General features: G+C 35.6%; 1 pseudogene; it reads left to right on the forward strand.

Moving 5' to 3' along the window:
- The first annotated feature begins 21,055 nt into the window (after positions 1-21,055).
- On the forward strand, positions 21,056-29,064 carry LOC113927928 (annotated as a pseudogene).
- The last annotated feature ends 43,025 nt before the right edge of the window (positions 29,065-72,089 follow it).

The raw sequence follows: 72,089 nt of genomic DNA on the forward strand, positions 1-72,089 counted from the left end.
AGGCATTCACAAGTTATTTTTCTTCAATAAGCACTTTTTTTTTTTCATAAAGTAAAAAGTACCAAAGCCTGAAGCAATTAGTTCTAGTAAAGTTTTGGAGAGATTTATTATTCCTTGCAGGAGGAAAATAAAGGTGTCAGAATGTTAAAAAAAAATATCGTCCCCTATTAAGGGGAAAAACAAGGGCATCAATAATTCATAATCACTTTCTTCTCACAAATGGACATGTTCACATAAAACATGTGAAATGGTAATTGTTACATCTTATTTTGAAAGCAGTTGGGTCAATTTTAGCCAGTAGATTGGTTGTGGGAGGAAGGGTACCTTCAGCTATTCAGAGTCCATTGGTGTGGAATGAAGTCAATTGAATTCATCACAAATGGCCCGTCTCCTCCCTATATCCTATATATCATCGCATTGGCTAACACGTATGACATGCCCAGTTGACTGAAATGTATTTGCCATGCCTATTTAGTTGCAATTGCATGATACAAATAGACATTGACAAATGTCCCTTGTCCACTTTTGAAGATTATTTCATGTCAATAAACTGGAAAAAGTGAAATCTGATACCTAATGGGGCAATTTACAAGATCACTGAAACATACTCTATTCTCAATAAAGCTTGTTCTACATCATATAACTCTCTGAACTCTACTCTGCAGTGATTCTTTACAACCAAATTGTTTCCTAAGAGCACTTGACTTATATATTGATTCACTAATCCTCATGAACATTCCAGTGATGCAAATAGAACAAACATATCATGGTTCCTCTTTTATAGATGGATAAGCAGAGCAATATAAAGTTTAGCCAATATCAGAGCTTACACTCTAATATAGAATGGAATTAAATTTCATGACACATGCTTTTTCTAACTTCTATCACCTTTTTGATGAAGGTGATAAAATGCTAAATAAAATATTAAATCTTCTAAGGTTTTATGATTTTTTTGTATTGTTTTAATACCAGCACAGTAATTTTAAAATTATTGTTCTTATAGGGCGCCTGGGTGGCTCAGTTGGTTAAGCGACTGCCTTCGGCTCAGGTCATGATCCTGGAGTCCTGGGATCGAGTCCCACATCGGGCTCCCTGCTCAGCAGGAAGTCTGCTTCTCCCTCTGACCCTCTTCCCTCTCGTGCTCTCTATCTCTCATTCTCTCTCTCTCAAATAAATAAATAAAATCTTAAAAATAAAATAAAATAAAATAAAATTATCGTTCTTATATAAAGATATTATAGAGGAAGAAGAAATTTCATTCTTTTCTCAAGGTTCTTACCCTGATTTAGGAATTAAATTGACATGAGGCAGATTAACAAGAGGAAAAAAACAAAATTTTATTATATAAGCATGAGGCCCAATAATGAAATTGAGGCTGAAAGAAATGACCAAGGTATGCAGTTTGTATACATTTTAGACAAAGAGACAATAAATTTGTGAGGCATTAACAGGATAAAGAAAATAGGTATTGGGGAACTTAATTAGTAAGGAATTCTAAGTGGAATTTGGGCAGAGGTAGTAGATTAGTAAAAAAGTAACAAGGTTTGTTTCTACACCTTTCTCTGTTTTAAAGTCCTTGGTTCTGGTAATATGAATGCCTTTTTACTTATTATTAAAAGGAGGGTACTTTTCATATGGGAGATTTATTTCCCGCTTTTGGTGGGACAGAGGTGGGGCTGAGTGTTTCCCAAGTATCTTAAATTTAAAATAATTAATATGCCATAGTGGTACATTATAAGCCAGTCTGCCTGGGCCCCTAAAAGACCATAAATAATCTTGTCAAAATGGTTCTGAACACAAAATTTAATAAACTGGGATTATAAGCAATTTGTATGTAATGACACTACATATTAGTTCCCAACTTTATCTTTACTAAATTTTAAAATATGCATATGATGACAGTAAACTTCTTAAAAATAAATACTCTTGCATGTAGGCACATGTTAATTTAAGTAAACTTGATGTTTGTGTAACAGTTATAGCTTCTTTATTGATAGATTGATGAATTAGATAGATGATAGTTTAGATAGATGATAGATAAATGCAGATAGATGATAGAGAGATGATAGACAGATAGATAGATGATCGATAGATAATTTGAGTTCCCTTAAGAAAACACTTAGCAAACCATGCTACAGAGAACCCCACACCATTAGCCAATTAAGCAGAGTTGGGGAACTGAGGACTTGTGTTGGTGAGTGGGAGTGATGTGTTTAGGCAGAAAACTGGAAAGTAGAAAGATTGTCACCTGCCTTCACAAGTTTCCCTTGATTACATGTTTGATGGAAAAATCCATCCAGAATTTCCCATGTTGTTCAAGAGTCACACTCAGATATAGCTCTGAGTAGAAAAATGGTATACCATATCTTCTGAGAAACTGCAGATTAAATTAAGCAAAGAAATATGTGACAGAGCCTCGGAAGCCCAGGGAAGCCAAGGGAAGCCAAGTTGGGGCCAGTTGAGTTGAGGCAGAGGGAACCACCAAGTTTTAGTTAGGCCAGTTTGGTTCTTTGATGTATATAGATATTTCTAAGAGTTATCACAATATTTTAAGGTTATTTTTCAAAATCTGGTGTGTGTTTTATTTTATTATATTTCTTCATGGTCCTAAGTTGCTTTATTTAGTCATCATTACAAAATAGAGAGTGTGTTTGTTTTTAGACCAGAACATTGTCCAATTCTGTATTGATAAAAATCCCATTATGAAATCTAGTAAGTGTTCAACAAATGTTAGGAGTGTTCAATGAATAAATCTTATTATTTTCAATTTTTATAAAGTTTTTTTTTGCTTGTTTGGGTTTTTGTCTCATAGTATTTTATATTCTTGAGTCTTACTGAAGGTATCTGGATAAATATAAGTGACTAAAATATGCTTGCCAGGGATGCCTGGGTGGCTCAGTCAGTTAAGCGTCTGCCTTCAGCTCAGGTCATGATCCCAGTGGCCTGGGATCGAGTCCCGCATCAGGCTCCTTGCTCAGCAGGGAGCCTGCTTCTTCCTCTGTCTGCAGCTCCCCCTGCTTGTACCCTTGCTCACTCTCTCTCTTGCCCATGCTCTCTCTCTCTAACAAATAAATAAAATCTTTAAAAAAAATAAAATATGCTTGCCACTTTATTTTAGATGCATTTTCCTGAAGCTTTATTTATATTTACATAATTGCAAATAAAAATTAGATGTTCAAACGTACTCTTCTAATCAGGTAATGATAGAAGTGCTCTCAATCTGTTTCTTTGTATATATTTATATTCATATATATGCTATATTTTATATATGTACACCATAAGTTTCTTTAAACATCAAGTAATTATTTTTGGAAGCTAAATTGTGTCAACTAACTCTATAATTTTTATTAAAAACTTTAGTCTGTAGATTTTCCCCTAGGTTCTACTCATGTGTAAATGTTAGTGATTTTTTTTTTTAGTCTTACAAGATTTCATCTGTTCTTTGAGTCTATATAGATATTTTAGTGGTTACAAAAGATTCAGTGGAGATAGCTAGAAGATTTGCAAGGTGACTCTTTGAGCCCCTGTCTTGATATTTCACTACTTTAGTTCCTTTGGGATGTGTAAAGGTAAATTAAAAGGGAATGGAATGAAATTTGTCCCAGTGCTGAAAAGCTATAGGGTAGTGTCATTGAGCTGGAAAGTTCAAATGCTTGCTGGGATGTATAGAATAGGTGGGTTTCAGTTAAGGAAAGTTTATTTGAACAAATGCAAAACAATACCACTCTGGTAATTCTTGCATTTTCTTGAAAAATCAATGACAATTCTCTAAATTTACAGCAGCAAAATATGGACCTAGAGGAATCATCGGGAAACAAAAGAATTTTGAGTACACTAGAGGCACATTGTATATAGCTGTCAAGTTCTGCTTTAGTTTGCTCCCAACAAAGTGTTAATTAAATCACATGGGATGCCACAAATGATTCCTAATGCAAGTTGTTAGAGCATACTAAGAGGAGATGCACTGTCCCATCTAACTTCCTGCTGCCAAATAATAACAAAACATGTAATAATTTTACATTATCCCTGAAAAGCATCGATTGACGTGCTTAGTGTCTCTCCTATATTCCGTAGTTAAGACTATGATTCCTTTCTTGTTAGCACCCTACAACAGACTTTCTTGTTAGCGTCACGTAACAGTTGAGTGAGAGGAAAAGTCAAAGCCACATATGATGCAGGGAATTGAACTAACCATGGGCCCCAGTAAGTACCTATAAGGCAAAAACAATTAAAAGTTGGCAAAAAAGCAAGTTGCTCTTTCTTTCCCCAAAAGCCTTCTTGGCCAATTCTCAAATTCAAGTGTTTGTCCATTCTTGGTGGGAAAAATAAAAAAAAATTGCTTCTTTGCCCTTTTACTAGGACTATGGCATTATCAGGGGTCTATATACATGCTGAAGAAAAAAAAATTCAGTCAGGAACTGGAAATAGTTTTTAAAAATTAGAGTAAATATGAAAAAGTCAGCTGTCTTATTTAAAATGACTTTCCTCTGGTTGTCATGCACATTTGCATCTGGTATGGCTGTGGTTGTCATCTGTGCATCGTTGAGCATGTGTATACCTAATTTATTTTCATAGTTCTAGATAAAAGAAAGTATTCAAGTTTCTTTTCATAAATCAAAACTCCACCATTTTCCTCTATGTAAGTAATCCTGTCAAAAATGCTAAATATTACTTCACAGGGAGTTTCTAGAAGATTATAATAAGGATCATGTATATGAAATATTAATGGAAATTTTTTCCTTTATTTTTTCCCTGCTGAATTTTAGATGCTGATTTTTAGTTCTACCCCCCTTACTGTTTAGGCTTCTCTTAAAAATAACTTGGGGTTGATTAGGTTCAGCAGAAAATACAGTAAGTCTTAGTCCTGCCCTAGGATAAAGTGCAGCCTGGCCCCATGAGATTTATCTATTCAATCACTGCAAAGCATCTATCCAATCATTAGTGCAGCCATTAAGTTATAAATATCATGTCCTACCGTCCTACAATGGCAAGGCACACTTGAAGATGTTTATGTGGCTCCCTTGAATCCCCGTTCACTTTCCTTAAGATGAACAAAAAAAAAAAAAAAAAGGAAAGAAAAGAAAAGATAAACAAAACACAAAACTAAAAGCTGTCAGCACCCTGCACCATGTACAACATGCCAACTTAACAGTCCTCTCCAAAGCTTTTACCTCGACTCTTATACCCACAGGCAAGTAATGACTCATGTGGGCCTAAAGGATTTTATAGTATTGTAGATGTTCCCATTACTGGAAGATTAGCATTTAGTTTTGGGATATGGCAACAGTTGCTGTGTTTCAAGTCTGAAAATTCAGTCACCACTGAGAGAGAAAGATTCTCATTTTATTATCCCGTTACACTAATATCCTATTGAATAAACACGGTTAGTGGAAATTCATATGTTTGATATCTATGGCTAATTCATTTATTTTTTATTATAAAGCTAATTTTAACCCTAGAGTTCATAAGAATTCATACAACTACAAGAAAGAGTGGGACTTTATTTTTCTATGGCTTAACCAGTTGGGTAACATTTTGTAAAACCTTTGCCAACCAGGCAGTGCAAAGGGTCTCATTACAGGTTTAATGTTTCTGTAACAACCTTGTCAGGTATGATTGACATTCAATGAGTTGCATATAATTTTATAAGTTTTGACATCTATGTATATATACTTATAACTATTAATCTGTCCTCTTTTTACCATCTCTCTGTCTACCCAAACAGATTATCAATATAATCAAAATAATGAATATAACTATTAACCTCTAAAAGCCTTCTTGTGCTTTTTTACCTTCCCTTCTTTCTGCCCCTCTTTGCCCCCATCCGCATACTTTCTCCATAGGCAACTAGTAACATGTTTTCTATCATTATATATGAGTTTACAGTTTTAAGAATTTTATATTAATGGAAATATACAATATACACACTTCTGTGTGTATTATACTCATAATTATACTTAGCATAATTATGTTGATTATTCATCCATGTTTTTGTGTATAACAATAGTTCTTTATTATTGCTGAGTTATGTTCCATTATATGGATATACCACAATCTAATTTTTCACTCACCAGTTGATGGACACATGTGTGGTTTTCGGTTTCTGGTTATTTTTTTATTATTTTTTATTATGTTATGTTAATCACCAAACATTACATCATTAGTTTTTGATGTAGTGTTCCATGGTTCATTGTTTGCATATAACACCCAGTGCTCCACGCAGAATGTGCCCTCTTTGATACCCATCACCAGGCTAACCCATCCCCCCACCCCCCTCCCCTCTAGAACCCTCAGTTTGTTTCTCAGAGTCCATAGTCTCTCATGGTTCATCTCCCCCTCCGATTTCCCCCCCTTCATTTTTCCCTTCCTGCTATCTTCTTCTTCTTTTTTTTTTTTAACATATACTGTATTATTTGTTTCAGAGGTACAGGTCTGTGATTCAACAGTCTTACACAATTCACAGCGCTCACCATAGCACATACCCTCCCCAATGTCTATCACCCAGCCACCCCGTCCCTCCCACCCCCCACCACTCCAGCAACCCTCAGTTTGTTTCCTGAGATTAAGAATTCCTCATATCAGTGAGGTCATATGATACATGTCTTTCTCTGATTGACTTATTTCACTCAGCATAACACCCTCCAGTTCAATCCACGTCGTTGCAAATGGCAAGATCGCATTCCTTTTGATGGCTGCATAATATCCCATTGTATATATATATACCACAACTTCTTTATCCATTCATCTGTCGATGGACATCTTGGCTCTTTCCACAGTTTGGCTATTGTGGACATTGCTGCTCTAAACATCGGAGGGCACATACCCCTTCGGATCCATTTGCTATTACATATCTGATAAAACACTTGTATACAGAGTATATAAATAACTCAGAATTAAGTAATAAAAATGGAAAAATCTAATTTAAAAACACATAAGATTTGAACAGCTACTTCACCAGGGAATATACCAAGTGAGCAGTTGGAGAGATATTTGACAGCATTAGTCATTATGAAAATGCCTATTAAAACCATAATGAGACACCACAACACATCTATTAGAAATGATCCCATTAAATATTGGCAAGGATATGGAACAACTGGAATACTCTTACATTGCTGCTGGGAATATAAGATTAATATCTTTGGAAGTCAGTTTAGCAGTTTTCCAGAAAGTTAAACATATACCTAATATATGCCCAATCTCTTCCACTTCAATTTACCCAAAAGAAATAAAAGCAAATTCTAATACATTTTGTATACATTCAAATGTTCACAGCAGCTTAATTTTTGAGTGAACTTTATTATTATTATAATAATTTAATTAATGTTTTTTTTGACTCTCTTTACAGTGTATTTTAAGAGCAGAAGCACTTTAAAAAAATCTACTTTTTTTAATAAATCTGCTTTTGGTATTAAGTTGAATAAATCTTTGGTTAACAAAATAAAAAAATAAGATTTCTTCTAGAAGTTTATAGTTTTAGATGATATGTTTTTTGTCTATGATCCATTTTGAGTATGGTAATTTTATAAATTGAAATTCCTAGTTGTTAATTACTACTAATAATGTATAGGAACATAATGGAAATAAATATTAAATTCTGCTATGTCTTTTTTCTCACAACACCAATATTTGCACATATCCATCAGTTCCACTTTTTTAAAGTTTTATAATTAATTAAGGTCTCCTTTTATTTGTATTCTGTTCTTTAGTTTTCTTTTTATAATCTTTTGATTTATAAACTTTATTCAATAATTTCATTTTTGTTTACTAATATAAATAAATATAAATATTTAGGGCTATGAATTTTTCTCTGAGCACTGAATTTGCTAAATCCTAGAGGTAATTAAGTGTAGTCTATTTATTTTAATTTATTTGTCAAACATTTTGTAATATTCTCTTTAAATTTGACAAAAATGTTCTGTTTAACTTTAAAAAGATTATTTTTTAATGCAGTATTTGATTTCTGTTTTAGTATTTAATAGTATTTTATTTTAGAACTGTAGACTTACCTACTTTTAGACTACCTGGGATTTTATAATCAAGTATATATCAAATTTTTAATATTTTCATAGGCATTTGAAAATATTTTTACTGTTTCAGTGATATAGTGTTTGCTAGGTATACAAATTATATTTAACTTTTATTTATTTTTTTTAAAAGATTTTATTTATTTGACAGAGAGACACAGTGAGAGAGGAAACACAAGCAGGGGGGTGTGGTAGAGGGAGAAGCAGGCTTCCCGCCGAGCAGAGAACCTGATGTGGGGCTCCATCCCAGGACCCTGGGATCATGACCTGAGCCAAAGGCAGACGCTTACTGACTGAGCCACCCAGGCGCCCCTATATTTAACTTTTAAATTATATTACTGATTGCTTCTATATTCTTAATAATGTTGAACAATAAGTGAGGGGGTGAATGGGTTTGTTTCAACTTCTCCTTGAAGTATCTCTATTTCTTACTTTACAAATGCTGATACCCATGTTATTTTGTGCACAAATAATCACAATAATTACATGTTCATTGTTGATTCCAACTTTTATCATTTTAAGGCATTCTTATTTTTCTTATTTAAAGAGATTAGGCTCCTAATTCAAACCCATCTAATATGAAGATAGAAATAACACACTCTTTGTACCTGCTTTAAAATTCCTATTAATCAGATCAATCAGGACAGCTCAATTCCTTTAAAGAAAGTGAGACTTCATGAAGTAGCTGATTTCCAAAACCTTCAGCCTGTAAAGTATGAAAAATTAAAGATAGCAACTAGGTCGGTCTTAAGTGGTCAATTAGTTGTTGAAAATTAGTTAAAGTCAATAGAAAACTGTTACAGGTTTGCTCTGGGGACTCAATCATACTCTCTAGACTAAATCTAAGTGACTCAAAGGGCCAACACAGTTCCTAAAATTCAAAGTGTACTTGGCATTAAACCATCAGTCACCCTGTACAGAGCTGCACCGCGTCCATCGGACCCAGAACTGACAAGCTAAAGTTTGTTTAGACTGGTCAACCATTTCTCCTTGTGCAACAGTGAAGCCCTTGCCACTGCACTCGCCTTGTAGCCATTGTCTTCAGAGGACCCACTGGCCCTCACATGCGGCTACAGGAGTAGATCCTCTTTCCTTAACTACATTATTGTTTCTGACTTCAGCACTGAATCTTAAGTCATCCTCCCTCACTAAGAGTCTAACCCCGTGTGTGTGATCTACTTCTCACTGTCTTGCCAGACAGCAGACTATACATAAAGTTCACAGTATCTGTGCCTCAGAGTTTGACTAACTAGGGTAGGTCACATACACAGGGAAGCAGTCAAAGAGTAAACCTTACTGCCCCAAAATATATAAAAAGAAATGCCTGACACAAGCATTAAAACTAAATACCACCAAATGCATTGAGAGAGTCGGTTATATCTTCTTAAAAAAAAAAAAAAAAAAAAAGATTTCATTTATTTATTTATTTGTGTGTGAGAGAGAGAGAGAGAGAGAGAGAGAGAGAGAGAGAAAGAGAGAGAGAAGCAGCAGGGGGAGTGGCAGGCAGAGGGAGAGGGAGAAGCAGACTCCCCGCCGCTGATCAAGGAACCCCATGCAGGACTCAATCCCAGGCCCCTGGGATCACGACCTGAGCCAAAGGCAGATGCTTAACTGACTGACCTGCGCAGGTGTTCCTGGTTATATCTTCTCGAGTTGAATTTTTAAAACAAAAAATGGATCAGTTATTGGCCAGGCCAATTAAAAAAGGACATAAGTCAATAAAGATGAGTGGAGAGTGGAATTAAAAGCTTGTTTTCTTACTGGCCCCCTCTTGATTTCAAACTGCAAGGGAAAAACCAAGATTGCTGTTGCCTTTTTGGTATATATAGATGTAACTCACTTAATGTCATTTGTCTGGTTAAAATAGAAGACCAGGGGCGCCTGGGTGGCTCAGTCGTTAAGCGTCTGCCTTCGGCTCAGGTCATGATCCCAGGGTCCTGGGATCGGGCCCCACATCGGGCTCCTTGCTTGGTGGGAAGCCTGCTTCTCCCTCTCCCACTCTCCCTGCTTTTGTTCCTTCTCTCACTGTGTCTCTCTCTCTGTCAAATAAATAAATAAAATCTTTAAAAATAAATAAATAAATAAATAAAATAGAAGACCAATGTTACATACACATCAGCATTTGAAAAATATCAATATCTTATATGTATCCCAATAATCATTAAAAGCATGCCCTATCAGGAAGTACTTTTGAAAGTTTTATAATAGTAATAAATTCTTATTTGTTGTGCATCCTGATTTTTTTATGACTACTAATACAAATAATTTACTTCAAAAATGTATCTGCCTGCTTCAAAGCCCCAAACTGTATGATTATCCTGTAATCTCAAAGCTCCGCTGACAGAATTTTAGGGAGTCTCATTTTTTCCAACCTGCCACAAAGTACTGAGATTTTTCCAAATAACAATCTACTTATTTCTTGAGATGCCACTTTATATTTATAGCTGCTTCATATATAATTTTGATTTAAATTTAATCTAGTAGTAATTTTCTGATATAAAGTTTAAACCAGAAAAATACTCAATAATATCACTGTGAAAATTATACTTTACATTTATTGATGGCTTATGTGTATCTAGATTTCAAATAATAAATACATGTTTATAAACAGATCAGTTCTCCTCTAAACTCCCCTTATGAACATTATAAAATTGTAACAAACCCAGAGAATTTTGACTTATAGTAATAAGTTATTGAATAATTTGATTATAAGACTCTCTACTATTTGAAATACTTTATTAGTATACAAAAAATAATTCTGGTGGCACAAGCCTCGAGCTGGAGTTAAAATTATAATGAGGCCACTGGACTGAATGACACATGAAAGAAGTGTCAATTACTTTATTACATCAGAAGGAAATATATTACTGATCTATCAAAAAATTGCTGATTTTTTTTTTACTGTTTTTGACCTGTAAAATAGCAATTTTATGTGGTTCAAATTTATAATTTTATGAGGGAATTCACACAGGCTGAGTTGAGTGATGAGATTTGGCTCTTGATGTTGGCTAGGTTCAGATGTGTCAAGAGAGGATGTGAATTGCAGTGGCTCCCCATCCAGAGTTGGAGAGCCCCAGAGGATAGGATGCTAGTCAGGGCTGTATCTTCACTGACTTGTCCAGAGTGGAGAGATTCCCTGCTGATTGCCTGATTACTCCAAGTGGTCAATTGATTATTCTCATGTAAACAATGAAAAAAACTCAAAGAGTAATTACTGTTGATTCCCCTGGCCTGCACTGGCTTCTTACTGTTTCTCTTTAGATTTTCTTCTGAAATACTGTTTTGGATTTGTATTTAGAAGGAAGGAGAGGTAAAAGGGCATTCATTCAACTAAAGTGAAAGTCAAGCTTTAAGGGCAGCTCTTTGCAGGAACTAAACCTTTTCACTCAGAAGAGTCCTAACAGCATGTTCTTCCTCCTGTGTCTTGACATACATTAAGCACTAAACAATTTTGACTGGTATGTTAACTTTAAGTGCCTTAAGTGTTAGAAGCTTTATATTTTTATTAAGAATTCTATTTACTCCAGATTTTATTTTATGCATGTTGGACTTCAATTCTTTTTTCAGAAGTTATCTCACCCCTTAATGTACTTTGTAAACTGAGCACATTTACATTACAGCAGGTGTTACTGGAATATAGTATCAAATGCATTATTCCTAAAATCGTAAAACTGACACTAAGAAACTCTACCCTTTAGGCAGGCACCATTTAAACATACATGTCTATCTTAGTTTCAGCAAGAAGTTTAAAAAATTTTAAATACTGGAAATAACAGCCTTCCCTCTGAAAAAAGGTAATGTCACCACCAATTTTCACTGTTAACTTAGCCACAGCCAAGCAAAACAAAAATGCACTTTACCATCCAGGGAGATATTTTGGATCTATACCAAAAATAGGATTTTCTTGTCTTCAGGATAGAGACTTAATAATTTGGCCACCACTGGCCACTGAATGTCCGTACAGAAAAAAATAGAACGCAATGAGGTTTTATGTGGAGTTGGACAACATTTAGAGTGTAGGATGTAGGAAACAAAACAGACATAAATTCTGTTTTCTTCAAGAAACCATTTTAGGTAGTTTTACTGTGGACTCATAGAAGTCGATTTAATTGACTAATCATCAAAGTGATAAAAACAAACAAAACAACAACAACAAAAAGGAAGGAAACATAGTTAAACAGCATTCCTTATTAATCACATTTTAAAATTTTCAACTATATCCAATTATCACCTAAAGAAGAGGTGCCTATGGAGGGAAAATAACAGTGGGTCAGAGAAAAGACAAGAGTGGTGATGCATCATGCAATATGCATGAGAATGTCTTCAATGTTGGAAAATGTAAGTTTGTGTTACAAGCTTATTGATCCAGTTGGTGAAGTTATAAACAATTTCTGCAGAGAATCTTTGTCTTAAAATATTTTATTTGTGTTTGTTGAAATTATATGTCACCATACAAGATCCAAGGGGAATAGTCTCACAAAAATAAATTTACTTTTTCCTTAATTAACTCTATTGAATATAATTTTTAAGTCTTTCCTTGCATTTGCATAGAGATGGAAAAATTATAAAAATAGATCACTCCATGTTTAAAGCTTATGACATCTGGATGTTACCATTTGCAGTGACTTTCACAGAGGTAGCTTTTTCTTTTCTTTCTATTTTCATATGTTCTTGAAATTTCTGTGTATTTATGAGGCAAATTACATTCCTATGTTTGCATCATCTTGCTAATTATATTCAAATGATTATTATTTTAAAAAGTTCTTTCATCAGAAGAATGACATTCCAGCATTCACCGTGTTTTACAGTGTAATAAAGTTATCTTACATATTAGTATTAATGCAACAAGTTTTTGAACTACCAAATTAATATTTTAATCTAATGTAAGATTTAAAAATGGCTCAATTTCTCCACAAATCATTTGGATGTGGGATGCAATCGACTGAATTGATCTGTTGTTCTGCTGCTCTGTGGGGCAGAGCCTGGGCAAATGGAAGAGCTCATTTCTGAATCCTGGCTTGCTATCTGAATAGTGACCATATCAATTATTAGCAGTGCTTGTCAGCTGCCTTGTGTTCTTAGAGGCAGCATAAATCTTTTTGCCAAATGAAATCATCTCTATGAGAGCATAGGAAATGTCATACTGGGTTACACAAGTGATCCTTCTAATCCTAAATTCATTCTTGACAGAGATTTCTAGTACTATTTTATGAGAAGATATGGCTGTGCCACATGACATCAAGATTTTCAAATTTAAGATACCTTGAACACACCTTAATCTTGCATTATCAACTTATTTTAAAAATTTCATGTGAAATTTTTATGATTTTCTAAGCAGTTCAAGTTTATTTATATCATGTAGCATATCAGCATGATATAGCAAATATCAAGTGATGATAATCTGTCATTCGATATTTAAATAAAAGTGGATGAATCCCATGTATCAGGGTTCTCCAGACAAACAAAACCAATAGGATTCCATATATAGAAAGAGATTTAATATAAAGAATTGGCTCACATGATTATAGAGGCTGGCAAGTACAAAACTTGCAGTGTGGACAGGAGGCTCCAGACTCAGGAGAGCTCACGGTACAGTTCCAGCCCAAAGGCTAGAAGGCAGAGACTCAGGGGAGATGACTTTCCAGGTCTAGTGAGAAAGCAGTCAAATGGAGAATTTCCTCTTGCCCAGGAAGGCCAGTCTTTTGTTCTATTAAGGCCTTCAAGTAATTGAATGAGGCCTACTCACATAATGGAGAGCATTACTCAAAGTTCACCCATTTAAGTGTTAATCGCACCCAAAAACACCCTTCAAGATGATGCACAAAATTAACTATCACACCCTGTTCTGTTAACCGCACTCCTGCCTTGTACTTATTAGCAGTGTTTGAACACCCTCATGTTCAAATCACAATTTTTTAAATTTTTTTTAAAGATTTTATTTATTTATTCATGAGAGAGAGAGAGAGAGGCAGAGGGAGAAGCAGGCTCTCAAGGAGCAGGGAGCCCGACACGGGACTCGATCCCAGGAACCTGGGATCATGACCTGAGCCGAAGGCAGACGCTTAACCATCTGAGCCACCCAGGCGCCCTCAAATCACAATTTTTTTTAATCTGATGGTCATTTTGTAATCCTCCCAGCTTATTCACTTCTCTGGGTATGACACACAGCAGGTATGATTTTTAAAATGACAACAACAGGGCGTCTGGGTGGCTCAGTCAGTTAAGCACCTGCCTTCAGCTCAGGTCATGATCTCTGGGTCCTGGGATCGAGCCCTGCATCAGGCTCCCTGCTTGGTGAGGAGTCTGCTTCTCCCTCTCCCTCTGCCCCTCCATCCTGCTTGTGCTCTCAAATAAGTAAATAAAATCTTAAAAACAAACAAACAAATAAACAAAACAACAACAACAATTAGGTGGGAAAAGTTATTTTTGATAACTTAATCTAAACTTTTTCATTTTTGCAAAATGCAAAAAAAAACCTTACTGTAGTTAATTTGACATAAATGAACTTGCTCTATTATTTCTTGTCCTGTATAAGCTTCAATTCAGTTATTTCAAGATATTTGCCTAGTTATTTTGCCTTCCTAGGACAGTTGTTTATGTTTCTGGAAGTTTATATTCTGTTACAACATCAAGGAAAGCATCTGGTCATCAGTGGTGCCTGCCAATTTGGGATCTGGCTGAGGTCTAGATACGTTTGGTTCTGGGTGGCTCTCTTTATCCATAGTAACATCTGCTAAGATGGCTGTCCTCCCAACTGGTTATTAGGGGCAGGATCTATGCAGCTAAGTCTCCTTTAATATCTGCAAGCTTCCCCTTTTATTGAACTATCCATGTTTCTGAGTGTCACAGGAATATTAACTCTTTCCTCATCCAACTCTAGGGTAACAAGAACTTTGGTACATCTGTGTCAGGTCCTTTCTGCTCCTGTTCTGCACACATCCCTAGTGCTGTCACACCAAAGTGGTGCTGGGAAATTCTGCAAAGTTCTCACCTTCCAGAGTACTAGCAGGGAGTCAGGAAACAAAATTCTCTCCACTTTCAGATTTCACTAAATGTTCTTAGAGGTCATATCATATCCTTGCCATAGTGACAAGAAGGCTTAAGGGAGACAAGGCACAGACACTCTCTCAAGCACTCCATTACCCCCACCTCTTCTTTATGCTTCTGGTTTTCTTCCCTCTCCTTTACTGTCTTAAAAATTATCCTAATCCTTAGGGAAGAGAAATGATAATAACACCAATATTCCTTTTCACAAATCAAAGTTATAGAACGTATCTTGACCTACTGATATAGAAGAGCTAGGATTTAGATATGTAAAATGTTTTCCTACACATAGTTATTAAAACCATTAGGAAATACTGCAGGGGGTTTATAAAGACAGAATTGGCCTTTTTACCATTTTTCCTCCTGTTTCTGTGGCAGCAAACCTGAGCTGATGCTTGATATGAGACTTACAAAGAAAAAAGTAATAAGAAAAAAAATCACATCTATTCATAATTGCAGTTAGAGCTGGAGGATAAAACGTGTTTATCTACTCCATTCTCAAATCCTACTCTTACAATACAATAAAAACAATATAAAGAGACAAGGACAATGAGAACTTAGAGGTGACCAGAGGAGAAGAGAAATATCAAATTATTTGTTTATGATGTTTTGCAGATGGATGAGTGATAAATCACTTAAATTAAAGCTTCTTCTTCTGTTTTTAAAATAAAAACCCGCAGTACAGAAAGCCAGCAATATGTAAAATTAATGTGCCACAAAATCCAAGAATGTCATAAGAAATCTAGGTAGCAGTACTTTTGAAAATATGTTATTGAATGGTACTAAGAAGAGAATCGGTGAAAGATAATTTAAGTTATAGTTGGATTCCAAATGCATTACCTCCAACCCAAACAGCCTAGTGATTGACCACTTCACAGCAATAGAGGACAAGCATTATTGCCAATGGAAATTGAACAAGGGATTCTAAACTTTAGGAAAACATGTTTAGCTGAAAGAAGGAAGGAAAATAAATTATAATTCTGTATATTGAAAGGTAAAAACCCAGCATTTCTCTTGATTAGCTTCCAGAATGCTTGCTGTCCACCCTCAAAACCCTCTGGTAATAAAAGAATCCCTTCTGGAAAATCTGGCAAGCCTAAGAGACATGTACCACCAACCCTAGCATTTGAGAATCTTTCATCAAAAATGGTCGATTACCCCTAGATCACCTTAATATTAGCCACTTTATTGACAAATCCTATCCAAGAAAACAAAGACTATTCCTAAACATGGCAACTATACAAGAATAACTAAGCATTTCAAAAGCTTTTACAAAAGAAAAGGGAGGTAAAGAAAAACTACAATATAACAAAGAAATACAGAAAGCAAGAACAATGAAACATATTTGTGTAACATAGTTAATAACATCCTCAAATATAAAAAACATTGTTATGTTCATTAAACAAGAGTAGGATGTCTAGAAAAATAAAACACAAAGATAAGAGAGTAAAAAGCCTTGAAAATAAAACTTAAATATATATAATACTAAAAATAGATATAATATTGTGTAAAATATGATAGAAAAAATTAGTTTAATTGATGGTAAATTTGGGACCATCTTTTAAAAAGAAAAAAGAAAAGAAAGCTACAAAAAGTAAAATAGTAGAGAAGAAAACAAAATAGGGCGCCTGGGTGGCTCAGATGGTTAAGCGTCTGCCTTCGGCTCAGGTCATGATCCCAGGGTCCTGGGATCGAGTCCCGCATCAGGCTCCCTGCTCCTTGGGAGCCTGCTTCTCCCTCTGCTTCTCTCTCTCCCTCTCTTTCTCTCCTCCTCTGTCTCTCATGAATAAATAAATAAAATCTTTAAAAAAAAAGATACTTGGCTTTAAAAAAAAAAAAAAAAAAAAAAAGAAGAAAACAAAATAGAAGACCTGTCTGGAGGTAAAAGATTGAAATAATATGTTTACACATAAAATATGCAGAGGAAATTATCAAAGTAGTAATAAAAGAAATTATGGAAGGAGTCCAACGAATGCATAGCAAAATAAATAAGAAAGACCCCCACCAAAGCATATCATTGTGATATTTCGGAACACTAGGCATAAAAAGAGAATAAAAGGTTGTCTTACGAAATTTCCACACTCCAGTTTCTACAATATAAATAAGAACCTAAAAAAAAAAAAAAGGTGTCTATCCACTGTTCACACAGATAAACATTTTTCCTCTGTAACTGGTATTCTTGAATGTGTCAGAGTTATAAGAAGTCTCTACTGGAAACCAATCAGTAGAAATTAATTATTACACTATGCTTCTGTGTCACAGCTTTGGTTGTTGTGTAGATTAAGTGCTCTACTAGTTATGTTTTCTCAGCCTAGACTTTCTTTCTTAACCTTTACACATCCTCATAATGTCAGAATGCTGTTGTAATTCACAAAGCCATTTTTTCCATTTTTATCTGAATTTTGTGCTCCAGTTTATTATTTTTAAATATTTATTGAACATCTCATCAAGACTGATCCACTGGTACTTCAGACCCTCTGTAGTTAATATAGAATTCTACCTTGTTTAGGCAATTACTAATATCACCAAAGGGAAGAAACTAGTTGCCTTACCAATGCCATTCTCTCCTTCCTACTTACTAACAAAACTCTTGCATTTGTGGCAATGTATCCAGATAGAGATTACATCTCCTAGACTCCATTGCAGTTACACATGATTATGAAACTAATGTTTCCTCAATGAAATATAGACCAAATTTGTTGTGTTGGATTTCTGAAAATGCTTCTTAAAATTAAGACAGATATCTGAGAAACATTTTTTGTTCTTCCTTCCATTTCTTGCCTAGAATATGTGTGTAATATATGCATAAAAAATTACATCTTTAGTTAAAAACTATCTCCTAAAGGAAATACCATATTTCACTGGTGAATTCTACCAACATTTATGAACAAAATAACATCAATCTTACCCAATTTTCCCAAAAAAGTAGAAGAAAAATGAACACTTCCTATCTCATTCTGTAAGGCTAGTGTTAATCAAACACAAATACAAACATATATATTAATATAAATATGTATGACTTAGTATCTGTACTTATATCTACTAGCTCTATCTACTGAAGGCCCAGAAAAAAGGACACACAACAGTAGCAATGAGCATGGAGCATGTAAATATCCCAAATCTTGGCTTTTAAATATCACTTTCCAGTAAAAGGAACCATGGCTCCTTTGAGAACTGGTCAATTCCAGAGCTGAGTTAGAGAAAGAGCAAAATGAGCCAGAAACATCCTGTAGTGTCAGAAAGTAAGGAAGTCCACAAAAATAACATGGAGGCATATTATAAAGCATGATAGCCAACCTAAAAGTGATCCCAACTGCTAGCTGGAATAAGTTTAGCAACAAATCAAATAGCAATAGCATTTATATCCTACCTTATAGAATTAAATAAATATCCAAAATTCATACTAATATAAGTAAATGAACAGTAGCAAAGGCAAGTTTCCCTTACAGAAGAATTTCAATTCATGAATATTCTCCTTACAGAAACAATTTAGTTAGTGAACAGAGGAATGGGAAAAATAGACAATCACCATTAGAATATCACAATAATAACTGTTGCAGGCAAGAACGTCCAGTGGATGATAAAATTAGTGAACACAAGTTTGAGGAGAATAAAAGGTTCCTTAAATTTCAAAGTATATCTTACAAAGGAATTTTTTAATTACCCTGGGGAGGGATATATAACATGGTCAAGAAGTCTGGCAGACACTACTTTAATAAGTGATCAAAAGTAGTAAGACACATCACTAACATCTTCCTTGTGACAGGATGCATAAGAAGACTCACTTCTTTGGCATTCTACCAAAATTGCATAGCCTCAATCTGATCATAAGAAAACATTAGACCAGGGCGCCTGAGTGGCTCAGTTGGTTAAGCATCTATCTGCCTTTGGCCCAGGTCATGATCCCAGGATCCTCCAATGGATCAGGGCCCATGTCATTCTCCCTGCTCAGTGGGGAGCCTGCCCCTCCCCCTGCTTGTGCACGTGCTCTCTCGCTCTCTCTCTCTGTAAAATAAATAAATAAAATCTTTAAAAAAGAAAAAAAAATTAGACAAATCCAACTTGAAGGACATTTTGCAAAATAACTGATCTGCGCTCCTCAAAGTGCCAAGTCATGAAAGAAAAGAAACACTGAAGGACTGTCACAGCTTAAAGGAAACCTAGAAAACATGACAACTAAATCTATTATGAGATTCTAGATTGGGCTCTGGCACAGAAAAATGACCAGTGGAGAAACTAATGAACTTTGAATAAAGTCTGCAGTTCAGTTAATATTACTGTAACAATGTTACTTTTTATGAGGCTGTGTACTGTGATTATAAAAGGTGTTAACAGGGGTGCCTGGGTGGCTCACTGGGTTAAATGGCTGCCTTTGGCTCAGGTCATGGTCTCAGGGTTGAGAGACTGAGCTCTGTGTACAGCTTCCCTGCTTGGTGGGGAGTCTGTCCTCCTACCTCTCCCCTCCCCCTCACCCCATACTCTCTCTCTCTCTCTCTCAATAAATAAATATGTTTTTTTAAAGGTGTTAACATTAAGGTAAGCTGAGTGAAGAATATACAGGAACTCCATGATTTTTGAAAATTTCTGTAAGTCTAAAATGATTTAAAATAAAAAAGAAAAAAATACGTGTATTTATTTCTCTGATTTCTTTGGTTTAAATTTCACCCCAGGAGCAACATAGGTAGAAGCTCCTGGGCCATCTTAAGGCTGCTGAGTTAATTCATGGCCAGCATTCTCCCCATGGCACTAATCTCTTACCTGATCACGTGCACATGGATTATATCATCTTGTTTATGGAATTCATCAGACTCCTTTCCCGTGGATACATAGATTCATTAGATTTCCTTTAACAATAGGTATACAGAATCTCAAAGATTTCCAAACCCTCACAATTGTGAAGAGTAGTATTCATGGCAAGATAGAGAGATTTAATAAGTTATATTAAAGAAAAAAATTGAAAGATCAGAATTGAATTAAGCTCTCAATGCTTACAAACACAAGCTTGCAAGAATATATTTATGTTATTTCATGTACTCATAATTTATTTAAACCACATACATTAATAAAATGAACAGAATGAATGATAGCAAGATATGCTATTTTTTGGAAATATTCTATGCAAAATAAAAAACATGTGTGAGCAGAATCTATTTTACAAGTGTTAGAACATTCCAAATAAGCAGTAAACTCAAATTATAACAAATTTAACCATACTGAGATGAGTAAACAAGGGTATATCTTCTCATTCACTCACTCAAAATTATACTTTGTTTTCTCTATTTCTAAAATGTGTTAGTGGCTGAAGATATAAAGAAGACATAAAGAAGAACAGGACTTAAATAGCATCCACAATAGTTCACAATCTAATTTGTGAGATAGACAAATAATTAAATATTTAAAAAGTTAAGGGCAATGGAAGATAAATGCATTTGGTGGTAGAGTGGTGCTCAGCCTGGAAGACTGTAAATCGATTCTTGGAAAAATAATTACCTGTATAAGGACCTGTAGGATGAGGTGAGTATCTCTTGGTGGAAATGGAGGCAATGTGGGGAAAAGGGAAAGCATGAATCGTAAACAGAGGAAAAAGCAAAATCAAAGGTACACATGTAAGAATTGCATCTTATCATGCATAAGCAACTATAAGAGTAATTTGGCTTTCTTGTAATTTGAAGGGAGTGGAGAACGTTAGGACTGCAGATCTATTCCGGCAGTGGCATGGTTGATGTTGCATACCCTGTTAAGTAGTTGTATTCAGTAAGTGCTGTGGTCCATCCGAGTTTTAGGGAAGAGAGTTGCAAAGTATTTTGCATAGATCACCTTAGTGACTGTTAGAGAAATTATGAGAATGGAGACAGGGAAAGATGGCGTTTAGATCTAGAGTTCCGGCTTGAAGAAGAATGAGCTTATTTAAAATAAGCAGGCAAGAGCACCCTTAAGTTCTCGCGTGGTTTCAAGTCCGCCCTTTTGGATCCCTGAGCAGCGCCATGGTGGTCGGCAAGAACAAGCGCCTTAGGAAAGGCGGCAAAAAGGGAGCCAAGAAGAAAGTGTTTGATCCATTTGCTAAGAAAGATTGGTATGATGTGAAAGCACCAGCTATGTTCAATATAAGAAATATTGGAAAAACATTAGTCACAAGAACTCAAGGAACCAAAATCACATCTGATGGCCTCAAGGGTTGTGTTTTTGAAGTGAGCCTTGCTGATCTGCAGAAGGATGAATTTGCGTTTAGAAAATTCAAGCTAATTACTGAGGGTGTTCAGGGCAAAAGCTGCCTGACTAATTTCCATAGAATGGATCTTACCTGTTACAAAATGTCCTCCATGATCAAAAAATGGCAGACCATGATTGAAGCTCATGTTGATGTCAAGACTACCTATGGTTATTTGCTTTGTCTGTTTTGTGTTGGTTTTACTAAAAAACGCAGTAATCAGATTCGGAAGACCTCTTATGCTCAGCACCAACAGGTCCATCAAATTCGGAAAAAGATAATGGAAATCATGACCTGAGAGGTGCAGACAAATGACTTGAAAGAAGTGATCAATAAATTGATTCCAGGCAGCATCAGAAAAGATATAGAAAAAGTTTATCAGTCTATTTATCTACTCCATGATGTCTTCATTAGAAAAGTAAAAATGCTGGCAAGATGGCAGAGGAGTAGGAGACCTGGATTTCGTCTGGTCTCAGGAATTCAGCTGGATAGGGATCAAACCATTCTGAACACCTACGAACTTGACAGGAGATCGAAGAAAAGAATAGCAACAACTCTCTGAATAGAAAAGCGACCACTTTCTGGAAGGTAGAACATGCGGAGAAGTGAATCTAAGGCTATATTCGGGAGGATAGACGGCGGGGGAGGGGGCCTCCTTTGGCCGCTTCTGGCAAGTGATAGAGCAGCAGAGCACAAAATTGGAACTTTTAGAAGTCGGCTCTGCTGAGGGACGTCGCTCCAGTGGCTAAGCAGGGGGTAAAACCCTTGCAGGACAGTGTGGTCTCAGGACCCTCGGGGTCACAGAAAGACCAGGGGTGCCTGAGTGCAGCAGAGCTCCCAGGTATCAGAGCAGGAAAGCCGGCAGCAGAGAAGGAGCCGAGGCGTGGGCTCTCACTCAGGATTGCCATAAACTGTGATTAGTGACACAGTCAGGCCACTGCTCCTGCAGCAGGGACCCAACAAGCAGCAGATCCGGGGAGACTCCCCTTCCTCCCCTGAGAGGAGCAGCGTGGGAACGCACTGCAGGGATCTGCTGGGTTTGGAGACTCCACACCAAGTCAGGTGCCAGAGATAGAAACACTTGGTCCCAGGCCGGGTGAGCACAGAGTGTGACTGGAGACTGGGGAGATAGGAGTGATTAACTGCTTTTCTCTGGGGAGAGCACTGAGGAGCGGGGCCCCGAGTTCTCGGCTCCTCCAGGGCAGAGATTGGGAGGTCGCCATTTTCACTCTCGTCCTCCAACGCTGTACCAAAAGCTTGCAGGGAACAAAAATCCCGAGAGCAAACCCGAACAAATTACTTAGCCCGGACCAACAAGGGCAGGGCAACTCTACCTCCGGCAAAGACATTTGGGAACCACGGCAACAGGCTCCTCCCTCAGAAGATCAGCAAGAACAGCCAGCCAAGATCAAGTTTACAGATGAATGAGAATGGCAGAACTCCAGTGCTAGGGGAATACTGCACATAGAATTCATGGCTTTCATACAATGATTCTTTAGTCTTTCAAAGTTAATTTTTTTTAAACTGTCTTTTTTTTTAATTTTTTAAATTTTCTTTTTCCCTTTTTCAACCAACATCTTATCAATAAAATAAAAAAAAAAACATTTTTATTTTTCATTTTTAGAGTCATATTCTATCCCTTCAGAGTAATTACCCTTATTTTTGGCATATATATATAAGTTGATCTCTCTTTAAAATTTGGAGATACAGTTTCTTCTAACAGATCAAAATATACCCTAAATCTCTAGTGTATGGCTTTGTTCTAGTCTCCTGCCTGATCACATTCTGTCCCCCGCCTTTTTTCTTTCAATCTTTCTTTCTTTCTTTCTTTCTTTCTTTCTTTCTTTCTTTCTTTCTTTCTTTCTTTCTTTCTTTCTTTCTTTCTTTCTTTCTTTCTTTCTTTCTTTTTTTCTTTCTTTCTCTTCTTTCTTTTTTCAAACAACTTCTTATCAAATCCTTTATTAAATTTTTTTATAATTTTCATCTTTACAATCATATTCCATCCCTTCATCATATCAACCCTTATTTTGTACATATATAAGTCTTTCTTTCTTTAAAATTTTGGGGGGCACTTTCTTCTAACTAACTAAAATACACCCAAAATCTAGTGTGTGGTACTGATCTATGCACCAGCCTGATCATATTTGACCATATTCTGTTTTTTTTGTTTGGTTTTGTTCTCTTTTTGTTTGTTTTTATCTTTATCTTTATCTTTTTTTATCTCTTTCTTTTTTCTTTCTTTCCCTTTCTTTTCCCCTGGTTTCAGGTCTTTTCTGATTTGTTTAGAGTATATTTTCTGGGGACGTTGTTAAACTGTTAGCATTTTGTTCTCTGATTCATCTATTCTTCACTGGACAAAATGACAAGATGGAAAAAAATGGCCTCAACAAAAAGGACAAGAGGTAGTACCATCTGCCAGGGACCTACTCAATATGGACATTAATAAGATGTCAGACCTAGAGTTCAGATCATGATTTTAAAGATACTAGCTGGATTTGAAAAAGCACGGAAGTTATTAGAGACACCCTTTCCGGAGAAATAAAAGAACTAAAATCTAACCAAGTCGAAATGAAAAAGGCTATTAGTGGGGTGCAATAAAAAATGGGGGCACTACCTGCTAGGATAAATGAGGCAGAAGAGAGAATCAATGATAGAGAAGACCAAATCATGGAAAATAAAGAAGCTGAGAAAAAGAGATATAAACAACTACTTGATCACGAGGGCAGAATTTGAGAGATAACCAATACAATAAGACAAAACAACATTAGAATAATTGGGATCCCAGAAGAAGAAGAAAAAGAGAGAGGGGCAGAAGGTATATTGGAGCAAATTATAACAGAGAACTTCCGTAACGTGGGGAAGGAAACAGGCATCAAAGTCCAGGAGGCACAGAGAAACCCTCTCAAAATCAATAAAAATAGGTCAACACCCCAACATCTAATAGAAAACTTATGAGTCTCAGAGACAAAGAGAAAAACCTGAAAGCAGCACAGGAGAAGAGATATGTAACCTGTAATGGTAGAAACATTAGATTGGCAACAGACCGATCCACAGAGACCTGGGGCCAGAAAGGACTGGCATGATATCTTCAGAGCACTAAAGGAGAAAAATATGCAGCCAAGAATAGTATATCCAGCTAGGCTGTCATTGAAAATAGAAGGAGATCAGAAGCTTCCAGGACAAATAAAAACTAAAGGAATTTGCAAACACGAACACAGCCCTAAAAGAAATATTGAAAGGGGTCTTCTAAGCAAAGGGAGAGCCTAAAAGCAGCATACCTCAGAAAGGAACACAGAAAATATACAGTAACAGACACCTTACAGGCAATACGATGGTACCGAATTCATGTCTTTCAATAGTTATCCTGAATGTAAATGGGCTAAATGCCCCAATCAAAAGACACAGGCTATCAGAATGGATTAAAAAACAAGACCCATTGATATGCTGTTGGCAAGAGACTCATTTTAGACCCAAAGAAACCCACAGATTGAAACTGAGGATGTGTAAAACAATTTACCATGCTAATGAACACCATAGAATGCTGGGATGGCAATCCTTATATCAGAAAAATTATATTTTAAACCAAAGACTGTAATAAGAGATGAGGAAGGACACTATATCCTACTTAAAGGGTCTATCCAACAGGAAGATCTAACAATTGTAAATAACTATGCCCCTAACATGGGAGCAGCCAATTATATAAGGCAATTAATAACAAAAGCAAAGAAACACATTAACAACAATACAATAATAGTGGGGGACTTTAACACCCCCCTGACTGAAATGGACAGATCATCTAAGCAAAAGATCAACAAGGAAATAAAGACTTAAATGACACACTAGACCAAATGGACATCACAGATATATACAGAACATTCCATCCCAAAGCAATAGAATGCACATTTTTCTCTAGTGCCCATGGAACATTCTTCAGAATAGATCACATCCTAGGTCACAAATCAGGTCTCAACCAGTACCAAAAGGTTAGGATTATTCCCTGCATATTGTCAGACCACAATGCTTTGAAACTAGAACTCAATCACAAGAGGAAAATCAGGAAGAACTCAAATACATGGAGGCTAAAGAGCATCCTACTAGAGACTGAATGCATCAACTAGGAAATTAGAATTAAAAAAATTCATGGAAACCAATGAAAATGAAAACACAACTGTTCAAATCTTTGAGATGCAACAAAGGCAGTCCTAAGAGGAAAGTATATAGCAATGCAAGGCTTTCTAAACAAACAAGAAAGATCTCAAATATACAGCCTAACCCTACACCTAAAGGAAGTGGAGAAAAAACAGCAAATAAAGCCTAAACCCAGCAGGAGAAGAGAAATAATGAAGATCAGAGCAGAAATCAATGAAATAGAAACCAAAAGAACAGTAGAACAGATCAATGAAACTAGGAGCTGGTTTTTTGAAAGGATTACCATGATTGATAAATCCCTGGCCAGACCTATCAAAAAGGAAAAAGAAATGACCCAAATCAACAAAATCATGAAAGAGGAGAGATCACAACCAACACCAAAGAAATACAATTATAAAAACATATTACGAGCAACTATATGCCAGCAAATTAGATAACCTGGAAGATATGGATTCATTCCTAGAGTTGTATCAACTACCAAAACTGAACCAGGAAGAAATGGAAAGCCTAAACAGACCTATAACCACTAAGGAAATTGAAGCAGTCATCAAAAATCTCCCAACAAACAAAAGCCCAGGGCCAGATGGTTTCCCAGTGGAATTCTACCAAATATTTAAAGAAGAATTAATACGTATCCTTCTGAAACTGTTCCAAAAAATAGAGATGGAAGGAAAACTTCCAAACTCGTTCTATGAGGCCACCATTACCTTGATGCCCAAACCAGACAAAGGCCCCATCAAAAGGGAGAATTACAGACCAATATCCTTGATGAACATGGATGCAAAAATTCTCACCAAAATATTAGCCAATAGGATCCAACAGTACATTAAAAGGATTATTCACCATGACCAAATGGGATTTATCCCTGGGCTGCAAGGATGGTTCAACATCCGCAAATCAATCAACGTGATACAATACATTTACAAAATAAAGAACAAGAATCATATGATCCTCTCAATAGATGCAGAAAAAGCATTTGACAAAGTTCAGCATCTTTTCTTGATCAAAACTCTTCAGAGTGTAGGGATAGAGGGTACATACCTCAATATCATAAATGCCATCTATGAAAAACCCACAGCGAATATCATTCTCAATGGGGAAAGGCTGAGAGCTTTCCCACTAAGGTCAGGAACTGGCAGGGATGTCCAATATCACCACTGCTATTCAACATAGTATTAGAAGTCCTAGCCACAGCAATCGGAAAACAAAAAGAAATCAAAGGCATCCAAATCGGCAAAGAGGAAGTCAAACTCTCACTCTTTGCAGATGATATGATACTGTATGTGGAAAACCCAAAAGACTCCACCCCAAAACTGCTAGAACTCATACAGGAATTCAATAAACTGGCAGGATATAAAATCAATGCACAGAAATCAGTGGCATTCTTATACACCAACAACAAGACAGAAGAGAGGTAAATTAAGGAGTCAATCCCATTTACAACTGCACCCAAAACCATAAGATACCTAGGAAAAAATCTAACCAAAGAGGCAAAGGATCTGTACTCAGAAAACTATAAAATACTCATGAAAGAAATTGAGGAAGACACAAAGAAATGGAAAAACGTTCCACGCTCATGGATTGGAAGAACAAATATTGTGAAGATGTCAATGCTACCTGGAGCAATCTACACGTTCAATGCAATCCCCATCAAAATACCATCCACTTTTTTCAAAGAAATGGAACAAATAATCCTAAAATCTGTATGGAACCAGAAAAGACCCTGAATAGCCAGAAGAATGTTGAAAAAGAAAAGCAAAGCTGGTGGCATCACAATTCTGGACTTTAAGCTCTATTACAAAGCTGTCATCATCAAAACAGCATGGTACTGGCACAAAAACCGACACATAGATCAATGGAACAGAATAGAGAGCCCAGAAATGGACCCTCAACTCTATGGTCAACTAATCTTTGACAAAGCAGGAAAGAATGTCCAGGGGAAAAAGTCTCTTCAACAAATGGTGTTGGGAAAATTGGACAGTCACATGCAAAAGAATGAAACTGGACCATTTCCTTACACCACACACAAAAATAGACTCCAAATGGTTCAAAGACCTAAACGTGAGACAGGAGTCCATCAAAATCGTAAAGGAGGACACAGGCAGCGACCTCTTCAACTTCAGCCACAGGAACTTCTTCCTAGAAACATTTCCAAAGGCAAGGGAAGCAAGGGCAGAAATTAACTCTTGGGATTTCATCGAGATAAAAGGCTTTTGCACAGCAAAGGAAACACTAAACAAAACCAAAAGACAACCAACAGAATGGGAGAAAATATTTGCAAATGACATATCAGATAAAGGGCTTGTATCCAAAATCTATAAAGAACTTATCACACTCAACTCCCAAAGAACAAATCATCCAATCAAGAAATAGGCAGAAGACATGAACAGACATTTTTCCAAAGAAGACATCCAAATGGCCAACAGACACATGAAAAAGTGCTCCACATCGCTCAGCATCAGGGAAATCCAAATCAAAACCTCAATGAGATACCACCTCACACCAGTCAGAGTGGCTCAAATTAACAAGTCAGGAAACGACAGATGTTGGTGGGGATGCGGAGTAAGGGAAACCCTCCTACACTGTTGGGAATGCAAGCTGGTGCAACCACTCTGGAAAACGGTATGGGTGTTCCTCAAAAAGTTGAAAATAGAGTTACCCTACAATCCAGCAATTGCACTACTGGGTATTTACCCCAAAGATAAAAATGTAGGGATCCAAAGGGGTACGTGCACCCCAAGGTTTATAGCAGCAATGTCCACAATAGTCAAACTGTGGAAAATGTCAAGATGTCCATCCACAGATGAATGGATAAAGAAGAGGTGATATATATATATAGATATATATATATATATCTATATATATATATATATATAATGGAAATTATGCAGCCATCAAAAGGAATGAGATCTCGCCATTTGCAACGACATGGATTGAACCGTAGGGTGTTATGCTGAGTGAAATAAGTCAATCAGAGAAAGACATGTATCATATGTCCTCACTGATATGAGGAATTCTTAATCTCAGGAAACAAACCGAGGATTGCTGGAGTGGTGGGGGTGGGAGGGACGGGGTGGCTGGGTGATAGACATTGGGGAGGGTATGGGCTATGGTGAGCGCTGTGAATTGTGCAAGACTGTTCAATCACAGATATGTGCATCTGAAACGAATAATGCAATATATGTTAAGAAAAAAAAAAGAAGAAAAAGATAGCAGGAGGGGGAAAATGAAGGGGTGGAAATCGTAGGGGGAGATGAACCATGAGAGATGATGGACTCTGAAAAAGAAACTGAGGGTTATAGAGGGGAGGGGGATGGGGTACGGGTTAGCCTGGTGATGGGTATTAAAGAGGGTACGTTCTGCATGGAGCACTGTGTGTTATACACAAACAATGAATCATGGAACACTACATCAAAAACTAATGATGTAATGTATGTTGATTAACATAACGATAAAAAATTTAAAGGAAAAAAAAAAAGAAAAGTAAAAATGCTGAAGAAGCCCAAGTTTGAATTGGGAAACCTCATGGAGCTTCATGTCGAAGGTATTAGTTCTGGAAAAACTACTGGGGATGAGACCCATGCTAAAGTTAAATGAGCTGTTGGATATGAGCAACCAATCCAAGAATCTGGTTAAAATTCATTTAATGGTGACCAAAAATCCTATTTGTGAAAACAAATAAAATACAATAAAATAAAATAAGCAGGCAAAATAAAGGCAAAATAGGCAGTGCTTGGTCCTTGGTTTAAAGTGATAGCATGGGGAAGGCAATTCATCTATTAAGGTTGCTAGTGGGAAGGATGCAGCGCTAACCTATAGTAAAGAAAAACAAGGATATTTTGAGAGAAAGTCAGGAAAATGAATGTTTCAGATATCTTGAAATGCAGATTGTTGTGAAAGATCCCACGGGAAATGTACAGAAGTCCAAAATTTGGAAGGAAGGATATGACCAGATGTAGGTGGAATGAGCTCATGCAAGAAAAAGTGTATAACAGAGGGCAACGGGCAGAGAAGTTTACCTTCTGGAATACAAAAGTATTTTGTTTAAACAAAGCCACTGAACCACAAAAGTTAAATCAACATTTCTTTTCCTCTTTTCCTCATACGTCTTGAGATACAAATTTTCTCTAAGCATTAAATGCCAGGAAGATTAGCATTTAAATGATCGCTCAAGAACAGCAATTGTATAGTGGATTATTTCTGCCTCAATTTTATAGCTGGTCAATATTGATCCAAAATCATATTTTTCCTTGCCTTATAATGTTTTCCCCCATAATCTTTTAATATTAATTGTAAGTAATTTCTAACTGTGTAATTTTTTTCAAAGTAAAATATTTTATGGAACAAATTATGGATATAAATAAATTAAATTACTGAACAAATAAATGAAAAAAAGAGTAATAAACAAATATTAGTTGTTGGACTTATAGGCAATGAGAGTTGACATAGATAAATTGCATTACTCTCCCTGCTAAATTTTATTGAACCTGCAAAATAAAATAGTATCAGTTTGTATTTATTTTAATATAAATCAAGTCATTGTATTATTATTCAGCAATGACAAAGAGCAGCTAATGCAGGACTAGATCTATAGTCTGTGCTCAAGACAAATTAATATCTATGAAATAGTACCATAACAGAACCCCAAACATACCCCTCATTCATCTCATCAAACAATCTGATGACTACCTCAAACTTGTTCTGGTGTCCCTCAGTGTCTGAGTAATTATCAAAGACAGAGAATAGCTAAGTTTTCAGACACTTGGCAATAGTTTTTGATCTTATGACACCCGCCAACGTCAGGCTAGCTGGGCTCTATCTGGGCCTTTGCTTATCTATAGTCTAATCAAATAGAGGGCATAAAGAGCCCAAGAAAGAAAGAATAGAAACGCTTAATGTTTTTAAAACTTCTATTTTAATGAGGAAACATGTTCACAATAGTGTTTTGTTTTGTTTTTTTCCCCCTCCTTTTCTACTCTGCATTAAGGTTCAATAAAGTCAATTTTTGCTTGGTGTTTCCTGTTTCATGGAAGGTGGAAAGGTTTATATTTGCTTCACCCTTAACACTTTCATCCTGAGATGAGAAGGGTCTCCTATGAGTCTTTATTTTTGGGGAATGCTCTGAATTTTGCATTCTGTTCTTATGTGCTGTGAAACAATGAAAACCAAAGTTTCAAATTTACCAAGATATACAAATGCCATGAGGCTGCAAGCCATCTGTATCACTATTTCTATACCTCTTTGGCTGCTCTCCTTCCCTTAGTTTATGGTAAGAGAGCTACTTTTATTTCTTCCAGCTCATTGGTGCATTTAAGAAGAGTCCCCCCACCCCATCACTGCTATTACCACCACACCCTTACTGTTTTTTTTTATTTTTTGTTTTGCGAGGGAGGTAATCCCGTTACTTAAACAGAACTGTTACCAGAAACAAAAAGTTCTAGCTAGTTATTTTTAGTCATTAAAGCTCCAGTTCAATGATAAACTCTTCTTTAAATTATTCACTGACTCTCAAAGAAGAGTTAATGTACTTTCATCCCACATCTTAAAAAAAAAAAAACCTCTTTTTTTATATGTTGCATATTATATTGTAATTTTTTGGTTTGAATACTTTGAGCTTTCATAGATATGTACAATTTATTAGTCAGCTTTGTGTCCCAGAACCCCATACTCTCTCTTCTCCTATAACTTGACCACTGGTGTTCCAAAGGGACCTTATATTATCAAAAAATTTTGAAATTAAGTCATTGTTTCAATGAAAGACAACAATGTTAATAATAATAAAGAAGGTGTTGTTACATATCATTTTAAATTCATAACAAAATTATTTTTTCTGAACAAATGTTAACTTTTATAACAATTATTGCTTTATTATTTGTTGAATTAAAAGTAATAAAATAGGGGTGCCTGGGGGCCTCAGTTGGTTAAGTGTCTGCCTTTGGCTCAGGTCATGGACTGAGCCCCACGTTGGGCTCTCTGATCAGCAGGGAGCATGCTTCTCCCTCTCCCTGCTGCTCCCCCTGCTTGTACATACTCTTTCTTTCTCTCTCTGTCAAATAAAGAAATAAAATCTTTAAAAAAAAGTAATAAAACTTTTGATGGAAACAGGGAAAAGTCTGATTCTTTATTTGACCTTCTTTCCTTACTCTCAGGGGTATCTCAGTCTCCTCCATCACCTTAAACTTGCATTTGCTTTGCAGCAGAGTTCATAAATGTAAATAAGAAGAACACAAAGGAAATAAAAGAATGTCTTTACAGCAAAGTATTCACGCTCAAATGCAGTACTGAGTTGCTGTGCTTTATAAGTTACAGCTTTAGTTGTACTTGTATTGTGCTCATTATAAACAATAATGGGTCTTGTAATGCAAAGACTCTATTCTTAGTAATAAAGCATGGCATTTTGTGTAATGAAACATCACAATTTGAAGAAATAATTCTACTGGTAGGCTTGTATTGGTTGCTTAATTTATAATTGTTCAGTGAATGATGATCTTAAAGGGATTTGTGAAACTGCATTTCAGCCAATTAGAAGCTGAAGGCAAACCATTATTATTGCATAATGATAACAGTTAGGGTGTAATTTTATAGTTTAAGAAACATTTGTGGAATCACACAGGACTCATCATTTTCAGTCAACTAAGGATGAACAGGCATAATAAGATGACGAGGTGTAAGGGATCTCTGTGCATGACATGGAAAAAGAGGAGTTCATTGGAGAAGGTATGTTTAGTACCTACTATTCGCGAAAATGTCCAAAGTCCATTTTCTAGATTTCCAGGTATTTCTCTTTATACAAGATTGGGCAAGCTGATGATCTTTAAACCAATATAGCAACTTCAGAGTATGAGGTTTAGTAGTAGCCCCCCATCATATACAGGGGATAGAGTCTAAGAACATAGTGGATGCTTAAAACTACAGACAGTACCAAACCCTATGTATATATTATGTTTTTCTCTTGTACACACACACCTACGATAAAATTTAATTTATAAATCTGGCACAGTAAGAGATTAATAACAATAACTAATAATGAAATAGAACAATTATAACAATATACTATAATTAAAGTTATATGAATATGATGTCTCAAAATATCTTATTGTAGGGCACCTGGGTGGCTCAGTTGGTTAAGTGACTGCCTTCGGCTCAGGTCATGATCCTGGAGTCCCGGGATCGAGTCCCACATTGGGATCCCTGCTGCTCAGCGGGGAGTCTGCTTCTCCCTCTGACCCTCCCCCCTCTCATGTGCTCTCCCTCTCTCTCTCATTCTCGCTCTCTCAAATAAATAAATAAAATCTTTATAAAAAATTATCTTATTGTACTGTACCCATCCTTCTTGTGATGAGGTGAGATGACAAAATGCCAATGTGATGAGATGAAGTGAGCTGAATGGCTGAATGACGCAGACATGGTGATAGACTGTTAGGCTACTACCGACCTTCTGATGAAATAGAAGGAAGATCATCTGCTTCTGGACCAAGATCGACCACAAGTAACTGAAACTGCAGAAAGCAAAACCACAAATAGAGGGGGACTACTATATATCAACTGAATTATATTCTGGTTTAGTCATCAGTTATTGAAGTAAATATAACATTGCTTTTGAACTAAAAACATAAAAAGTATAATGTTAATTTATAATCAAAAGACAACATTCAGGAGTTACAATAATATTAGAGAAGAACAGGTATAATAAATCTACAAACATTAAGAAAGAAGTTAATTGGGGGGCGCCTGGGTGGCTCAGTCGTTAAGCATCTGCCTTCAGCTCAGGTCGTGATCCCAGGGTCCTGGGATTGAGCCCCACATCAGGCTCCCTGCTCCGCAGGGAAGCCTGCTTCTCCCCCTCTTACTCCCCCTGCTTGTGTTCCCTCTCTCGCTAAGTCTCTATCTGACAAATAAATAAATAAAATCTTTAAAAAAAAAAGAAGTTAATTGGATATGCCATTTTATATAAAATGATCAGAGATGAGTTACCATGTGATTTCTACTAAAAAAATAATCAAATTCTCAATCTGAGTCACTTGATAATTCAGTTTTTATTCTTGATTTTTTCCCATTGGAATGTAACTTTTCCCACAAAATAGCAAGGTTTTTTTTTATATTTTATTTATTTATTTATTTGAGAGAGGACACAAGCGGGAGGCGGGGAGGCAGAGGGAGAGGGAGAACAAGACTCCCAGCTGAGCAGGGAGCTAGACACTGGGCTTGACCCAGGACTCTGAGTTCATGCACTGACCAAAGGCAGATGCTTAACCGACTGAACCGCCCAGGCACCCCATACATAATAGCAGTTTGATATACATATATATGTGTGTGTGTGTCTGTGTGTGTGTGTGTATGTGTGTATTTTTTTTGCACTGAACTTGATGCTCCAGCTAAAAAGACAAAATTATCATTTTTCAAGAATTTATAAGCTAAAGGAAATACCAGATAGATGATTTCTTGTTTTCTTATTAAGAATTATATCAACAAACTAGTGTAATTTATTAATTATACACGTGTTGAGAATTATATGATGAATATAAATATATTTTTTAAAACACATTTATTTTTATCATATGCTTAATTCTTTTATCAAGATCTTTTAGCCTCGGGGGTCGGAGCAAGATGGCGGAGGAGTAGGAGACCTGGATTTTGTCTGGTTTCAGGAATTCAGCTGAATAGGGATCAAACCATTCTGAACACCTACAAACTCAACAGGAGATTGAAGAAGAGAGTAGCAACACCTCTCTGAACAGAGAAGCGACCACTTACTGGAAGGTAGGACGTGCGGAGAAGTGAATCTGAGGCGATATTCGGGAGGATAGATGGCAGGGGAGGGGGCCTCCGTCGGCCGCTTCTGGCAAGTGATAGAGCCGCAGAGCACAAAATTGGAACTTTTAAGAAGTCGGCTCCACTGTGGGACGTCACTCCAGTGGCAAAGCGGGGAGTGGAACCCTCGCAGGACAGTGTGGTCTCAGGACCCTCGGGGTCACAGAAAGACCGGGGGTGCCTGAGTGCGGCAGAGCTCACAGGTATCGGAGCAGGGAAGCCGACTGCAGAGATGGAGCCGAGGCATGGGCTTTCAGCTTGGGGTTGCCATAAACTGTGATCCGCAGCTCAGTCAGGCCACTACTCTTCCAGCAGGGACCCAACAAGTGGCAGAGCTGGGGAGACTCCCATTCCTCCCCTGGAAGGGGCAGCGCGGGAGAGCGCGGGAGAGCACTGCAGGGATCTGCTGGGTTTGGAGACTCCACACGAGGTCGGGTGCCAGAGATAGAAACTCTGGGTCACAGTCCGGGTGAGCACGCAGTGAGACCGGAGACCAGGGAGACGGGAGTGACTGCTTGTCTCTGGGGGTGCACTGAGGAGCGGGGCCCCGAGTTCTCAGCTCCTCCGGGTGGAGATTGGGAGGCCACCATTTTCACCCTGGTCCTCCAAAGCTGTACCGACAGCTTGCAGGGAACGAAAACTCCTGAGAGCAAACCCGAGCAGCTTGCTTAGCATGGACCGACAAGAGCGGGGCAATTCCGCCTCCGGCAAAGACATTTGGGAACCACGGTAACAGGCCCCTCCCCCAGAAGATCAACACAAACAGCCAGCAAGCCAAGACCAAGTTTACCGATCAAGGAGAACGGGAGAACTCCAGCGCTAGGGGAATACTGCACATAGAATTCATGGCTTTTTTTACCATGATTCATTAGTTTTTCAAAGTTAATTTTTTTAACTTTCTTTTTTAATTTTTCTTTTTCTCTTTTTCAACCAACATCTTATCAATCCCTTTTTTTAAAAAAAACATTTTTTTATTTTTCATTTTTAGAGTCATATTTTATCCCTTCATAGTAGTTACCATTATTTTTGGCATATATATAAGTTGATCTCTCTTTAAAATTTTGAAATACAGTTTCTTCTAACAGATCAAAATATACCCTAAATCACTAGTGTATGGCTTTGTTCTAGTCTCCTTCCTGATTACATTCTCTCCCCTTTTACTTTTATTTTTTTTTAAATCTTCTTTCTTTTTACAAACAACTTCTTATCAATTCCTTTTATAAAATCTTTTATAATTTTCATCTTTACAGTCATTTTTCCATCCCTTCATTGTATCAACCCTTATTTTATACATATGTAAGTCTTTCTTCCTTTAAAATTTTAGGAGGCACTTTTCTCTAACAGACCAAAATATGCCCAAAATCTAGTGGGTGATACTGTTCTATGCACTAGCCTGATCATATTTGATTATATTTTTTTTTGTATTGTTCTTTTTGTTTTTATCTTTTTCTTTTTGTTTTTTGTTTTTTTCTCTTTCTTTTTTCTTTCTTTCCCTTTCTTTTCCCCTGGTTTCAGGTCATTTCTGATTTGTATAGAGTATATTTGCTGGGGACGTTGTTAACCTGTTAGCATTTTATTCTATCATTCATCTATTCTCCTCTGGACAAAATGACAAGATGAAAAAGTTACCTCAGCAAAAAGAACAAGAGGTAGTACCGTCAGCCAGGGACCTACTCAATACGGACATTACTGTGATGTCGGACCTAGAGTTCAGAATCATGACTTTAAAGATACTAGCTGGGCTTGAGAAAAGCGTGGAAGTTATTAGAGAAACCTTTTCTGGAGAAGTAAAAGAACTAAAATTTAACCAAATCAAAATCAAAAAGGCTATTAATGAGGTGCAATCAAAAATGGGGGCACTAACTGCTAGAATAAATGAGGCAGAAGAGAGAATCAGTGATATAGAAGAGCAAATGATGGAAAATAAAGAGGCTGAGAAAAAGAGAGAGAAATAACTACAGGATCACGAAGGCAGAATTCGAGAGATAAGCGATACGATAAGATGAAACAACATTAGAATAATTGGGATCCCAAAAGAAGAAGAAAGAGTGAGAGGGGCAGAAGGTATATTGGAGCAAATTATAACAGAGAACTTCCCTAACGTGGGGAAGGAAACAGGCATCAAAATCCAGGAGGCAGAGAGAACCCCTCGCAAAATCAATAAAAATAGGTCAACACCCTGTCATCTAATAGTAAAAGTTACGAGTCTCAGAGACAAAGAGAAAATCCTGAAAGCAGCTCGGGAAAGAGATATGTAACCTACAATGGTAGAAATATTAGATTGGCAACAGACCTATCCACAGAGACCTGGCAGGCCAAAAAGGACTGGCGTGATATCTTCAGAGCACTAAAGGAGAAAAATATGCAGCCAAGAATACTATATCCAGCTAGGCTGTCATTGCAAATAGAAGGAGAGATAAAAAGCTTCCAGGACAAACAAAAACTAAAGGAATTTGCAAACATGAAACCAGTCCTACAAGAAATAGTGAAAGGGGTCCTCTAAGCAAAGAGCCTAAAAGCGGCATAGATCAGAAAGGAACACAGACAATATAAAGTAACAGTCACAGGCAATACAATGGCACTAAATTCATACCTTTCAATAGTTACCCTGAATGTAAAGGGCCTAAAGGCCCCAATCAAAAGACACAGGCTATCAGATTGGATTAAAAAACCAGGCCCATCAATATGCTGTCTGCAAGAGACTTATTTTAGACCCAAAGACACCCCCAGATTGAAAGTGAGGGGGTGGAAAACCATTTACCATGCTAATGGACACCAAAAGAAAGCTGGGGTGGCAATCCTTATATCAGACAAATAAGATTTTAAAACAAAGACTGTAATAGATGAAGAAGGACACTATATCCTACTTAAAGGGTCTATCCAACAGGATGATCTGACAATTGTAAATATCTATGCCCCTAACATGGGAGCAGCCAATTATATAAGGCAATTAATAACAAAAGTAAAGAAACACATCAACAACAATACAATAACAGTGGGGGACTTTAACACCCCCCTGACTGAAATGGACAGATCATCTAAGCAAAAGATCAACAAGGAAATAAAGACTTTAAATGACACACTGGACCAAATGGACTTCACAGACATATTCAGAACATTCCATCCCAAAGGAACGGAATACACATTCTTCTCTAGTGCCCATGGAACATTCTCCAGAACTGATCACATCCTAGGTCGCAAATCAGGTCTCAACCAGTACCAAATGATTGGGATCATTCCCTTATATTTTCAGACCACAATGCTTTGAAACTAGAACTCAATCACAAGAGGAAAGTTGGAAGGAACTCAAATACATGGAGGCTAAAGAGCATCCAACTAAAAATGAACGGCTCAACCAGGAAATTAAGGAATTAAAGAAATTCATGGAAACCAATGAAATGAAAACACAACTATTCAAATTCTTTGGGATACAGCAAAGGCAGTCCTAAGAGGAAAGTATATAGCAATACAAGCCTTTCCAAGAAACAAGAAAGGTCTCAAATACACAATCTAACCCTACACCTAAAGGAGCTGGAGAAAGAACAGCAAATAAAGCCTCAACCCAGCAGGAGAAGAGAAATAATAAAGATCAGAGCAGAAATCAATGAAATAGAAACCAAAAGAACAGTAGAACAGATCAATGAAACTAGGAGCTGGTTCTTTGAAAGAATTAACAAGATTGATAAACCCCTGGCCGACTTATCAAAAAGAAAAGAGAAGTGACCCAAATCAACAAAATCTTGAATGAAAGAGGAGAGATCACAACCAACACCAAAGAAATACAAACAATTATAAGAACATATTGTGATCAACTCTATGCCAGCAAATTAGATAACCTAGAAAAAATGGGTGCATTCCTAGAGATGTATTAACTACCAAAATTGAAGCAGGAAGAAAGAGAAAACCTGAACAGACCTATAACCACTAAGGAAATTGAAGCAGTCATCCAAAACCTGCCAACAAACAAAAGCCCAGGGTCAGATGGCTTCCCATGGGAATTCTATCAGACGTTTAAAGAAGAATTAATACCTATTCTCCTGAAACTGTTCCAAGAAATAGAAATGGAAGGAAAACTTCCGAACTCATTTTATGAGGCCATCATTACCTTGAACCCAAAACCAGACAAAGACCCCATCAAAAAGGAGAATTACAGACCGTTATCCTTGATGAACATGGATGCAAAAATTCTCACCAAAATACTAGCCAATAGGATCCAACAATACATTAAAAGCATTATTCACCATGACCAAGTGGGATTTATCCCTGGGCTGCAAGGTTGGTTCAACATCCAGAAATCAATCAACGTGATACAATACATTAACAAAAGAAAGAACAAGAATCATATGATCCTCTCAATAGATGCAGAAAAAGCATTTGACAAAGTACGCATCCTTTCTTGTTCAAAACTCATCAGAGTATAGGGATAGAGGGTACATACCTCAATAACATAAAAGCCATCTATGAAAAACCTACAGCGAATATAATTCTCAATGGGAAAAAGCTGAGAGCTTTTCCCGTAAGGTCAGGAATGCAGCAGGGATGTCCACTATCACCACTGCTATTCAAAATAGTATTAGAAGTCTTAGCCACAGCAACCAGACAACAAAAAGAAATCAAAGGCATCCAAATCGGCAAAGAGGAAGTGAAACTCTCACTCTTTGCAGATGATATGATACTGTATGTGGAAAACCCAAAAGACTCCACCCCAAAACTGCTAGAACTCATACAGGAATTCAGCAAAGTGGCAGGATATAAAATCAATGCACAGAAATCAGTGGCATTCCTATACACCAACAACAAGACAGAAGAGAGACAAATCAAGGAGTCGATCCCATTTACAATTGCACCCAAAACTGTAAGATACCTATGAATAAATTTAACCAAAGAGGCAAAGGATCTGTACTCAGAAAACTATAAAATACTCATGAAAGAAATTGAAGAAGGCACAAAGAAATGGAAAAACGTTCCATGCACATGGATTGGAAGAACAAACATTGTGAAGATGTCAGTGCTACCTAGAGCAATCTACACATTCAATGCAATCCCCATCAAAATACCACCCACTTTTTTCAAAGAAATGGAACAAATAATCCTAAAATCTGTATGGAACCAGAAGAGACCCCGAATAGCCAGAGGAATGTTGAAAAAGAAAAGCAAAGCTGGCGGCATCACAATTCCGGACTTCTAGCTCTATTACAAAGCTGTCATCATCAAGACAGTATGGTACAGGCACAAAAATAGACACATAGACCAATGGAACAGAATAGAGAGCCCAGAAATGGACCCTCAACTCTATGGTCAGCTCATCTTCGGCAAAGCAGGAAAGAATGTCCAATGGAAAAAAGACAATCTTTTCAACAAATGGTGTTGGGAAAATTGGACAGCCACATGCAGAAGAATGAAACTGGACCATTTCCTTACACCACACACAAAAACAGACTCCAAATGGTTCAAAGACCTAAACGTGAGACAGGAGTCCATCAAAATTCTAAAGGAGAAGACAGGTAGCAACCTCTTTGACCTCAGCCGCAGCAACTTCTTCCTAGAAACATCGGCAAAGGCAAGGGAAGCAAAGGCAAAAATGAACTATTGGGACTTCATCAAGCTAAAAAGCTTTTGCACAGCAAAAGAAACAGTCCACAAAACCAAAAGACAACCAACAGAATGGGAGAAAATATTTGCAAATGACATATCAGATAAAGGACTTGTATCCAAAATCTCTAAAGAACTTATCAAACTCAACACCCAAAGAACAAATAATCCAACCAAGAAATGGGCAGAAGAGATGAACAGACATTTTTCCAAAGAAGACATCCAAATGGCCAACAGACACATGAAAAAGTGCTCCATATCGCTCGGCATCAGGGAAATCCAAATCAAAACCTCAATGAGATACCACCTCACACCAGTCAGAATGGCTAAAATGAACAAGTCAGGAAACAACAGATATTGGCGGGGATGCGGAGAAAGGGGAACCCTCCTACACTGTTGGTGGGAATGCAAGCTGGTGCAACCAGTCTGGAAAACAGTATGGGGGTTCCTCAAAGAGTTGAAAATAGAGCTACCATACAATCCAGCAATTGCACTACTGGGTATTTACCACAAAATGCAAATGTAGCATTCTGAAGGGGTACATGCACCCCAATGTTTATAGCAGCAATGTCCACAGTAGCCAAACTGTGGCAAGAGCTAAAATGTCCATCAACAGATGAATGGATAAAGAAGTGGTGGTATATAAACACAATGGATTATTATGCAGCCATCAAAAGGAATGAGATCTTGCCATTTGCAACCACGTGGATGGAACTGGAGGGTGTTATGCTGAGTCAAATAAGTCAATCAGAGAAAGACATGTATCATATGACCTCACTGATATGAGGAATTCTTAATCTCAGGAAACAAACTGAGTGTTGCTGGAGTGGTAGGGGGTGGGAGGGACGGGGTGGCTGGGTGATAGACATTGGGGAGGGTATGTGCTATGGTGAGTGCTGTGAATTGTGCAAGACTGTTGAATCACAGATCTGTACTTCTGAAACAAATAATGCAACATATGTTAAAATAAAAGAAAAAAAGAAGATAGCAGGAGGGGAAGAATGAAGGGGAGTAAGTCAGAGTGGGAGACATACCATGAGAGAGGATGGACTCTGAAAAACAAACTGAGGGTTCTAGAGGGGAGGGGCGTGGGGGGATGGGTGAGCCTGGTGATGGGTATTAAAGAGGGCATGTTTGGCATGGAGCACTGGGTGTTATGCACAAACAATGAATCATGGAACACTACATCAAGAACTAATGATGGAATGTATGGTGATTAACATAATAAAAAAATTTAAAAAAAAGAAAAGAAGCCTCATGAGGGGAAGCAATCATTACTTATCATGTAGTAGACACATAGGTATTCTTGAATAGATATGTTTTCCTAGCAATTAATATTTTAGTGTAACAATTTAATATATGTGTTACAAGTTGTAAAAAATACTTATTCTACTAGAGTTCAAGATGTAAAATCTTTCTCCAGAGATGTAATTTCATACATTCTGAATACCTTTGTATTTTTTTCAAATATATATATAATTACTTATATAAGAATATCATATATTTTTATTTTTTTTAGAATCAAATTCCTTAGTTAACATCTTCTTTATGATTTTAAATATTTATGAACTGTCAGGAAAATTTTTAGCATGTAAATGTTTAAATCTTAAATGTATTAGTGGTTTTAACCCTTAATAGATTATAAAGCACTCCTTGGGTCCTTCCCATTCCAATAAGAATTTCATATTTTAACTTTGTTACTATTATTATGTTCCTTTTTAAATAATTCATCTGTTTTTCCAACAAACAATCACTGAATATCTACCATGGTAGAGATACCTAGAATGTGTTGGACATGGAATGATATATTAAATCAAGTCACTTACCTCAACACCTCATAGTCAAGTTGGAAAAAAAATAAATTTTAGGTTCTATATCATGTGGAGTGAACCCCACTAAACTCCAATGATTTTGTAGTATAAGCAAACAGTGAATTTTGTTGGACTACACTATTGAAATTTGGATATATAACCTAATCTATTTTAATATAACAGCTTTCTCATTTCTCTTCTAACTTAACCATTTTATATCTAAAGTATCTCATTTTAGATTATATATAAATTCATCCCATTAATGAGAATTTAAAATTGATACAAAATTATTGAATGCCTAGGTCCATAGATGAAACGTTTCTTATTATATTATAGGAGATTTGGGTCATACATTAGAAGCATTATAAATTATAATTATTTAGCTTATATTCTATAATACCATAAATATTTATATGTTCAAGATTGTGGTGAACTTCTCAGATGAATTAATAAATCAGTAGTGTTAGAAATAAGAATATATGGGCTATGAGTTGGAAAGAAGTAGATCCATCTTAGATGGTTATTATATGGAATAATTTAGATCAGCTTTCTTAACAACACCCAAAGGGATTGTACACATAATTCCTCTCAAATATTTTCTTCTAATTTTAGAATCTTGAACACACTGAGTGAAGAAAAAAACCTTTTTGCCATCTTCTCCTAAAATTTATCAATCTAGTATCTAAATTTCTAGCAGTAATCAAGCCAAAAAATAAAACAAACAAAAAAATCACTAGGCAGATAAAGACTTACATAGCATAAATTCTCAAAAAAAAAAAGGTAACTCTTGTGTTATTTGGGTTTCTACTAATTGCAAGTGGGGGAAGTCCAGCTTTCAGTAAAATACTTATGAAACTGGAGAGCACATATGTGGGGCTTAATTCAGAAATAATCAAAGATTCCAAAATTAATTTAGTATTATTTTTTATCTCCATCTTTCAAGTCTACTTTTATTTGTTGGCTACAACTTCTTATACGGCTAAAGATTTCTGACATGACAGAGAAGATAAAAGATGCTGAAATGTATCCTGATCTTTAAATCTTAAACTCTTAAAAGTTGAGAAAATATTCTAATATAGACTTGAACATACAAAATGCATAGGTTTTTTAAATGCATCATTCCAGGACTTTATAAAAATCAGTGCTTTATTAATTGCATGTATGTTCATCTAATGCCTCTAAAATATTTGAGCACTTCTATTAATGTTACAGCCAAAAGTCACATACCAACTCTGGTAAATTTATTTGTACTCTCTCTTTTCTCTTAAAATCTAATAAAGTTATGCTATTTTCAACATATGAGTAATAACAACTTATTTTTCTATAGTTGTATAGTGTTATCATTACTGTTGATATTTTTAAAGCTAATATTTATTTTATACTTACTATGTGCAGCTACTGTGCAAAGCACTTTATAGCCACCATCAGTTCTTTTATTCCTTATAAAAACACTTTAAGTTAGACATTATTATTCTCATTTTACCCATGAGGAAAACAAGACTTATAAAGTCTAAATAATTTGACTAGGTATACACAGCTGGGAAAGGCTCAGGGAGGTTTTGAAGCTAGATGGTAATCTTGAGAACTATCTTTGTGTTAATACATACAATTTTCTTTTTCGTGCACAAAAATCCCCTTATTAAAACAACAAGAACAATAACTTGCAAGCTGGCTTAGTAAACTGAGCTGTGTTTATATGTCTTTGGGTGGGGGTGCGTGGAGATCAACATTTTTGTCCCTTGTTCAGTTCATTCATAGAACTAAACCTGTTGATGCAAAGTATTAAGTTAAATGTCAATATGGTTTAAATCTTAAATAAAATCTTCCATTTTCATCAGATGACAAATGGAAATATAGAGAAAAAAAAACATTTTCATCAAATGAGATAGTGTCTTAGTATACAGGACTCAAACTGTGATGATGGAAATGTTCTGCACGGTCCAATATGGTAGCCAGTAGCCACCTGTACCTATTAAACATTTGAAATGTAGCTAGTGTGACTGAGAAACTACACTCAAAATTTTTATTTAACTTTGATTAATTTAAAATTAAATTTTCGAGCCACATGTGACTGGTGTCTACCATATGGGACACCATAGCTCTAGTTAACCTCATCCAATCCAAATGATGGCTTCCAAATTATAGCCTCTGAATTTCTTAATAATATATTGAATTGTTTGCTAGACATACTAACAGGGATGTCTAAAAGGTATTTCAGTATTCATATGTCCAAATTCTTGGTTTTCACTGAAAATCAGTAGCTTCTCTTATATTACCCATCTTTAGCAAATCAAACCTTTGTATAGTCTTTAGCTCAGGATAAAAATCTTGGAGTCATCCACAATCTCTCTCCCTTATATTCCATAACCTGTCAATAAAAATGCGTGGGGCTTTTACCTTCAAAAATCTATCAACTTTCCACCAAATCTAGAACTACACCCTATTCTATACAATATGCATCTCTTGCCTGGACTACAGTAGTTACTTTCTAACTGGTCTTCCTCCTTTCACTCTGACTGCCACACACTGGTCACTCTTAACTAGTTTTCTTTGTCTCTGTTCTCAGATTTCTGTTCCAGGTTCACAGGCTGAGTGTAAGTCCTAAGAAAGAGCCAAGCAGGCTTTACTGTGGAGCCTTTGAATTTGTCCATTTGTCTGGAATTATCTCTATTCCAATGTCCTCAAGAGTCCTTGACTTCATCTGCACTTCTACTCAAATATTACCTTATTAAGAAATCCTTCCTAAACAATCCTTTTGAAATAGCTCCTCCCTACCCCTTACCTGACCTTATATTTTATAATAAGATTTCTATTTTTTTGTCTTCTCCTCTAGAATCTATGAACAGTGTAGCCAAAATATTTTTGTTCACTAATATATCGTCAGGTGGTAAAAAACAGTGTGTTGTAACTAAAGTAACATACATATACATATATTATATATAACATAATATATAATATATTATATATTATATGTCAATAATATATATATAATAGATGATAATTATATATATAATTAATATATATACACACAACAGACAATATACATGGGATTTCCTTTATTCAAGACATCTAGGGTGCCTGGGTGGCTCAGTTGGTTAAGCAACTGCCTTCGTCTCAGGTCATGATCCTGGAGTCCCGGGATCGAGTCCTGCATCGGGCTCCCTGCTCGGCGAGGACTCTGCTTCTCCCTCTGCCCCTCTTCCCTGTCGTGCTCTCTATCTCATTCTCTCTCTCTCAAATAAATAAATAAAATCTTAATAAAAAGACATCTAAATATTTGTTTTGAATATCAATAATAGGGAGATCAATTGGGGTTAAAAATTAAAATCCTCAAATTAATATCCTTGAAATATAAACTCAGGCTCTTAATGTGCAAAGCAATGACCAAAATTAGGGTATGAGACAAAAGTAATACTTCAAATTTTTAAAAATAAAAGAATATAATAAGGTAGGTAGACCCATTTTGAAATATCTAGTGGTTTCATTTTTTTTACCTTTTAAAAAATTGATATCTCATTAGCTATAATGATTCTATAGAAAATTAAATTTAATTTTAGTTTAATATTTAATATATAAAGAACATTCAACATATGCTGAAGTGGATTAAAATTTATTCCTTGCATCAAATGCTAGCAAGGACATGGAACAACAGAAATATTCATTGCTGGTGGGAATGTAAAACAGTACGTCACCTTGGAAAATAGTTTGGCAGTTTCTTATAAAACTAAGCATGCTCTTACCATATGATTCTGTAATCACACCCCTTAATATTTATTTAAATGAGGTAATTACATCTCCAGAAAAACCTGCACATGAATGTTTATAGCGGTTTTATTCATTATTACCAAAATGTGAAAGCAAGCAAGATGTCCTTCGGTAGGTGAATGGATAAACAAACTGCAATCTATACAATGGAATATTATTGAGCATAATAAGAAATGAGCTATCAAGTCACAAAAATTCATGGAGGAAACTTAAATGTATATTGCTAAGTGAAAGAAGCCAATCTGAAAAGCCTACATATGTATGATTCCAACAATATGACATCTGGAAAAGGAAAAACCATGGAGACAATAAAAAGATGAGTGGTTGAGTGGGGAGAAAGGAAGGAGAAATAAAAGGAAAACAAGGGATTTTTAGGACAATGAAACTATTATTTGGTGTGATATGTAATGGTGGATACATGTCATTATATGTTTGTCAAAACCCTTGGCATAGAAAACATAGACAGTGAACCTTAATGTAAACTATAAGCTTTAGTTAATAAGAAGGTACTGATACTAGCTTATCAATTTTAACAAATATACTATATTAATTGATGTAAGATATTACAAATGGGGAAATTGGGGAGTACAGTGAAGGGGTATATGGGAACTCCATACTTTTTGCTCAATTTGCTCTTAATCTAAAACTGCTTTAAAAAATAAAGCCTATTAATTAAAAAAAATCATTTCCTAGGTGATTAATTCAGAGCAATTTGATAATATTTAAAAAATGTGTATTAAGGAGTGCATGGAGCACTGGGTGTTATACAAAAACAATGAAATATGGATCACTACATCAAAAACTAATGATGCATTGTATGGTGACTAACATAACATAATAAAATTAAATTAAATTAAAAAAAATCTTGACTCCGTATTTTAAGATTTTATTTATTTTTTGACCAAGGCAGAGACAGTGAGAGAGGGAACACAAGCAGGGGGAGTGAGGGAGGGAGAGGCAGGCTTCCTGCCGAGCAGGGAGCCCGATGCGGGGCTCGATCCCAGGACCCTGGGATCATGACCTGAGCCGAAAGCAGATGCTTAACGACTGAGCCACCCAGGCGCCCCCTGACTCCATATTTCAATCTTCAATCTTAGTTTTAAGAAAACATAGGACTCTCCGTTCTCTCTAGTGATCTTAGGGAATCTACTCTACAGAAAGTAGGATTTGACAATTCTCTAAGCAGATCCTTTACAAGTTGCTATAGAATCATGTTTTACTTTTATGCCATGGAGATGTGAGAACATATTTCAATCAGCCAGAGAGATTTCCATTACAGGCTGCATCTACAGTATAACTGGTTCCATAAAAAAATGGTAGAAAACATTAACACACTTATTTTTATATCCTGATTGATGATTCAGTTTGATTCAAAATAATTAAAAATTTTTCAATGTAAAGTACTCAAAAAACAACAATAAGTGGTTAAGGTGATCTATTCTGCATAGTGACATTCATACCTAGAATTCTTCAGTAATTGGTTTGAGTTGCAAGCACCAAGATTCATACAAGCAATCTATTTGTTTAAGGATGATAGATAATTTTTTACAAAATCTAATTGCCAGGGCCTTTTGTATCTTATAACTCTTAGTTCAATGGTTAATTGGGACTTAGTATAATAGGATTTGCGTAGAGTTCATGGGAGAGATTGATAATGTTTTTAACTGCTTTTCTCTATTTTATATAATGCATGGGTAAGTTTTTGTAGACCAATATTCGTTAGATCATTAGGTAGAGAGGTCTACATTTTGGATTAAAGGCTTCCACGAACGAAGTTTAAATATAATACATGATCACTATTTTGCCATATAATTAGTTATACATAGTAGTGCCATCTTCTACAAATAGGCCACTAATGATTCTTTGCAAGAAGAAAAACAGAAGCATTTAAAAATCACTTATATTTTCAGATTATTTTCATGTGAATACAAATTATTTGAATGACCAATATAAGGCTAGGGCTCCATATTTATTGCTGATATACACAGAAGAAAAATTGAGAGTGGTGTATCCCACCATGATCATACAGTTTCAAAATGATTTGTTCTAGCAACAAATGTTCCTGCTGGCCAGATATATTTTCTTGTGTATAAAACAGACACACACATACACATCAATTACTATAGATCACTCAAGAACAATGCATTTTGTGCCAAGTGCATTAAGGGAGACTGTGAGGCACTTTGATAGCTTTTACTGGCAGGTTTTAATGAAAGGAGCAAATAGATGTGCTGGTAGGCTCCTTCTCCCACTTCAACCAAGAAAGCTCCATGTTCATCAGGTCTGTATTTTACACTCTCAAAGACAGTTGCTCTTTGTAGCCAAATAAAGTTTTGGGATTTACTACATCAAACAAAACCAGCAGGAAAATACTCTACCAAAAAAAAAAAAAAAAAGGTAGTTCAAGGTATTGAATCATTTAATTAGATTAGTACCATTTTTTTCACAGAAATCTCTTCTCTGTATGCTAGTTTTATATTAGTCATTAAAAACATAGAGAAAACACACAGAAGTATCTTTGCCCTTGATCTTATTTCACTCTGAGGAAAATGTAGAAAACTAGAATATGTGACATGGAAATGAACATACTTTATAAAGGAAATAAAAAAGATACTTAAGCACTGTTCTGTGTTTTTGTATATATTGCCTTGTTTAAAAGCAACAAATATTTTTATATGATAACTGATAGAATTTCAGGTTCAAATAACATTAACAGGCGGGGATCTGTTTAGTTAGTGTACCTAACAAGTTCAAAAGAGTAATGGATAGAGACGCAGGTGGGTATAATAATACAGTGATGGTCTCAGGAATATATGCTGTTTTAAACATTTCTCCGGTGTGTTTTACTCTTTTGTTGAGTCAGGCTTTAATCAAATGGTGGGAACAATGGTCACCAGCAACTCTAGAATTTTATTGTCTTTTGAGAATAACCATACCCTTAAAAAAAGAGTGCCACTTTTCCAAGAGTATACAAGTGAATGAACTGATATTTTCCCTATTTCCAGCTAAACTAATAAGAGGTTGAGAAAAGGCCTATAGAAAATTAAAAAAAAAACTCAAAATAAGTGAAGTATACACCAAAATGCTAGCCAGAATATTACCCTGTCCTCTACATCAATACTATTATTCCCAATATGTCAGTGTAGTGAGAATGGAATCTTCCAGAAGGTATGTTCGCAACCCTGCCAGAAATGTGTGGGTGTGGGTGAGATCCGAAGCAGGTTGTCAATATAAGAAAGTGGGATGAAAGTGATAGATAGAAACAAACACTGCAGGCACTATTCATAATTAGCTTAAGAGAATGAAACAGGCTTCTAAGTGACATTATAAATGTCTGCCTCACATAGTGCCTGTATGCCCAGAATATCACATGATCTCTCTTTGTAGCTTAGAGAATTTAGAGATGATACTTTTGAGGAAAATATGTATTATTAGAGCAATGTGGTAAAATATTTACTACACAAAACACCTGAATGGAACTACTTGCTTTGCCTGACTAATCAGCATCTTCCTTCCAAAACTGTTGGCAACTAACACATTGCTAATGAAGGATCAGCCCAATCTGATATTGAATAACAATCAGACTTAGTTTGGGATTTAGGATTGCTAGCAGAGATAGTTCGCTGTCCACCAATAAGTTATATTTTCCCATGCAGCATCTCATAATTTTACCAAAAATTAGATATCAAGTTCTATGCTTCTCAGAACTTTTGGAACCAGGTGTGGCTTTGTGAAATATTAGTGCATGGTAGAAGTCATAGGTGTTCTTCTAGGCCTGGCCTATAACAATATCCCAAGTTCCCCAATTCTTTTTATTTTATTTTATTTTATTTTATTTTGTCTTCCGGATGCCTAGAATGAAATCAGCCCCGAAGACATCCTCAGAAAAGTCTTTGTTCAAAATGACAGAGCCTGTGTCTGCCAGACTCCTTTATTTCATGAAGGAGGAAAACCTACTGAACTGTTGACTATATAAAGCAAGACTAGAAATAGATTCATATCGCTTTTAGCCATTTAAAGTTCCAAAACTTGTGTTAGCAGTAGGACTCTAAAATAGCTGGAGCTTAAACTCCGAGTGTATAATTCTCTTCTACTTTTTTACTTGGAGTAATGCATTCAAAATACAAATACCAAGAATGCCTATCATGACAATCCTGCTTTCAAATGCAACTGAACATACTACTACTGATGGAGGCTTTTATGATTTCCAGTTTTAACCAATTCATTTCATCACCATCGGTTCCTTGCTTTCAGAATCCTATTCTACCGTTCAAAATCATCTTCCAAGTATGGCATTATTCTCCACGTATTTTTCTCTAATTTCTAGTTCTGTAGCTTGGGCTCCAAATTTATATCTATCTATATATCATTTATCCACACATACATATAAATCTTAGTCTCCAAGGGAACTTATATGGATGGCCAATATAAGAAAAGGCCTTATTAATGAAATAAAATAACCTCTATGTCTACAGAAACTTCCAGTTTGCAAAGTCACATGGAATATGTTTAGTATAGTAACTACATTCTACTTTGTATACATTTGGCCGTTTGTCTAGAATACTCAAATCTAGATCATGGTTTTCCCAAAGGATGTTTCCAATCTTCATGCAATTCTCTAAAGTTCCCTTTGGCTGTCAATTGGAACTCTAATAACTACTGTGTTCAACTTTAACAACCTTAAAAATAAAATAGCCAGTCGTTTTACTAGCAGAGTAGCAGAAGAATTCCAATTAAGGACAAGCAAGCTATGGTGAACCGTAGGCAAGTCTGAAGAGACAAAAGAAACGTAAGCTTTTGTAAGGTTAAGAGGAAATTGAGGAGGGTTCTTTTGAACAGAAGTTCACTGGAGAAGAACAAGAGTTTGAGGTTGTGACAGTCTCTCGTTCACTGCAAGTGGTGGTTACTGCATTGTTGTTAGGGCAGGGAGGCATCTTCCTTCTTTTCTTTAAAAGCAGGAAATAAATTTCCTATGTGAAACATATCCCCACTTGTCAAAATAATTCTTATCTTTCTTTTCCCTGCTCGCTGTGAGGCCTGAAATGAGTAGCACATGTGAGTGAAATTACCCTTCAGGGTTCCTGACTCCATCTTAAATGAGGTTTCCTTTATTATTTTCATAACTTTAAAAATAATTTTAATTCCCTTACAATAAAACTCCAGTAGCTTAGCAGTTATACTGATGCTATAGTCATTTATATATAGTGAATTAGTTTATCTATGCTTTCAATCTTGGGGTCACAGTCTTGGATGGTGGATTTATAACTATAAATTGCTTAAACTACGTATGTAATCACATTGGTATGCTGATCCTAGTGTTATGTTCTGATTATGGTGGTGGAAATACACTCACAGATGCCTCTTAGTAGATATATTTAAAGGCACAGGGGTGTTATCCCCAGGTCCAAGAGTTATTGTGTAGTGAGGATGGCCTTAGGAATAACTGACTTCTGATTTTTCCCATCTATATTCCCTATAGAACAAGAGTTGTTGCTAATAATGATCTATATCAACTTTTGAAAGATTTATTTATTTTGAGAGAGCAAGAGAGAAAGAACATGAGCAAGAGAGCCAGAGGGAGAGGGAGAGGGAGAGAAAATCCCAAGCAGACTCCTTGCTGAGTGGGAGCATGACAACGGGGCTCCCTCTTCTAACTCTGAGATCACTACCTGAGCGGAAACCAAGAGTCGGATGCTTAACTGACCATGCCACCCAGGGACCCTGTATTGATTTTTTTAAAGAATTAAAATTTTTGAAATATTTTCTGAATATAACTTTTACTATGAATATTTAGATTCACAAGCTTACTGGTAAAAACAGATTTCTCACTATGAGAGTTTTCCATGCAGGGACTATTGCTCTCTGGTGTTCTTGGAAATAAAATTCTCTATTTTGTTTCCTAAATTAATAATACTTATAATCCCTAAATTAACAATAATTATAATTCATATCAAAGCATGCTTTTTCAAACGTAAGAGGTTTGGTTATCCCAAATCAAGTTTGTGGCAGTCCTTAACGTTTCATTACTCTCTTCATTCTCTTGCCTCAAAGAAAAAAGAAATATCTTTGCCTCTCACTTAGTTCCTAATATACCTGTGGCTAGCTGAATATTTCAGTCTCATTATTATCTAGAATACAAAGCAATAGCTGAAAATATAAATCAGGGTTGGGACTGGGATTATGTGTGGAAAAATTTTCTCAAAATGCAAAACACTGCATGTACACTGCAAAAATTCAAAGATGCAAGTATATGCCATTCCTTGAAATATTCTCAGTATTTTAACAGATAACTACAAGTCCAGAATCTATTGCTTTTTCCGAAAAACAAAAACAAAACTTTTCATTGTTCCATTGCATATATATATAATGTGTACATATATATACACTTTTTTAAAAAAATTTTTACACATATACCATGGCATTAGTTTACCCAAATATTATGCATAATGACTAGAGGTTTTTATGCAGATTCTTCTATAAATAATATTTGATTATTTGGAGTTCTGAAAAACAGAACTGAATAACATATTATTTTTGGTAATTTTATTTTCACTTATGTATATAAAGACAAAAATACATATAAAACAAAAATAGATTTTAGTAACTTGGATGTCACCAGTCCTTACAAAATGATTCAATATTTCAAAAAGTTATGACTTTCCTAAACAACTCTTTAAATATAGTCAGACATCTGTTGCCTAGATGAGTTGCTAACATTTTTTGGATAATGATATTTCCCAGCAAGCTATTCTGCTTTGAAGTATTTGATTTAGAGCAAGATGAAACAGATAATAGACATAGCAGTGTACTCTCAACAAACCTGTTTTAAGTTACTCCTTATGCCAAGGATGAGGAGAAAGACATTATATGTTTTACTACCTTCTTAATTTTCTTCAAATAGAAGACTTTTCCTTTTATACAAGCATAGCTGAGAGGGGTCCTCCGCTTTTTATAATACTCTAAATCCAGACACTGCAAATTCTAGAGATATCATCAAGAAAGATTAGCTTTCTATTTAACCCAGAAAATAACTTTCAGTGAAATTTGTTCAAGTATGTATTTTACCAATCACTTAGCAAACACAAGTCCCTTGCCTCCTAAGTACTGACTGTAATGTATTTTCCATGAGAAATCTAAATTACTTTACTAATGGTTTAAAAAATATAACTACGCATGGACACCTACAGCAAAAAAACATGCCTATTTTTTTCTAAATCCAATTAAAAAATCTTCATCTGCTCTTCTTACTGACCTAAACTCCAGCTTTCTTCAATAATAATAATATTGTGTATATTGCAGTTATTTGTTTTTTAAAATCAATATTTAAATAAAAGAACATTTGGTAATGTATAAATTAATTTTCTCAAACCCCTGTATTCTCATATACACCCTATATGCACCCCAATAATACTCCCATACAGATAGACCATATAAATATGTCTTAGTTCATTTAAGTTGCTCTGACAAAATACCACAGACTTGGTAGCTTATATACAGCAGAAATTTTGTTTCCTCATACTTCTAGGGGCTGGAAATCCAAGAGCAAAGTGCCTCCATTGTCATATTATGGTGAGGGCCCATTTCCTGGTTCACAGTCTGTGCCTTCTCCCTGTGTCCTCACATGGTGAAAGGGGCATGGGATCTAGATTGGGCCTCCATTATATGAACTCTTCGTATATATTTGCCATTTAACCAAGGGAAAACTACTCTATTGGTAAAACCATTAGAATGAATATACCAATGAATTGTTCCAGTTACAACTTATTTCTCGGGCGCCTGGGTGGCTCAGTTGGTTAAGCGACTGCCTTCGGCTCAGGTCATGATCCTGGAGTCCCGGGATCGAGTCCCACATCGGGCTCCCTGCCAGCGGGGAGTCTGCTTCTCCCTCTGACCCTCTTCCCTCTTGTGCTCTCTATCTCTCATTCTCTCTCAAATAAATAAATAAAATCTTAAAAAAATAAAATAAAATAAAACAACTTATTTCTCGTATAACCATAGAATTCTATATATTTCAATGTATGGATGATGTACTCTCAAAATACAGGGTATATCTCATTACACTAATGAAACATATTGTCTTATTTACGTTATTTGTTTGAAGAAACTGTATATCCAGTTTAAGAGAAAAAAGATGAATGTGGCAACCATATTGCTATTAGGGACTTAATATACTGAACTTTTATATAAGAATACATTCATAAAAATAGGTTTCAATGATGTGAGGAATTTTAGGAGAGCAATCAGTACAATATAAAAGCACTCATTTTTTCTATATAATGGTAAAAGATTTTGTACTTGAAGGAAAATTAATGTATCTTGAAAAATATGGTACTTAATGAGGTACAAACTGAGGAGGTTTTAAAAAGATATCAATGTGTGAAAGCAGTTTTTCTGTATGGGGTTCTGATTTATTAGTGACAACTTGGTATTTTAAGTTTTAATATTCAATAAACACAGATGTTTATGTGTTCATGAATTTTCCCTTTGAAGGTATCTTTTGATAAAAGCAAACTTAATGTAAATTTTAAATTAAGAAATAGAAATCATTGTATCATCATAGGTCTTATGCTTTTATTTTTTATTTTTTTTTAAGATTTTATTTATTTATTTGAGAAAGAGAGTGAGAGAGAGAGAGAGAGCACATGAGGGGGGGAGGGTCAGAGGGAGAAGCAGACTCCCTGCTGAGCAGGGAGCCCGATGCGGGACTCGATCCTGGGACTCCGGGATCATGACCTGAGCCGAAAGCTGTCGCTTAACCAACTGAGCCACCCAGGTGCCCCAGGTCTTATCCTTTTAAATAAAGGTAAATTCCAGTATTAAAAAAATCCAATTGTAATGCATTGATTTGCAAAAAAACAAGAATTTAATAGCTATTTATTAAATATCATATAACTCTGGAAAATACAGGTAAACTAATTCAGTCTAGAATTGCTGCATTGAAATATTACATACCCTTTCTTAGCCATTTAATGAATACTTTATTTATAATTATCAACTATTGGCTTACTGTAGTGTTTCTTTTGGTGAGATGAGATATCTAAACTATATTAGAGTATTTAAAAAAAGATCAAGTAGAACTAATATCAATGGCCAATGATAATCTGTATTCAGCATAAAAAAGGACTGATGGCATATACAAACACTGAACTCCATAATATATTTTTTGGTAGCCCCAAATGAGACTTGGATTTGTGTTAAATGACAAGTTCATCACAGACACTTACTGTTTTTACACTGCTCTAAGTTCTTTACATATATTAGTATATTACATGTTCAAAATAACACCATTGTGGTAGATACTATTATAGTCTCAATTTTATAGAATGCAAACTGAGGCAGGAAAAGAAAAAAAAAATAAACTACGTAACTTGTCAAAGATCACAAGACATTTATTGCTGGAACTGGGAATCAAATGGAGTATTCTGGCCTCTGAGCCTGGGATCTTCATCGTTATGCAATTCTACCCGCAAAGAGGATAGCTCCTGCCGTAAGACAGAGAAGCTGTCAAACTGGCAAACCCCATCTCTTGTCCTAGAATTAGATGGCTTAAGATGAGTGCTATTCACGTTTCTCAAAAATTTTCCAAGAAAAATCTTATTTTCTTACAACTTCTAGCAACTTTTGCCTTCTCACTGTCTTTGTTTTGTTTTGTTTTGTTTAAAGAGGCTTACCCTTCTCTATTTCATTTTGTTCCTGAAAACTAACTCCAAATGACCCAAGAACTCTCTTCACTCTCCCACACAGAAAACAAAAAGTCCTGGAGACCTTTTAACTTTTCTCTATTTCAACTATCGTTGATCCAACATAGTAGAAGCAAGAAGACAAGTGAGAATTTATGTTATCATTGCAATCATTTGTCACCTTTTGGAAACATCCGAAAAAGCATTTAGAGATGTCATGAAGAGATGTTACTTCTGAAAAGATAAAAATGGTGCCAAATAGCCCAAGGGTACATTCACAGCTTGATAAAGATAAAGGTAGTCTGCTTCAAACACTTTGAGTTATATTTTACCTCATGTGGGAGAAAGGAATTTGGACATACATTTAATTAAATCTGGGAAGGGGGCACATTCTGTGAAGGAATTTAATAATTATTCAAAATAATTTTAAGATACCCACTTTAAGGGTAGAGAGGCTGACTCAAAATTCAAAATTACTTCTGATGATGAAATACATTTTTTTTCCGATGGAAACCCACAGTATGTTCAGTTAATTTAATAAATTTATTATTATTTTTTATTTTTTAAATTTTTTAAATGTTTTATTTATTTATTCATGAGAGTCAGAGAGAGAATGAGAGAGAGGCAGAGGCAGAGGGAAAAGCAGGTTTCCCGCCCAGCAGGGAGCCTGATGCGGGACTCGATCCCAGGACCCTGGGATCATGACCTGAGCCGAAGGCAGACACTCAGCCATCTGAACCACCCAGGCGCCCTAAATTTAATAAATTTAATAAGTTTCTTTGTCTATTTGTTTCTTACATAATGACTGGAAAATCTGCCTGTAACCAATTACATCATATGAACAAGGACAAAAAGCTTTGAGATGATATGAGAAGCAGGATGAAGACTGAATTTTTAATATTTCATCTTTTAATTTTGTTTAATAGAGGACTGTATAAATGCTAAACAAGAAACAAACACTGTCAAGTTTAATTGGTTTCATATGCACTAATTCAGAGTCTTTTGGTTCAGTTTGTGAAGGAAAAAAAATGGATACTTTAAAATTATTTTGAATAATTAGTAAATTCTCTCATTGAAAAATTAGAACTCAAAGGTCAAGCAGAACCTACTCTGTCCTTGAAATTAAGATAACTTTGAATTGCATCACTATTTGTTGCCCTATAGATGTTCAGTCCAACTCAGGGGGTCCACCTTTAAATTGCAGTGACAAATGTCCTGAGTTCACTCACTGTCCTATATGGCAGTTTAATGTATAGAATATGGCCCTTTTGATTTACCTCTAAATTTATCCTCTCCTAATTTATTAAATTTAAAAAGACAAATGAAAGAGGTTTCAATGGCCAAAGCTGGAATAATTTGAGAAATAAAGTACAAAATAAATATACATGAGCCCATGATGATATAACTGAATGATTGAATAAACGAATGGGAGAAATAGACAAGTCTCCACGCAGAAGAATTCTAAGTTATTTATGAAGATATTCCATACTCAAAATGGTGGGGCATAACTCCCCACTGCCTCAATGTGGCTATACATAGTGACTTCCTTCCAAAGAGGAATAGTGTATAAGGGAGGAAAAAATGGTAAATTTGCAGTGGAGAAACCTGAAAGGCAATACATCACTCAGGTAGTAAGCATGATCATCAACAGTGGTAAGTTGTGATGATAGTATGTACTCTTGATACGATGAGAATGACCCTTTACCCAAAATTTATAACTTCGTCTAATCATGAGGAAAAATGAGAAAATTCCAAATGAAAAATATTTTATAAAGCACTTGAGCAGCACTTCTGAAAAGTCTCATGGTCATAAAAAACAAAAACAAAAACAAACAAGAAAAGTCAGAAACTGTCACAGCCAAGTGCCTAAGGACATATGGAAAACTAAATGTAATGTAATATCCTAAATGGGATCCTGGAACAGGATCATCAAGATATTAAGGACAAAAAGGACATTAGGTAAAAACTAAGGAAATATGAATAAAGTATATGTTTCAGTTAACAATAAGGTATCGATCAATATTGGTTCATTAACTGTTATAAATGTACTATACTGGTCAGGTAGTGATAATGGTTTATACGGGAACTGCCTGTACTATTTTTACTATTTTCTGTAAAGCTGAAAGTATTCTAAAATAAAAAAGTATTAAAACAAAAAAAAAAAAACAATTCTCAGGTACTTCTGATTATAGATGGTGATGTCTTACTTGAAGCAAGCAAAAACAAAGGCATGAAAAATAAATCAGAATTTCATCTTAAACAATAAAATAGCTACAAAGTAAAATCAGGGCGCCTGGGTGGCTCAGTTGGTTAAGCGACTGCCTTCGGCTCAGATCATGATCCTGGAGTCCCGGAATCGAGTCCCGCATCGGGCTCCCTGCTCAGCAGGGAGTCTGCTTCTCCCTCTGACCCTCTTCCCTCTCGTGCTCTCTATCTCTCATTCTCTCTCTCTCAAATAAATAAATAAAATCTTAAAAAAAAAACAAAGTAAAATCAAAACCCTTCAAAAATATATTGTTACAAATGGATTTAAATGAGAAAAGTGGGTATTACAACTTCATATGGGTTTCTAAAAATCCCAATAACAGAATTTATTCTTAAGGCATTATATGAATGGAAATACAATTTGGTGATCTTTAATACAGATAGCAAGAGCAAGAGGGAGAGGCAAGGGTGGCAAGAGAATGATTAAAAATCTTCTAAAAAACAAAAGGTGCTTTAACTGGCAAATCCTATCGAACAACTAAAGAGAAAGTAATACCAATTTTTGAAATATTTTTCAAAAACCTTAACCAGTGGGATTTATCCCACAAATGCAAGATTGGTTAAACATTTGAGAATCAATTAACATTATATACCAATTTGATGGGAAAAGGATAAAAAACACATTATCATCTCAACAGATGCATGAAAAATATTTGGCCAAATCTAACACTCAGCAAAAAAGGAATAAAAGGGAAATTTCTCTATCTGCTAAAGATAATCCATAAAAAACATACAGTTAATATTATATTTAATAATAAAAGACTGAATGCTTTTTTCCTAAGGTCAAAAACAATTAATAAAACTCTATGCCAACTAAGAAAAAAAAAAGAATGAAGACACAACTTACCAATATCAAGAACAAAGGAGAGCATATTATATAGTTCCCACAGACATTAAAAGGATAATATGTGACAACTATGAAAAGTTCTGTGTAAATAAATTTCATAATTTAGATAAAACTGATCTATTCCTGAAAGACAAAACTCCCAAAATCACTCAAAAAGAAATAGATAACACAACTAGTCTAACAAAGAAATTGAATTTGTATTAAAAACTTTCCAAAAAAGAAAACTTCATCTCCTATGACTTTATTGGAAAATTCTACCAGCTATTTGAGAGAGAAACATTAGCAATTCTACACAATTCCCAAAATAAAAAAACAACCATTCTGTTTAGAATTTCAAGAGTCCTAACATGATGTAAAATTTGATTATAACTTCATTTATCATATGGCATTCCTGAGTACCAACTCAGTACAAACATTTGGACAAGATGTTTTTATATTCCCTGAAATTATTGTTACTTCCAGAATTTAATAATCCTTCAGGTATTTGGATATTTTGCTTTTCCTAGTCTATAGTTGCCTTGGGAACTAACCACAGATTTTATTGGAAATGACTATAAAGAACATTCAACAGTTATTGAGTGTAGTGTTAGAGCAGTATTCCCTCAAGGGTACACAGACTTCATTCATAGAGCTCTCTGTGACACAGACCTGGGTGAGAGCCCACGACTATCTATGGTGGTAATTAGATTAGATTTATTTTCCAAAGGCATGCATACCTTGTACTTTTCTCAGTTTATACAAATTTTGTGGTAGCTCTGTGAATGGGTTGCCTGTTGATTTCTTTCCTAAGAGCTCCATGATTAATTAACCATATCCAAAGTACACAGCATGTATATTACTTGCTGAATTCCATTTAGCAAGCTTACTCCACTTCTTGTTATATTAACCTTATACACATTGACACTGATCAGTTAAATACAGTGAATGGACCCAAGAGTCTCAGTTTCTTTCTGTTTCTCAGATATCAGAGAGTCTTTATGACAACAACCCTTATCTCCTATATTCCCAACTTGAAAAGGAAAAAAAAAAAAACTACAAAGATTATTTTTTAAAAGATTCTGGCATTTCTCTACCAATAATTTCTTCGTGGCATGAAGAAAAGGAGTTTTTTCGGGAGTACAGGGGGGTGTTCCTTAGGACAGATGTAACTCAGAATTCCAGTTTCTTAAAGCTGAATTACCACATACTTTATTAATTGGTCTGTGCTAGCATATATGTTGACCACAGAGTATTTTTCCCAGTAAGTACAAAGCCTCAGATAATTAGAGGATATGGCATAGTGTATTTTTTTCTCTCTGAAAACCATGTGCTTCTAATTTTTTTAACTCCAGACTCTGGGTGGCTATGTCATTGTTTTTTTTTTTTATTACAACTTAACACAATAACCAGTTCCAAGTATCTTACACATTTTTCTATTTTCTGCTGCTTGCCTTCTATGATCAACTTCTTAGAGTCTTTGTTTTATTCACAAGCAATAGACACAAGTTGTAATAACAAAATAATGATAATTAATAATAATACATTACAATGTTACTAAGAAATTCCCAAAACTTAGGAAGTTTTGAAGGAAAATGTGAATGTCATTGTCTTAGGCAAAATTGTAATTAGAGTCTTTCTGGGTTTCTATAATCAGGAAATGACTCTTTAGGAGCATCATCTGGTCCACTTGTCTTTGAGCAAAAATACTAATGAAATAGATTAAAGCTGTGGATATCTCCTAAGCCACCATTTGACTTAGATGTGCTCTGACTCCAGAAGGCATGAGTTGGGCATTGTGGCAGAAACAACCGAAGGGGAAAATACCCCTGGGATTTTGGTCCCAGCTCTGAAAGTGGGCAAAATCCTGATATAACCCCATAGAGTAACAGCTCCTCGCTGTATAGACAGCACACCTCTGAACAGACCCTCTCACACGGCACACGGTACAGCAGCCAGTGGACTGAGCACAAACTGGTCTGGCTGGTGATTATACTTGAGCATGGGTCGTTAACCCCTTGCACTGATAGTTGGGCTATTCTAAAGGTATTAACCCTATGGCTGGCACAGTGGGAAGCCAAGAGGGTAGGTGATCAAAATTACCGCTTGTGGGGCCGGGAAGTATATAAAAAGACATTTAGGTCCATTTGAAAGAACCTGAGGCAATCTTCACTATTTTTTGTGTTCCAGTTAATAAGGCACTGGCAATCAAGAAGCTGATGCCTAGGCTCAGGTAAAAGCCCCATCTACTATTGACCCTTCGGTAGATATGGCAAATTGGGTTCATGAACAGAATGGACACCACAGTGTCTGAATACAATGACATATTGCCAAGCATACTGGATTGCCTTTGGTATATAGTGACTTGGTTAATGCAATAACAGCATTTCCTATATGTTCTAAACATTCCCAAAGAAACTGCCAAGAGAATTTGGAGCTTATCTACCAGAGGTCACAGCTGGTTGGGAATTGGTGAATTGATTTTATTGGCTCCCTCAGGTATTCAATGCCATGGCTTATGTGAACACCATATCTGGCCTAATCCCAAGCTTTAGTCTGCCACCATGAAATCCAGCCTGCCTCCATGAAATCCGGGCTGCCACCATGAGGAGATTAAAGGAACTGATACACCTTTGTTGAATAGATAGTAATCAAGGATCACATTTCAAAGGTCATGATATGCAAGACTGGGCAATGAATGGAGGTTCCGTCTCCACTATAACCCACAAGGAGCAGGGTTGGTAAAATGACAAAATGAAATTTTAAAGCAGCCAATTAAATTGTAATAGGTAAAACCACCTGGGTGCGTTAACTAAAATACTATTCCAGGCTTTATTATATTTGAATGTTCAACTAGTAGGGCCTATTGCCCCATATGGCAGACTGGGGGCCCTTGCCTAGACACTCAATACTGCAAAGGTGTGGAAATCATGGTAAACAACTATTGCCCCAACTCCCTTGGTAAATCGCACACTATGAGGCTGAGAACACCAAGCCCCATCACACTTGGAAAAGAATTATCTACTGGAATTTGCAATGGGACATCCTACTGGGATGGGTGAATTAATTTGCAGCTCTGGGTGAGGGGGAACTCCTCAGTCTCTGCTGGAATCCCATTGTCTTCCTGCAAGCGGAATCTATTGAAACATGCTATACATGGTATGAAACATGTGCAATTGAAGGAGGGGGGACAGATGGGGGTCCTGGGGTGGCATATCTCACCCCAGGCCATCTCCTCACGCCTGACAGTGCTGTCTCCACAGTCAACACATATGGTATATACAACTGGGTCAAATTACTAAAGCTACCAACTTCCCTCTCTTTAAGGCTGGGGTTGGGGGGGAACATTCTATTTTGAATTATCATTTGGCTGCTATCTTTGTTCCCTCCATTGGCTTGGAGGACATTGTAACACACATGAAAGCCCTTATTAATTCACCCAGCAAGTCTTAAATGATAGCAAACAAAGTCTATCCTTACTAAACACTGAAATGTTTCTGATGAAAAAATCTGTCCTCCAAAATAAAACGGCCTTCAACTTTGTTACCGCCTCACAAGGAGACACTTGTGCCATTATCCAAACAGAATATTATGTGTTCATACCTGATGAGTCTGCTAATGAATCATCTTTATTAAATCGTATGGACACAAATGAATGCCCTGAGTGATCCAACACCCAGCCTAAGGTATTTAATAAATCAAGGGTTGGGATTCTAGGGCTCTTGGTGGAAAAAGTTGTCAGTGATTTGGGGAACTGTTGTCTTAATCTGTGTTTTCTCTTGCCTGTGCCTACATTGCTCCTGTGGCATCTGCCTCCAATGCAGCCAGACAGCCTCCAAAAGAGCTACCACCCTGCTAATGAAACCGCTTGCTGACTGCTCAGGAACCACTGCAGAATAAAAAGTCCCATGATTTTATAAGAGCTGGTCCTGAAGAATGGAGTGTTGGGAGAACATCGTCAAAAGGCCATGACTGCTGATTGACCCGTGACTTGAACCCAGGCACTCAGAGGCTCCTTACCACCCCCTCCTTGGAACGTGGGTTCTGCTTACCTTCCCCACACCTAGAGGCTACTCCAAGGACATAGCCTGGAGATAGTGGTGTAGTGTAGAGAACACCTGCATGCTATTTGTGACTAAACCCCTTTAAGGCCTCTTGATAAACTTTTAAGAGTCAGTGGACAGGTGTGGGGATCCTTTTGTCTTGCTACCACCCAAGACAAGCCTTGTACATACATTCCCTTTGCTTATTAAAACTGTCACCTACCAATTTGGAGTGGCCTATGCTTTTCTTTGGTCTCACCTTTCCCTCTGAGTAGAGGGGCAAGTTTCAGATTATACCAGGGAAGCTCCCAGAAGGACTACTAATCAACATTACTCTACCTCCTGAATGAAACAATGCCACAATAGATGTCTCCAAGATGCAATGATAAAATAATAATAAATACTGTTTAAAAAATATTCCTTTTTTCTTATATTTGACAAAAAAAGATTAAAGTTCATTGAGTAAACAAATTTAAAACCAAATAAATTCTTAACTGAAGAATTCACACATGCCTATACAATATTTCTTCCTTACAACAATCCAAAAAGGAAATTATTTCTATTTACCAAACATTACACATGAAAGAAACAGAGCCTTGCTAAAGTTAAATAAGTTATCCAAGTTCACACAGCCAGGAAGTGCTAGAAGCAATATTTAATTGTGGGCAATCTGCCTCCGGAGTATGACCCTTAAACCAATATGCTACACAACTTCATGAATAAAAATGATTCCTTGGGAAAAGATAAAATAAATTGGAACATTTAGATTCTGTATAGATTATAACTCGTTATCTACGAAAACTCCAAGTTGTGACATATCCTTTGACAGACTCTAGCATGAGTTCTGAGAAATTACTTGTACCAGACTATGCATCTGCATAGATTAAGGAAAATATACATTTTATTGGCATTTTCAAAATGGTACTGTTTTTAAAACCCTATTGCAAATTGTTAGGCCAGAAATCAATGACGTATTAAGAGCGTTAATGCAGGCAGTGTTACAAGCTCTTAAAAAAGACCAACACTATTGTTAGTAGATAAATTATGCAAGCTTGGTCATGTACATCTGTTGATTTGCCAGATAGCTAATTAAAATGCATTAAAGCCATTATGCTGTTTAAAGGCACATTTTGTGATTTCATAAAATGTCATTTATCTAGTTTAAACCATACTTGTTTTGATCTGCTGCACAAAAATCACTAAAGGAACAGATTTTGCATATAAATGTACCTCTAAAAAATAAGTATGTGTTTCTTTTGACCTTAGTTTGAATGGAATATAATCTATTTTGATGACATTATAGTGGACAAAAAAATGCCATGCCTAGTACATTGATTTTGATTCTTTACTAGGTGTAATTTTTTTATATTTAATTTATTATGTTTAATTACGTTCAATCTGACAAAAGCTCTCATAATAATATTATCAGCTAACATTTATTGAATTTTGATATGTAATAGGCAAATTTAATTTCTTAATATATATTAAATAGCTTTATACTCAAATCATTTAATGCTCAAAACAACCTTTTAAAGTATATGTATTATCCTTGTTTTGCAGATAATGCAAAACGGGTCAAATGTCATCCTACTAGAAGATGGGGGATTCAACATGACTAGTCTAGTGAGGCTTGTTCTTGAGCCCTCACCCATTATCTTTTCCTACCTCTCAATTTTTCCAGTAGAAATCATCTTTATTTTCTCAGGAAACAACAGCAACAAAATAAAATAGATTTTTGCATTTCCACAATAAAATCTCTAACATTATTTAAGATTTTTAAGATATTTGAAAAGGCAGAAATATTTAGTTTGGCTCACAGCCATGTTTACTCATGGAGTCAGGGTTGTTTTCACATAACCATGTTAAAGAGGGTAAAGATCAGCCATACTTCAGGGGCGCTTGGGTGGCTCAGTTGGTTAAGCAACTGTCTTCAGCTCAGGTCATGATCCTGGAGTCCTGGGATCTAGTCCCACATCGGGCTCCCTGCTGAGCAGGGAGTCTGCTTCTCCCTCTGACCCTCCCCCCTCTCATGCTCTCTCTCTCTCTCAAATAAATAAATAAAATCTTTAAAAAAAAGATCAGTCATACTTTAACAATATTGAAGAAGCTTGAAGTTAAGAAAATATTTATTCAACTTTGAAATGCCCTTTCTTTTCCCCTATCTTTACCTACTCTCAATAGAAGAGGTCTTTTTTTTTAAGTTAAAATACAACAATGCCTTATTTTTCTCAGGAAATATTATCTACATATAACAAAGTTTCAAAATGAATTAACAAAATCTTCGCTTGTAAAAAAATGACTTGTCACAATATTATTTTCAGTAGGCATTTTACATTATACAATCTAAACTGCGAGGTAATATGGAAACTACTAAATTGGACTCCTTTAATTCTGCACGTTTTACTCTAACAAACAGACAGAATTAAATAGAAGAAAGCAATTGCTTCTCTTTTGCTTTTTTTAAAATAAGGTAAAGAAAGGGAGTAAGATGTTATATTTTCAGCTTCAGCCTGATGTAACACTTCTCCTAATTCTTAGGAAGTGGAATTTGTACCTGTTTGTCTGTCCATATATTCATAAACCTATGTAGAGTTTTGGGCACTGTTCTCATGCTTTGGAAACCTACCTAATTTGTCTTACTCTAGACCAAAGTTCTCAAATCTAAAACTCAGAGGAAAAAAAACACATTGGTTCGTGTACAAGCCCATGTACATGTGCGTGTGCGCGCACACACACACACACACACACTTTTCCTGTTAAGAATTGACAAGAAGAAGAATGTGGTTTGATTTATAATTGCTTATATTCAATACTTGACACCATATAAAAATTAACTGTGACAACATTGTGTCCCACATCATGGGTGGTCCTGAAGAACTGTGAGAAAGTGAAAGACTCTAATAAATAGATTTTTAGCAGAGTCTGCCTGTCAAACTTGCCTAGAGAGAGACATAGCTAGAAGAATTTATTCCTAATCAGTTGCTAGCAGTTTGACTTCATGATGAACCACTTGGAAGCAACAAATGTTAAGATTACTAATGGTGGTATGAAGAAGAATCATGTGAATAGTCTCATGAATAAACCAGTGAGTATGGGCTTATTTGTGTTTTATGAGAATGCTTACCCAAGTAGCAGAAGAGATTTTCAATAATCATATGTACAAAATAACCCTTTCTATTAATAATTCTTCTCTAGCCATCCCACTGATTGATTGCTCAATGGCCTCAAGAAAGATGAAGTTTTTGCATGAGCTTGAGCATACGTGCTTTACCTCACCAAAATTACCAGTGTTCATGACCATTTCTGCAGGGATGGGTCAGCCATCTAGTAGCAGGCTGATTATATTAGAGATACAGAGTTGAGGCTTTTTGTCCTCACTGGAAAGGATAATTAATCTATGTATCGATTGCTTTTTCTGCCAGTAATTCTTTGGCCTGCATAACCATGTAGGAAATTATTAAATACCATATTCACCATCTTTATATGCCAAATAGTATTATTTCTGACCATATAAAACATTTTCAACAAAACAAGTGAGAAAGTGAAAAAAACTTACAATATTCACTGCCCTATCCGTGTATATGATCACCAAGAACTAATTGGCCAGATAAGACTGGTAAAATGTTCTAATGAAGAATCAGCTGTGGCACTGGCTAGAGAAAGTTGATGTTCTGTTCCACAAGATATGGAATATATTCTGATACAATCGATCTATAGTGTTATTTCTCCGTTAGCCACCACACAAGGATCAAGGAAACAAGGGATGAAAAAGGAAGTGGTTCCTTTCTCTAGTATTTCTAAGAAATTATGTATGTGTGTGTGTTTGTGTGTGTGTGTGTGTGTGTGTGTGTGTGTGTGTGTATTGCCTCCTGTTACTAAAGCTTGCACCTTGATTGTGTAGGGGTCTTAATTCCAAAAAGAACAATGCCTTCTCCAGAGCAGGCAACCACGTTGCTATTGATTAGTAGTGGAGACTTCCCCTGGGTATATTGGGATCTTCTTTCATTAATACTTCAAAGTAACTCTCCAGGATAACCCTATCATCAGTAGTAAATTGGGCCGATGGTAAATGGTAGGGAGGCATATATTAAGAAGCCATTGAACTCTCTGGTTGGGGTAGGGTTATTCTTAATATCTCCAGGGCTAAAAGCTGAAAGAAAACAAATAAAATTCAATTTGGGGCACATTAATAAGAACTATAAAACTCCAGAAATGAGTGTTTGAATCACCCCAACAGGTAAGTCACAATGTTTAGCTGAGGTACTTGCTGACATGTTAGCTCAGAGCAAAGTGAACCTGAGGTGAGTAGTGAAAAAAGGAGGTAATAAACACTGCCTTACAACTACCTATGAAATGGGAATCATAGTGCTTATAATTATTTTTATTTTTTATAGAGAGAGTGTGTGTGAGTGGGAGGGAGAAGCAGAGGGAGAGGGAGAGAGAGAATTTTTTTTTTAAGATTATTTATTTATTTATTTTAGAGCAAGAGAAAGCACATGAGAGTGGGGAGGAGCAGTAGGAGAGGGAGAGAGAATCTTCAAGCAGACTCTCTGCTGAATGGGGGGTCAGATGAGGGGCTCTATCCCAGGAATCTGAGATCACAACCTGAGCCAAAATCAAGAGCCAGACGCTCAACCGACTGAGCCACCCAGGAGCACCATAATGCCTATAATTATATCATTTTGCTTTGTTATGTAGATGTTTAAAAATATTAACTAAGGGCACTCTGCTGTCTCTCTCTCAAAAAAAAACGAGTTAAATTTCTAATTTAATCTTTATGTTATAGGTTATCAAAGGGTAGGTTGTGGTTGATCTAGAAGAGGAAGCAAATGGCAGATGACAAATGAGTTTTTGGTCCTCCTTTTCAGAGAAGTGATGAGCACCATCATTAAAGAATAACTATCATGTTAGGAAGACAAGTAATACAGTTGCTATTTTTATTTCCAGATTAAATTTAAATGGAAAAGTACATTTGGATGTTGAATTGACAAGATCATGGACTATCTCATCGTTTTGTTATCAAATTGAAATCAACTGCAGCCCCTTGCAATTCCATCTACAAAATAGGAGAAAATTTTAATAACTTAATTTCTAGACTCTCTTTCCCATAGAATTCTGTGCAGTATTGGAATGAAGAAGATGGTGTGGTTCACCACACAAAGATGGTGTGAACCAAGAAGATTGGTTCAGGGTTCATCCCTGAAAACAATTTTTATGGATAAATAAACTATTAATGGATAAATAAATATCCATAAATATTATTTATGGATAAATAATATTTCATTGCATGCATATACACATCTGTTAATGAATTTTGTATTGTTTTTACCTTTTGACTATTGTAAATAATGCTACAATGAACACTGATATACAAGTATTTATTTGAGTTTCTGATTTCAATTATTTTGCATATATGCCCAGCAATGGAATAACTGGGTCATATGATAATTTAATGTTTAACTTTCTGAGGAAGCATCAAACTGTTTTCCATGGGGCCTGTACTATTTTCATTAACAGTACAAGGGTTGCAATTTGTCCAGAACCCCACCAACACTTGTCATTTTCTGTTTTTTTTTATTTTATTTAATAGTTACCCTAATAGGTATAAGTGATAACTCATAATGGTGTTAAATATCTTTTCAAGTGATTATTGGCCATTTGTTTATGATTTTTCTAGAAGTCTGTTTAAGTCATTTGCTTATTTTTAAACAGGGTTTTTCTTCTTCTTTTTGAATTGTAGGAGTTATTTTTTAATAAGTTAATAGTATTTATTGGTGGTATTAATATATTCTAGATTGTAAACTATTATTAAATATATGATTTGCAAATATTTTCTCCCACTCTGTAAGTTGTCTTTTCACTTTCTTAATAATGTCCTTTGATATCCAAAAGTTTGTATTTTGATAAAGTCCAATTTATCTATTTTTTTCTTTTCTTCCAGTTGGTTTTAGTATCATATCTAAAAATTCATTGCCAAAGCTGAGTCACCAAGATTTACTCCTACATTAGATTTAGCTCTTACATTTATACCATTGATCTATTTTGAGTTAATCTTTGTGTATGGTGTTAAGTGGATATCAACTGCATTCTTTTGCATGGAAATTCAGTTCTCCTAATACCATTTGTTGAAGAGACTATTCTTTCCCCATTGTTTGAGCTTTGCATTCTTATTAGATCAGCTGGCCATAGATGCACATGTTTATTTCTGAACTCTCAATTCCATCCCATTGATCTAGCTTTATGTCAATACCATGTTCTTTTGTTAAGTAGATTTGGAGGGTGTTTTGAAATCAGGAAATGTAAATCTTCCAACTTTTTTTCAAAATTGATTTGGTTTTTTAAGGTACCTTGCAGTTCTACATGAATTTGGGGATTGGCTTTTTCATTTCTACAAATTAAAGTTTTGGAATATGATAGGGATTGCATTGAATGTGTAGATTATTTTGAGTGGTATTGACATCATAATAATGATAAGTCTTCCTGTGTATGAACACAAGATGTCTTTCAATTTATTTAGATCTTCTTTAATCACTGTTTTGTAGTTTTCAGTGTACAAGTCTTTCACCTCCTTGGTCAAATTAATCCTAAGTATTTTATTCTTTTGGATGCTATTGTAAATAAAAAATTTTAATTTCTTTTTTATGTGTTCATCGTTAGTATATAGAAACACAACTTTTCTTTGAATGTTGATCTTTACTCTGCAACTTTGTTAAATTTGTTAATAGTTTTAGAAGTATTCTTGTCCATTTTTTGTGAAAATCTATATAATAAAATGTCATTTGCATGTACAGATAGTTTTATTTCTTTTCCAATTTGGGTATCTGTTATTACTTTTTTCTAGCCTAATTGTTCTGGCCACAACTTCCAGTACAATGTTGAAAGAAGTCATGAAAGTGGACATTCTTTTCTTTTTTTTTATTTTAGTAGGGAAATTTTTAGTCTTCCACTGGAGTATGATTTTGGTTGTGGGGTTTTTATAAATGTCTTTTGTTGTGTCAGTGAAATTTCCTTTATTTTCCTAGTTTCCTGTTTTTATCATGTAAAAGTATTTGAATTTGTCACACACCTTTTTCACATCAACTGAGATGATCATGTATTTTTTTCCCTTCTATTAATAAGATTACATTGATTTGTTTATGTTGAACCACCATTGCATTGCTGGGATAAATCTCACTTGTTAATTGTGTATAATCCTTTCCATGCGCTGTAGGATTGGTTTTGCTAGTATTTTATTTAGAATTTCTACATCTATACAAGTAATAAGGAAGATTGGTCTGTGATTTTATTTTGTTGTAATGTCTTTATCTGGCTTTATTTTCAAGTTAATGGTAAACTCAAGGAATGAGTTTGGAAATGTTTTCTTATCTTCTATTTCTTTGAGGAGTTTGAAAAGAATTGGTGTTAATCCTTTTTTAAATGTGTGCTACAAGTTACTAATAAAGTCTTCTCATCCTGGACTTTTATATGTTGTGATGAAATTCTTTAAGCACCTAATTCCTTATACTTGCATTTTATGATCCTTGGGCTGTTTTATTTTATTTTATTTGGTTTTATTTCTCTGATTGACGCATAAAGCAGTGGCTCCTACTTGACTAAGAATAAGTTGATGTATTACAGCTGTAGAAATTATTTAAAGATAGAAATAATAGTAACACTATATATAAACCCAAGGGGTGCCTGGGTGGCTCATTCAGTTAAGTGTTTGCCTTCAGCTCAGGTCATGATCCCAGAGTCCTGGGATTGAGTCCCACATCAGGTTCCCTGTTAAGAGAGCCTGCTTCTCCCTCTCTCTCCCTCTGCTTTTCACCCACCCCCTGCTCATACTCTCTCTCTCTCTCTCACTCACTCTCTCAAATAAATAAATAAAATCTTAAAAATAAATAAATAAACTAAAACTTTTTCTGTAAGAAGTCGTTTGGTTCTTAATTTCATACAGGTGAAATTGTAAGTAGAGAAGCCACTTCAACTTTTACCCGAAAGTTTTAGGAGATGACTATTACATGCAGGCTTTTTAAACATAAAAGTAAAATGATATGTTACATTTAATTGTTTAATCATGTTTGTATTCCCATCACCTAACACTTTGGTAAAAAAAAAAAATGTTCTACTAATAAATTTTTAATGAATGACGATGTAATTAGTTGTCACATTATTTATTAGTGAAATAGTGAGAAAATAAGCAAAAATTAATGTAATATCTATAAATTAACAAAACTCCATCCAAATGTTTTTATTATAATTAAAAAAATCCTCACCTATCATATTTTAAGGCACTAAATATAATTAATTCAACACATGTTCTCTAAAGATAGATAACTGACATATAAAAAATAGAATTTCTGCTGTATGGGAAAGAAACTGTCCTTAAAAACATAAAAAGTAAATTTAAAACTTTAATTCTACTGAGAAAACCATGCAATCACAAGCGGGGGCAATTTTTCAGCAATATCTGATAGATACATTTAGTGGTAGACAGGTTTGAATACAGCTGAATGCAGAGTTTCAAATGATGGCACGGTATTTGATTTTTTGCTCTCTCAATTTTTGATTCTGTATTCCTCTGTGTATGTTTCCTTATTAGTTAGTGATTTCCATATGGTAGATCTGGGCAACTTAAATGTACATTCTTTTTATATCTTTAGGTCTGGCACTTGTATGAGATGAAAAAAGGCACAAGTGATAAGACATTATGGCCATATGAAAAATAAGGTCCATAAATACATGGTTTCTTTGTCTAAAAGAGACAGAGGTTCTGGAGGGAAAGGTTGAAGTGAACAGCAAATCCTTTAAATGTTCTATCCCTATTGGATAATCAGGATGTCAAGGAAGGTCTTGATTCTGAGACTGGAAAAAATGTGTGAGGGTCCCCTAAATTTACAATACTTGTTCTCTCAGGCCCTTCTGGATATTGAATGCTCTTGTGTTTATGCCAAAGAAATGCTCAAACCCCAACTTTCCATAATAGCCAGCTGAGGTAAGGAGAGTGCCATGGACAACGTAAGTTCCTTATTCCCAGTAAGGAAAAAAAATCTGAGTTGAAAAAAAAGCAGTATTGTTACAGATACTTAAAATATTCATCAAAAAAGAGTTGTGTGTCCCAAGTAGCTTGTTTTCTATTAACCACTCACGAGAAAGAAAAAAAAAAAAAAGACTTGAAAATGGTTTTGTGTATGCAAATAGCAGAAGTATTACAATATTATTATTTAATATTAATATAATATTGTTTCTTTTAGACACATGATCTTATATATAAAGACATCTTCATTTTATTTAGCCCATGTTTTTGTTTAGCATCGTATTCAGATATCCCTTTATCTTTAGACTGACTATAGAGATAAAGGTCTAGAAGGATGAGACCTAGTGAAATTGATTTACACAAGGAGATGGATAAATTTTGAGTCTAGAAAAGAAAAACAATCTTGAAATTATGCAGACTCAGCATCTACCATTAAGAAAAAAAATTGAATGAGAACAAAATTGAGTGATAAGGATTTTATTTAGTTGTATAACAGCATATATGTGAACATGTTATCCTCTTTATCTCATAAAATAGCCAGTAAAATTTTTATGGGTGTCTAAACTTTGGAGTGAACTTAATTTTGAAAGAAATTTTAATAAATTTATTAATTATTTTAAGCTATTTATGATAAATGAAAAGGTTATTCATAAGAGTACTGTCACATTTGCATTTATTTTGGCTAGGATATCCTGATGCAATAGGATGGACCCCACCCCCAATTGGTTTGAATGCTAAGACTGATGACCCCCCACATACACATGCAGACACACACACACACACACACACACACACACACACAAACACACACAAAATGGTATGAAAAAGTTTACTACTAACATAATAAGGTTTTGT

The sequence above is a fragment of the Zalophus californianus genome, chromosome 7, assembly GCF_009762305.2.
Source record: "Zalophus californianus isolate mZalCal1 chromosome 7, mZalCal1.pri.v2, whole genome shotgun sequence".
Classification (NCBI taxonomy): Eukaryota; Metazoa; Chordata; class Mammalia; order Carnivora; family Otariidae; genus Zalophus; species Zalophus californianus.